Here is a 51,605-nt window from a genome sequence, read left to right on the forward strand (position 1 = left end):
TAGAAGGGCACTCACTACCCGGATAAAAAAGGAAATCAGTCGGTAGGAACGTCAGGCACGGAACACGTCTAGAATCGTCAGAAGGTTCGACAGAACTTCCTTTTAGTTGAGCGCTACTTGTAGTCTAGTTCCGTCTGTGTATTTTTATTAAGGGCGTTTTACAACCACGCTCAAAAAACGGATACGGGTTCTTTGTTTTATTCAAACACTACCGAAACAACTGTCAAATAGAGATAAATTAATTAAAACACATCATATTTATAATAACGAATTCCAGAGAAAACATTATTCCAATAAATATTACGAACAAGCGCATGAAATGATGCACGTGGAAAGCACGTAGAAGTACATATTGCAAACTTTCGTCCTTCTAATTCATGGAAAAAAGTAAATATAAATGATATAAAAATTAGTGTGCTTATTTATAAGCATGCTGTAGTTGCTTAACAATATTTACCAATATGTTTAACAAACATATGTATAGAGTGATTGAATTATTTATACGATATATATTATAATATTAACTTGCGTCCGAAATAGTGCGTAAAAAGAGGAAGTCAGAAATTGGGGGTAATGAAAATAAAAGGGTCTTAGAAAGATTTGAAGGTCATTTTTATCAAATCACAAACTTGTAATGTCACTTAAAACACATTTCATTAGAAAAAAGACACAGCCAGAGCTTGACCACATGTCCATATTTAATGCAATACCCATAATACAATGAAGTTTTATGAATTTGACAGTTGTTTTTGACGTGTATAAAATGTAAATATTATTGTAGTTTTGTACTATTGGAGAAATAATACACCCCTCTTCACAATAACATGGCATAAAGTATATTTTGGAAAAAGTAAAACTCGACTTCGAGCTTTGTTTTTTTAAAATCATGGGATTGTTCGTATAGTTACAATACTCAAAACAGTTTTAAACTGAGAATCTTCAAAATAACTTCCACGTTTGTTAAAATGTTCGCGTTCCATCGGGATTTTGTCTGTTATTTTCATCAATTTTCCGTTTATTGTAATGGAACTTCATCACCAATATTATCTTTTCATTGTATTATAAAGTAAAACTTAACCGACATATAAGTTGAATCGCCATTTTACCCTGTACCTGTTTTTGAAATTAACGAGCGTTTTATAAACTATCGTAAATGTTGTCATTATGTGAATAATAGAGGAAAATGGTCGATCGAAAAGAATGGGATTCTTTTTCAGTGTTTCGCGATTTTAATATTTTACACAATTTATCGACCGATCCGGATGTCCATACACCTAAAGCACTTGTTCTGTCTAAAAATGAAATACTGTTAGTGTACACATTGAATAAAAGCATTTGCATATGCTTTAGAATATTTATTTTAGTTCTTAGTTAATGAACAAAGTCTTGCACAAAAGTGTCATTACTGCGCATATTAAAATGTTAAAGCGAATTAGTGAAAAGATGATTTAAATTTTTAGTGTTTACCTCTTCACGTTTAGTGATTTAGCAAATCAAACGAAGTCTCTTTTCGGGCATGCTTAAAACATAGTATGGTTGTGAAGGGTACAAATAAGGAAAATTATTTAAGTTATTCAAATCGTTCGAGAGATAAATATTAGCTCTTAAAGAATACATACAAAATTTGAAGAAAAAAGAGTGTTTCCTTGTTTTAAATAGTTGTCTGTCAGTTTCCTTATGTAATTCTTAGCAGGCCATGATGTTCGTTAAAGTAGGGGATTTTCTAACCTCGCATATAAGGAAGTTAACTTAAACATTATTTGTTACATGCCATGACATGTAATTATTTGAATGAGGTACAAATACATTGGCACTTCTCAAATATCTACGATTTATGGTGTTAGATGGGGTTAACAGCTTTTACTAAAGTCATAAATAGCCGTAATCAAACTGACTGCTAACGTAGATGTACACTTTAATGTTCATGTAGTTAAGTATATCTGTATGAAAGTCATACAGAGTGCTTCCACATTCATTTAGAGTAGAGTCATTCCCTTTACTCTATCATTTCAAATCTTCCTGGAAAAATGCTAAATAAAGATCCTAAATACCGGATAGCATCTGAAAGTAATTTCCATGCATGTAAATTAGAATTGACAGAAACGTTATCTAAATATTTTAAAAGCTGGTGTAAAAGAGAAGGGGGTTGCCTTAATTCCGTGGATGAATAAAATATTGTACCTAATAATAAGAAAATAGAGTGGTTTAACTATAATCCATTGGCCCTCCCCCAATTCTATTTCGATAACTCCAAAGCTGATCATCGATATCAAATTTCTACATAAAAAACTGGTATATGTACCAGCTGACAAGCAGCTAATAATGCAATCATAGTTTGACATTTATAATTATTATGTTAAAACTATCATTGAAGAGTTACAATCTTCTAGAACTTCCTAACCAACTCGATGAACAAAGTATTATTAAAAATCATTTTGATCCTAATGTTAAATTTCAAGTTGTGTTGAATGATGATCATAAAAACATTCCTTCAATACACTGGTTACCTAAACTGCATAAAAATCCGAATAAATTACGATTTATAGTTAATTCCATTTCCTGTTCTACTAAACAGGTTTCAATTTGACTTACCTCCTGCTTAACTGCTATTAAATTTCATGTGAAAAAATACTGTAGCAAAGTTAATGAGAATTCGGGAATTATTCTCTTTTGGTTTATCAATAACTCTTTAGATTTAGTTAATGATTTTGAAAGAAGACGTTGTAAGGTCTCAGTGCTTAATACTTATGACTTTTCAACGCTTTATACATCAATCCACAAGATTTAGTTACAAACAAATTGACTCCTCTTATCAAACAGCTAGGAAGAAAACTACTTATATAGCAATTAACGATAAAAAAGCTTTATTTACCAATGATCGCTCAGATAAATATATCTATTGGACATGCACAGATGTCATTGAAGTATTAAAATTTGTACTAAATAATTAGTTTCTAAAACTCGGTAAATGTTTATATAAGCAATCAATAGGCATTCCAATGGATGCTAACTGTTACATGATAGCTTTATCATCTAAGGGTTATCTGCCCTAGTAAGTTAAATACCTAGGCACAGCCACATGCTTATCAGTTCTAGTTTAGATATCGTACCATACATGTCTCAATAAATAGTTAGAGCACATTTAGTGTCGTTTTTATATTTATATGTTTTCCACAACATAACACTAACTATGCACTTTCACTTGCATACCTCTTTTTATACTGCTATATGAAAGTGAAAATATGTTGAAAATATCTAAGTCTGGGGGTCTCGCCCTTTTTGATAAATTCAAAAGCTCTTTTAGATATATTGATGATATTCTAAGTTTGGATAATCCGGTATTTACAGATAATATTATACCCTTCACAATCGCAAATTAATAAATCTAATGCATCCAATTAAAACGCATCCTATTGAGATCTGCAACTCGAAGTAAGGGAAGATATATTGAATATCAACCTTTATGATAAACGTAATTGTTTTAATTTAAAAATAATTAATTACCCTTCTTTAGATGGAGATGTTCATAGTTCACCATGTTACGGGTTTTTTTGCACAGTTGACATGTACAGATGTCAAAAATTTCAGCACTCGCAGTAAACTTATGACGGAAAAACTTCTAAAACAGGGTTTCAGATATCATAAATTAAGGAAAACGTTCTCAAAGTTTGTTAATTGTCATTATAATATTATATCAAAGTACAAAAGTAGTCTTAAAGCGCTGATTGCTAATATTATTCCGATTTTAATGGTGATGTTTTAAAAACAATCGTAAAATTAAAATGTTTCCGTCAGGTAGTTGGTGCAGATAGACTCAATAAATTGCTTGGATTTTATTTAAACCGTGGATATAACGGCAATACTTTGAAGAGTACTTGCCTTCTAGTTTTTAAAGATGAATTCCTCAAACAAAATATAAGGTTGAATATAGCGTCCTTAAATCCTTACATAGCTTAACTTTCAGTCCTTTGATTTTATGAAACTTTTACAGATTCGAGTTATCTTTAAAACAGTCTTTGGCTGGCTAGGAATGTTCCGGCTTGTGGCGTCTTTTTCTTCTAATATTTTACATAGGTATTCATTTGGAAGAACAGTTATTTTTAATAATGTTCTCTTTATTTGTTTCCAGTTTTAGTACAATGATGCTTTTTATTATGAAACTCTAAGTTTACACACAGTCTTAATCCTTTTATTTTCTAAGTCAGACTGTGTGCTCATAGTTTCAAAGAATTATTGCATCGAATCTTTGAAAACGTTTTGCATTAGGTACTCTGAATTGTATTAATCCGTCTACAGATAGAGTTGGGATCCTTAATCATTGAATTACTCCGGGTATATATGTGGATGACTGTAAAATGTAGTCAATGCCTACTTCTCCCAAGGCGGAAACACCCGATAATGCCAATGCTGCTTCGAAAGCGGACCAATCTTTCTCCGTTAATTTTGCTGCATGTTTCGGGTGAATACCAACAGTTACCACAACACCTTGCTAACGTAGTCGATCCACTTCTAGCTGAGTAGGGTAACTATTCATATCACAGGAAACCGCTACTCCGCTGGTGAAGAGGTACAGGGTGCCGAGTCGTCAAGGGCCGTAACTCATCTACCCCCATCTGAGCCCGTTCCACTGTACGGTCAGCATGGAAGTGGCTATCCCATGCCATGGGGATTTCCAGGCACTCCGCAGCTGGAAAAGCCTTCCTCAAGTTTTGGAGTGGTTTAGTAGAGTGCAGATGACAATCTGAGCTCTCCAGTGGAGCAATAAACCAGAGGTTGAAAGAGGGGACAGAGAAAGCACCTCCGGACAAGGCACTTCGAGTCTGTACCGAGGCCTTACTCCTGTTGTTGATTTGGACCTCGTCTGCCCTAATTTGGCCCGCTAGGTCAATGAAATTAACTGAGACTGCAGGTGTGGGGTGCGACTCAACTGCATGGCCTGCAGATTCAGGGCAGTAAGGCGCTGCGTGGTCACCTTTTCAGTGAGGATCTGCTCCTCGTTGAAGATCCCTGGAACATGAGCCTCAAAAGCATGGGCCCTGGAAGAGATTGCTCCGCATCCTGCCACACAGCACATGTTTCCTACGCACTGCTTCTTACTGACTGGCTGCCGAGCTGGACTCACGAACCTAAGACTCCTAGTACCGGAATCAATAGGCCGTGATCTTGGCTGGTAGGATCTTTAACGACCAGTCAGCCTCCGGCCTTCTGGTGATCTCCGATGCTTTTCGGGTGTTCGCTACCTCTTTGCAGGTTGCTACCTGGAACGGGAATAGTCCCCAGAGGAACGGTGAAAACTCGAACCCGAGCTACGTCGCGAAGAGTCCCTAGAGGAACGATGCCTTGGCTTAGGCTCTTTCAGCACTTTATGCGGAGATTTCTCCTTGGGAGCAACCTTAGGGGCAACCGTCGGTTGACTTGTAGCAGGGACATTTCTTTCAGGCTTCCCGCGTGGACTTCGGCGCGGGGATGGCGGCAACGGCTCCTGAGCTTCCTTCGACGGCTCAGCTAACAAAGCTTCCTCCTCTGCCTCCGCCATCTCTACTGATGCACTTTCTGGCTCAATTGTAGCCTCTGCAAAGTTCATGAGGACCTGCTCAAGGGAAGGATCATTCTGAAGACGATTGTCCCTTGAGGGGCCAGCCGGCATCTCACGGACAGGCTTCTGTTTGTGGGGGACCTTGCAAATATTCTCATCTACCCACTGGTCTGACTGAAACTGCAGATCACAAGCTTCTACAGCTACGGCCCTCAACCACTGTCTTTGGTTCTGGCTCTTGGCAATGGCGACCTGCTGCTGCAACAGGGCCATTTGGCGCTCTGTTCAAAGCCCGGAGAGACCTAGTTCCCTTATTAAGTTCCGACAAGCTACCAAGGTCTTCTTCTCCCCTGCTTGCTCCAAACTTTCTCCAAAGTCAGTCATCTGAAAGCAGAGAAAATACCGATTGCCCTTTGACCCACATTACAGCATAAAAGGGAGCTATTGCTTAGCTCTACATGCCTTGCACCAGTACTGATCTATGTCTAGTGCCTCTGTTGCTGTAATGTTGACGCATGCACCATGAAACCACTCATCACACCCGTCACACTGGATCATGAAACTGCCTTGCCATGGTTGGCGGCAGAAACAATATGGTGAGGTATCTTCTGCTCTGTCATCTGCTTCCACCGGAGGACTGGACTGCCATTGACGGACCCAATCTGGTAAGGATCGGTCACGGCATGGTTTCATCCGGTCACGATTAACCACGAAAAGTGATTTTCGCAATTCGACACGGTAAAGGGATACTGTCATCTTCTTTATGATAACAGCCGGTCCCTTCCAAGGTTGAGAGAGCTAACGACATTTACCCTTGATAGACGCCGTGTCTAAGAGATAAACTACGTCACCTACCTCATATGCCCGTTGCAGAACATCATAGTCTCGTTTCATACGTTTTATTGACGTATTCAAATTACCACGTGCTGTCTCATGAGCTACCTAAATATTCCACATACTGGTCTGCTGGTACCCTAGCGGGTGATGTATGTGGGAACACCAAATGTGCAGGAGTGATTACATCTCGGCCAAGCATGAGCTTGTTTGCAGTAAACCCTGTACTACGGTTGACAGCTCTACGTAGTGCACCTTCAATTTGTGGTAGATGGATGCCCCATTGGTCTTGCGAATCCCCAATGTAACACCTTATTGCATCCATCAGGGTATGATTGTATCGCTCTACCTGACCATTAGCATAGGGACGATAAGGTTTCGTTCTTGCCTTATGAATCCCAAGGACCTCACAAAGTGAAGTAATAAGCTTGGATTCAAAATTACGTCCCTGATTAGAGAAGACCTGTAAAGGATACCCGAACCTAGAAAAGAATTGGTCAACTGCTGCTTAAGCTGTTACTGCCGCTGTTTGTGATGCCAATGGAACACATTCTACCCATTTACTAAATTGATCTACCATCATAAGCACGTACTGGTTTCTCCTGGGCGTCATTGGTAAAGGACCCATGAAATCCAAGTGTACTCTTTCCATTGGAGCACTAGCTCGATACACCCTCATAGGAGTATGACCATACTTTTCTGACTTTTTCTGCTGATTGCAAGCAGCACAAGTGGAAACATAATTGGTTATGTCTGACCCTTCCGGTACCAGAAGAACTTCTCTTTGATACGGGACTTAGTTCGTGATACATCTTGATGACCTGCCGAAAGCAAGTCATGGTTCAAACGAATGGCCTCACTTTGAAGCGATTTTGGAACCACTAGTACCTTCTCTTCTCCCCCATCTTGTTGTCGATACAAGACTCTTGTCGACTGTTGTCGATATCGACTGTTCCTCAATCAACAGGAATTGCTCTTTAGTTATCCAGTATGGTTTGGCACATGGACTGGACAGGAAAAGATCTCTCTTAGTTGGGCTAGCTGAATTCACTAACCATTCAATTATGTAGTCAAGATCCTTATCTGCACTCTGAGCCTCGTGGAGATCACTTAGAGTAAATCCCCATATGGCATTATCTTCAATGTCTGCACCCAGACCGCAAACATTGATACTGTCAACATCATCCTTTTTGAGGATTTCAATAAAAACAACATGCCCCCCTGGATCCAATGTCCTGCTATCTTCTACAATAGGCACTGGCTCGGAAACCAATGAACTAGACTGCACTGTTGTCGGAGAAGCCTGAGTATCAAGCTCAGCTGAAACGGCTACTTCAGAGACAGCTACTTGCGGAGAACCCCCTCGGTCCACCGGGTTGCTACTGTTGTCACAGACATGGTGTTGTTGCTCTGTAATGGATTGAGCACTCGCTGATCCCCTGTGCACACTCTCTCTCACTCTGTATCATTGAGCCCTTCTGCCACGAGATACTATGTGCGTTGTTTGATGCGTCACAATCTAGAACAAACTCTCCAGTTTGTTTAGGGAGAGCAAGGACTGGAGGGTTTACCAATGCTTGCTTAGGTAGATCAAACGCATTTTGCTGTTCTTCACCCCTTTGAAACTTATGTTTACCCACAACCGCGAAAAGCGGTTCACCTAACTTTGAGAAATTCTTGATAAAGCTCCAGTGATAATTAGCTAGACCCATGAAGCGCTCATCGTCTTTTGAGCACTCTGGAACGGCCCAGCTAGAAACTGCTTCAGTATCAGCAGAAGTCATAGCCAAGGTACCACCGCTAACTTTTCTGCCCAGAAACTCCACTTCCTGTTGGAGGAACTCACATTCCTTTGGTTTAAGTTTCAGACCATGAAGTCTTAAACGCTGCAATGTATCACTCAGATTTACTAAGTGATCTTCAAAGGTTTTCCCCAACACAAGGATGTCATCAAGGAACTACGCAAAACCAGGTTCATAACCCTAGCATACGTGGCTGGGGCATTACAAAGGCCAAAACCCTTTTTATCATGCTCAAACAGGCCCCACTTTGTAAGAAAAGCGGTCTTTTTGCGGTCATCAGGCTTGATGGACACTTGCCAGTAGGTCGAATTAGCGTCTAGCTTTGAAAACAAAACGTTTCCGCCAAGTGTGTCTAGACAATCACCAACAAGAGGGAGGGGAAAGACATCCTTGACTGTCACATTATTAACAGCCCGATAATCAATGCACCACCTTGCGCTGCCATCACACTTGCGAATGGGCACCGGAGACGATGCCCAATCGGAAGTGGATTCTTCTATGACACCAGCTTGCAACATTTTTTTTAGATGCGCCTCCTCTTCTTCAGCAAAAGCAGGGGGCGTCCTACGAAGACGCTGCTTTATAGGCTTGGCATTACCAGTATCAATACCATGTTCAATGTCGGTAAATGAACCAAAATCGAATTCGTCTTAAGCAAACACGTCTTCATAGGTTGTCAAGAGCTGCGCTTATGCAACTTGTTGTTCAGCAATCAAGTGTCCGATAGATGCATTGAACATCGTCTGGAGGTGCTGTGGCACCTGGACCTTTACATCAGATAAAGACTGGGCACTCGTGATATCCGAATGAGTGTCTTTATCCTTTGGAGCGACAGAGCAGATGGTATGCTCCATCAATTCGGCGGGATAGGCCCTACCCACCTCTCTTTCTTTTCTAAGGAGTTGGTACCTGTCGTCTTCACAAGGCTTCACTAAGTAATCTGGCATCTCAGTACTTATAACACAATCTACCTTTGCTACTGAGTTAGGAGGGATCACACGGGGCTTTGCAACTGTCACACGAGCAACAATAGGTGCAGCATCTATCTTACCAGAGTTAAAGGTAATCTCGTAACCCTCAAAATTGATCGTGCCCTTACCCATGCTGAGTAAAACATTTCCTTGCTTCATGAGGTCCACCCCAAAGAGCATATCTTGCTCAATGGGGGCGACATAAATTGGACCGATATGGCGGTGCTTGCCTATTAACAGCTTCACATCATCAGCAATGAAACCTTAGTATGAACATTTTCCGACCGGCCGTGTCAAGCCTCACATTACGAAGCTTATTAGGGGTCCTTTTAAGATTAGCAAAAACCCTGTCTGAAATAATACCTCAGCAGCCGAGTCGACTATGGCGACTACCCATACATTACCCACACAGACAGGTATTGTGAATGCTGACATGGATTTCAACAAACAAAAAACCTTGACGGGAGGCGCAATCTCGTTGTCTGTAACTATACCAATAGCTGGCAGAGATCCTGGAGTCGAACAAGGAGCAGGTATTTCCCCTTGTTCTTCTGGCTGAATGTCATTAGTGGTCTCAGTTAATAAAGCTATGACTGCATATGGGCCATCTGGTAGTGTATTTGACGGTAAAGTCTCATTCGAAACAAGTTTGCTACTTACCTCCTTTCGCTCGGCTGGGCTTGAGCCGGAGTCTTGCTGGGTCGAGATTCGGCTCCCTGTCCCGACCCTGTTGCGTTTAAAATTCTTTTTTTGTGGGGACATTCGGCAATCCTATGAGATTTGCTATCACATACACAGCAACTTAATGTACCTCTTGGTTTGTTGAACCGTTGCTGAGTTGTACGCTGCTGAGTGGTTGGTGTTGTTTCGCCAAGCCGCTTCTCGTAGACTCTGTATTTCTTTCTGTAGCTTGCTCATGTCTAACGCAGGTCCAGTAGGATCCTGAACTGCGTATTTGCTGTATCCTGGTCATAATCTACTACTTTATGAATAGATTTTCTCTTACCCATAGCACTCTTGAAATAATGAAACAACCTTATGTTATTCATGGCCTCTTCAATGGATGTATACTTACGCATGAAGGTTCTATGACCAGCTTCAAGATCTTGCAGGGCTTGACAGAAGCGGTCTATTGCCTGCTGGTTAGTGAAGGTCTCCGGCAGTGACCGGAAAGCATCGGCAGCTAGTTCATGTACCCTATCTACCCAGTCTTCCATACACTCACCTTTTTCCTGAGAAGCGTCAGCAAACTTGGCTTGCGCGGAGGCTGGAAACTCTGAGTCGAACCCTACCTTAAGTTTGCTCAATAAAGAACGCTATGGCATTTGTGGACTGCATTGTAGCAATCGAGCATATTTGTCGAGTGCCTTCCATGACAAACAATGTAAAAAACAGAGTGTACAATCATCTGTACTCCAGCCAAAAGTGTGTGCACACTGCTGAAACTTCATTTCGAATGAATGCCAGCTAGATTTACCATCATATACCAGAGATTTAGGTATATTCTCCAATGCATGTGTACCCCTGCGCACAGAGTGGCCATGAGGGGACGCCTGTTCTACCTCTTTGGGATATATGGTCCTTATCAGGTAAGGAGGAATGCATCTTAACTTGTTAACAGGTATGTTTATCAAGAATTGTTAGGTACCGCCTTAGAACGGTCAGTCAAATGTAAATTTACTGGGGGTTTAAACCTCACTCTTATCCAAACAATCCTTAATAAAGATAAAACGCAAAAGGTAAATCTTATCAAAGTATGCATTATTTTGAGGAAATTTATCAATAAAACAAATAATAATAAACGTATAGGTAAACCCCAAGTACTTCTATGATTAGAGATCCCAACTCTAACTGCAGACTGAGGGATACAATTCAGGGCACCTAATGCAAAAACTTTTCAAAGATACGATGCAGTCATATTTAGAAACTATAAACAACCCACACAGTCTGTGGCCAAGGACGCTGAAAAGGCCTCAAAAAACAAACAAAAGCAAAAGAAGGGGTCGGGTTAGTTGCAGTCCATGAAGACTACGACGTAAAATCAAATAATCAACTGGTAAGACCAGACGAAAATTAACAATGGCCAACAATTGACGAAAACATGTGGCTTCAAACGCGGGAAAATACTCGTGGAAAATTTGCTAACAAAAGTTGCAGAATTTCAGCAACAATTGCACTGGAACTGCTTAATAAAACACCGCTGCCACCATGAAAGTATTCCCTAGCTTACCATTTAGTCTTAGGAATGAACACGTGAGATCTTTTATTTAGCAATTCACAAGAACGTCTTACTCTTCAACAGCTGGTCTCGAACTCCCCTAGATCTAAACCCGCACCAGTGACGTCAGCACTTCATGAGTAAACAGGTCAAAGAGTGCACTCGCACTACAGTATTGCTTTTAGCCGTAAACTATGAATTTTCAAATGAAAATATGAAATCCTGCGATCCAATCTTTTGTCAGCAGTCTTATATCACTGGTTCACAGATATTTACACAAAAATTGGCTTGTTGTTTGTGGAGTTTTGTGCTGTTGTTCCTTGTTTCTTGCTTGTGATTTTTTTGTGTTCTATGTCTTTACCCTGTGCCTTTAAACGGGGTTTATGTTTAAACTTTTGGCTACTGAGCTTGCTTAATATTGTTCCATGACATAAATATAACAAGTTGTCAAAATGGTCAATCTGTGAGAGTGCAGCTTTAATAGTTTAGTTATATGCCAATATCTGATGTAGAAAGTAGGAATGACAATTACCGTATGCGAATTTTAACTACCATATAACAGTGTGTGTATATCACGTGATAAATTGCGTCATATATGCCACGTCAGAAGGCAATGTTTTGCTGAAAATGAAGACTATAAACAAGGATAACTTTTATTTTAAATGAAACAAAGGGTAGTCTACAACAACTGTAGTAGCTTTGTCAATTGTGTAGATTAAGACGTTCTTTTTTAATAATTATTATTATTATATACCCATCAGCAATCCACACGCAATACATATCGCATAATACGGTAATCCGTGTTCCACTGCAGTGCAATTTGGGATTACAAGCCATCAAAATTGACAATAAAGGTCTATGGATTTATAAGAAAGCTAGCTGATGTGTGGAGCAGATTCCTTATATGCAAGTTTTGTCACAGTGATATGATGGGAATAAACTCTTGCTTTGGTGTCATTTGAATATTTTAGGTTAAATGTCTATACATTTTGTATAGGTCAAATGACACCAAAGCAGGAGTTCATTCCCATCAATTGACTGTGAGTTTTTTGAGTAGACGTTGAGCTACACACCCACAATCATCTTATTTCGGTACACATTTCCAGACCAGTCATTTTCAGGCTGATGGTGAAGCATGGTGCGTGATCTGCACGTCTGCCCAATGTGTGGGGTAGTACAGACTGATACGGATCCAATGATTGCATGTGGCATTTGTGACGACTGCTTCCACTGGTAAGTCAACTTAACTTCATTTCATGTCACCTGCAATGCATTGCAGACATATGCGGGGGAAACTGTGTTCGCCTATTGGACATATGTCATTCTTAATGACACTCACCATGCCTATGTGTATGCATTTTTTGCTGATTTTTATTAAATGGTGTCCTACGTTTGATTTGTACGTTTTATTTTATTTCATAAACAAAAACAGTAGATTAAAATGAGTGTTAATGATGGTAATAAAAGTTGTGTTTTGTGTAAAGATGACACTGCCTTGGCCGATATATGGGAAGGAAAAATAAAAAGACTGTATGCTGCTTTTTCAATTTGAGATTCAAATTCATCAATAAATAGGAATACAGTATACAAGAATGACTAAATAGTTGTTGAATGTAGTTTGTCAAGGTGAAATATGGCCGATTGCATAAGGATCTCTTGTATACATGCATTTAGTCAGACATAAAGAAAATGCATTATTCTTACATTAAAAAATAGTACATGTCAATTGGTATTTGGTATTAACAAAAGTAAGTGAAATAACTGCATTTGAACTAATTTAGAGATAATCATTGCATTTAATCTGAGAATTTGGCCGTTCTTACAGGGACTCGCTCATGTTTTGCAACCAACAGTTAATTCCCGGTAATGAATCTGAAAACACACATATTATTATAATAACTTTATATTTGATACCGAAATTTCAGAAAAACTACAATTAGAATTTATCAAAAACAAGCTGATAGTAGTGAGAGGCGTACACACGAACACATTAGATTATTGATACCTTATCATCCTGCCCACAGGGACTCATGGTGGTGTGTAAGCTTATTTGTTCCCGCACTCGGGCCTTTCCGGCGAGTGCCCCGATAAGATTGTAAGTCATTTTAGTTTTTTTTATGGAGCATAGTGCACAGACTAAAAGTAACCCTGGTTAGAGCGACCCTGGTCATTTAACGTGCACCGGTGTATAGCACTGCCGCACAGGACCCCATTTACGTCCCTCCCGGTATATGATATGTATTTGTAGTGCAGCGGCAGGAAATCGAACCCGTGGCCCCTGTATTGACAGTCAAGAGTGTTACCACTAGACCATGGATCCGCCACCAGGGTCATGGTAAATGGATGGATATTTAAACATTCGTAACACAACGTGATTATGTCAATCATACAAAAACGGGAAGATATAATAACTTAACATAAGGGAGGCAACAAGAGCAGAGATAACCCAAAGAACTACCGCCCGATAATTATTCTACAGTAGCGGATGATATGGTTTTGATCTTCTATTAAAAATCAGAGATGGACAATATTCTAAGAATATCTTGCGAATACTCAAAGAAATGGCGATTCCTATACTTTCCCCAAAAGTGTGCTGTTATCTAAAATATGCCAAAATCGGTAAAACGTAAACCATTTCTTTTCGGACAGAACATTTTAGCCGAAGTAAATAAAAATACTCATTTATAGTGTAGACAATGAGACATTGTCTTGTTAGGAATTGCTGTATACTGCAGGTGGGAAACTCCGTGGGTTATACTTATGTATTATTATCAATGGGATACACCCGGACATGATGAGAGCGGTAACCCTGAGAACTATTTAAAGATCCGTTATCACGCCAAAAGCCTTATACGGCTGTGAAATGTGGAGAGTTTATTCTTAGGACAATATTCATAAACTAGGACTTGCCCAACGATTTTGTGTCAAACATATGCAACATTTTCACAAATATGCGTCTGCAGTCTACGAATTTTGCGCTTTGTACGTTAGACATAACACCAATAATTATTCAGTATCGAAAACTCAAGCCATTATCTGGCGAAACAGATATGCGTACATAGACATCTACTTTTCATGAACGGTGATAAGCAAAATACTGGATTTCTACCGGACATATATAAGTTCCAAAATTACACTCTCGTAATGTATCTACACGTATATATTGGTTCTGGTGTATTCCCAAATAAGGTATCCTGGAAACGGACTCTTCAGAGAAATGTTATGATGCGCGTAAAAGCAATAATATATGATAACATGACGAACTCTTCTAGCGGCGAGGCGCTCCGAAACATCATTACGCAGTACAAATGTTCGCCGCTATGGTTTGTTGTAAGAAGTAACCCTCGTCTCCGGAAACCATGTTCGGCGCTTATTCACTTGACGGTTACGTTTGTATCAAGGTCATTCTCAACTGAATGTAAAGCGTGTAATCTGATGGTCGAAGGTCATATTGAACATTTAATTTGCTTTTGCCACAAACGAGAGGAACGTAAGGCCTTGTGGGATAGCATAATTCACTGCTGTGGTATGGATGCTTTTAAAAGTATAATGTTTAAGACTCATAAGGGCCAGTGTGCAAAAGTATTTAAATATGCAACAACAACTTGTCATGATTGTTTGATATTTGACCCAATTGCTAAGGCGTTAATTCACTTACTTGTAGTTAAGAAAACGTGAGTTGAGTATATATCAGATACTTGATACTGATATTAGTGATGTTCAGATAGCGCTTATATGTTTTAGGCTCGTATGACCCATGTCGTTTTTGTGTAACATGTTAGCATGCTATGTATGCTATGATTATTATAAATCAACGTTTGTTGTGTACATAATATCTGTAAATCTATGTATTATAGTCTTCTTGTAAATATGTTATGCTCTCCATTACTGCACGAATAAAACGTAGCTATCTACATCTTTTTTTTAATTGCGTTTGTAATGCATTCCAAAACCGTAGACTTCAGAGACAATATGTGAGCATATATATTAACATTGGTTGAAGGATTCTATGCAAGGTATTGTCCGCCAGATCACGCACTATGACATTCTTACATGCAATTCATTTCGTATGCTGTATTTCAGAATTATAGCATTTTTCCTGAATGCCAGCTGTGTTATTGATGAATATGCTGGTATTAAAGTGTTGTACTTGGTAACGTAGTTCGAGTTCTTAATGATAATAAGAACATTTAAATCTATACTTCAGTTCTAAGGCTTCATGAATACGTAAACATGCAACATATAATTAGATGTGACATTTGCTAGTTTTACATCCGTCTTTCTTTTATTTGAATTTATTTTCTAAAATGAACTTGATACTAATTTTATTCTTACAGTATTTCATTTATTTTTTTATACTACATAGTTCATGTTAATTTCAGTCGTATATGAACATCTGGTATTATGTGTTTGAAACTGCAATGAGAGTTTTGAAGTATGATTCAAAATAAATAAGTTTTATGCGCTAAAATCGGTCCTTTTAATTAAGGGGGGGCGGGGGTAAAAATGTAAAAATAAAATAACTGCTCCCTTAGCAAGCAGTCAAAAATGTAGAACACTGTCAATTTTCAATCGAAAAGTACCTCGGAGGTATATGCACCGTTAACAATGCCAGAAATATTTACATTTAATTACGCTGCAGGTAAATCGCGTACTTATCTTAATTTAGCAGTTAAACTTAATGACTTCGCTCCTCGGAATCTTAATTATTTATTCATTGATGCACTTCACTGGGAATCAATCTAAATATAAAAGTACACGTTTAAAAGCTAGAATTGATTAATACAACTATTTAAAAAAAATACAAACTACTCCTACTGATGTACCGACATGCATCCGAGGTTGTTTTCGATGTAAATTGGCCGAGGTGTTCCGAATACCAATAAGAAACAGCCTAAAGTAAATTACTAAACTAGATACGCCGAAAGTATAAAGAAATTATTTTTCGGTAGAAGCCAATAAGAATCAAAGCGCTGAAAGCGCTGAGGAACGGTGCCCCGAGAGAGTAAGCAATTTATTCAAATGATGACAGGAATTTCAGAAACAATTGATAGGAGCACACAGGGAAGTTGAAAGGTGGGGTTCATATGTTTTACAACAACGTACGAGTTGACAGGCTTCAATTTTATTAGGCGTGATATATACATACAGAACATATATATACAGTGTAAGATAAAAAATAATGTATGTAGAATATGTTTGAACGTTCCAAACGATAAGTTTTACAATGGAAATGAACATCACGTTAATTTTGAACAAGAGCTGGCACAGAGACAGCGGGCTCGACTTTTCCGCCGCTTTTCAGTGTAAGGATTGAAAAGTTTTGGCGAAACATGCATGGATCGCTGTTAGATAAGATTTCAATGCAATCATATGGTGAGATATAAACATAAATGTGGTTACATGGAAAATTTCAACCAGAATGTTTAAGTCTAATAATAAAGGGCAATTATTTGCAAAATACAGTTATATATCTTGGTTATCAATGACATTTAGTGGTTGAATACCATTCTATAAAGTCTCAATGCAATACATCGAGTAGTTGCTGAGAAATTTACCTATGTGTGCTTACACGCAAAACCTTAACTAGAATTTCTATGTCGAATAATAAAGGGCAACTATTTGCATTTAATGAAACTAGAGCTATCTTACATGGGGTAGTTTGATGGTTGAGTAATTGTATGAGTCTCAATGCAATACATCAAGTAGTTGCTTTGATATTTATATAATGTGTGCTTGCACACAAAACCTTAATCAAAATATCTAAGTCGAATAATAAAGGCCTATCATTTGCATTAAATGCAAAGTCAAGTTATCTTACTTGGTTAATTATTAGGTTGGATGGTTGAGTGCCTTGTAACATGTCTCAATGCAATACATCAAGTAGCTGCTGAGATATTAACCTATGTGTGCTTGCACACAAAACCTTAACCTGAATTTCTAAGTCGAATAATAAAGTCCTATTATTTGGATTAAATGCAAACTACAGTTATCTAACTTTGTTAATTCAGTAGATTGGATTGTTGAGTACCATTGTATCAAGTCTCAATGCAATACCTCAAGTACTTAATGAGATATTTACCTATGTGTGCTTGCACGCAAAACCTTAACCAGAATTTCTAAGTCAAATAATAAAAGCCTATAATTTGCATTAAATGCAAAGTAGAGTTATCTTACTTGGTTTATTAAGTAGGTTGGATGGTTGAGTAACATTGTTTCAAGTCTCAATGCAATACCTCGGGTACTTAATGAGATATTTACCTATGTGTGCTTGCATGCAAAACCTTAACCAGAATTTCTTAGTCAAATAATAAAAGCCTATAATTTGCATTAAATGCAAAGTAGAGTTATCTAACTTGGTTAATTAAGTAGGTTGGATGGTTGAGTACCATTGTATCAAGTCTCAATGCGATATCTCAAGAAGCAACCGAGATATTAACCTATGTGTGCTTGCACGCAAATCCTTAACCAAGGTGTGACGCCGACACTTGGGTGAGTAGTATAGCTCTCCATATTCTACGAATAGTCGAGCTAAAAATTGATATGATAATACCATCTGTATGCAGACAGAACATGGAAACAAACAACATAGCAAATGAAAAGTGTTTTGTACAAACAAGTAGTACAATGTTTTATTTACATATCAAAATCAACGTAAAGTAGTAATACATTCAGTAAATGTCTGTTTTGGAAATATGTATGTGAGCAAACTATGCATGTTTTGATGAGGTTGGCAATAAACACATGTGTAAATGTACATGAAATATGTCAACATTATCAACACTGAAAGAACATGTACAAATGTATGAACGAAACATTGATGTGTTGTCAGTGTTTATGCACCATTTTCAATAAAAGTTTCAGTATAAAGCAACAACTGGTACAAAAAAATGTGGTCAATGCAGCATTGCTATATTATGATAGATGGCACAGTGTAATTGCAAGCATGTTTAGTTGTGGAATACGAATGAGTAAGAGATGCTTATGAGTAAGACTGTTTGTCATCATTCAGTAAAATTTACATCGAAATTGGCTGATGAAATAAACAGAGCATCTGAAAAGTTTATGGTCAGTTCGTGGTACATCTGATATCCAAAACACAGTTTGTGTGCTCCTCCTCATAATGATTTCCATGGCAACAGGGCAATGGTCCATTTAGAACGTCTGAATGTTCTTCGGATAGTGGCTTGAAGGCATGTTACATCACAGCTGAGTACATCAGAGCTGAATAAATCAATACCATGGTGGCATTGACTTCCTGAAGGCTTCAGTTTTCTGAAAGTACATGTACCACATACATAGTCATTAATATTCATCGCATGATAGAGGGGGGAACAGACTTCAAAACTCATATAGTTCATCTGCAGGCTATATGCAACACATACTGAAAGTTTGGAAAATATATTAAACAATAAATGATTGAGACAAGTATAAGCACCTGTGGTATTTTCATAAAAAGCAGAAACAGCCATTTCCCTCAAATGGTAAGCTGCAAACCTTTGAAGAGCCATTATTTCCTTATGCATTGGAATAATCTGACCAAGTAAAGTTTTCCTTGTTGCTTTCAATGGTGTCTACCACAAAAATGACCTGCCTACTCTTATAAGTTTTTTTCTAAGCAAAATAAGGTTTTCGCACTTCTTTTGCGCTTAGAGTTTTATATAAACAAGAGGCCCAAAAGGGCATATGCTCTACTGGCTGAGTGGATCTGGCTGGTTTTCAAAAGGAACCGAGCTCTTATGGATATGTAGATACTGTACAAGTTTCATCGAGATACAATCAAAACTGAAAGCTGTATCATGTTAACGAACAATTGTTAACTGACAAACTGATTTTTTATACTATCAAGGCCCATAATCTAGGCATGCCTGCGGATCTGGCTGGTTTTCGAAAGGAACCAAGCTCTTATGGATATGTAGATACTGTACAAGTTTCATCGAGATACAATCAAAACTGAAGGCTGTATCGTGTTAATGAGCAATTGTTTACAGGATTTTTATACGATCAAGGCCCATATCTAATCAAGCATGGTCGGATCTGGCTGGTTTTCAAAAGAAACCGAGCTCTAATGGATATGTAAATACTGTACAGGTTTCATCAAGATACCATCAAAACTGAAGGCTGTATCGTGTAAACATGAATTGTTTACAGACGCACATACTACGTACAAATTACCATCGCATAGCTGTTCTGGCCTTTGGCCAGTAGAGCTAAAATGACATAGAGCCAAACTGAAATGCTTCAACTTGTCAAAATTTTGCTTTTCTTATCCACTTATATAAAGGTAACAGAACTGTTCAGTTTAACAAAAGAAATTTAGTGATAATGTGTTTATAAACAGTCTAAACACCACTATATGCCAAACTGTTTGCTTCAGGGACAAATGGCGCAACAAATGAAATTGTAAATAAACACCAAAACTGGAAGATTCATGACAACTGCTAGTGTTTTCATGTATGAGGTGGCTACATGATGTAGAAAATGCAGAGATAGCATTAATATGCCCATTTTTATTTTATTTTTACTTTAAGTATCTGTTTTGAAGGCTAGATTTGGCATTAAAATCAGAGTACAGCACTTCACCAATGTCTATAAGTTGCTTATTTACACCTGATTTGCTATAAATCTCACTCTTGTGATCATTTACACACAAACAAGTACTACAGAGTTGACTTACATATTCATTTCTGAAATATTGGATTCAGAGCTGCATCTCCTGGATTCAGATTGAAGGACTACCGGTGGGAGGAAAAAGGCACAGCTAACTGGAGCTTATTGGCACATCATGATCTGCAAGCAAGACAAAAAGCAATGTTTTACACTTATAAAACTTCTGCCAATACTGTTAAAGCTTGAAAAAGGCATGTAAACACTCATTTGAGGCATACACAACCTTTTATGTGGTCATAAATGTGATAAATATGCAGAAAAGCTCATGAATTGAAAGATTTTCAGGACAAATTTTATGAAATATATAGTCTTTTGGACATTTTGCTATCAGATTTTAATAATTCAAAGGTTAATCTCATCTTATTGAGTACCCAGATGCATTTTGAAAGCATTAAAACCAGACATGCTTAGAATTTCTTCTTACTTGGAGACAGTATTCCTTTCTCTGAAATCCTTGCTGAATGCCGGTATGGAAAACCACATGAGACCACATTTTTACCAGCACTGGTTCTTGTCCTTGAAAATTCCCCTGTGGCTACAGCAACCAGGCTCGCTATTGAAATAAACAATACATTAGGGTTTTAAGACATTTATAATGTATTAAGGTTGTTGTTTTTAATGCATGAAGGGAAAAGGCTCTAAGCTTTATGAAAGTGGCTCAGTTTTTATTTCTTTTGCCTTAAGAAATGTAAATTCCCCTGTGGCTACAGCAACCAGGCTGGCTATTGAAATAAACAATACATTAGGGTTTTAAGACATTTATAATGTATTAAGGTTGATTTTTTTAATGCATGAAGGGAAAAGGCTCTAATCTTTTTTTACTTTTCATTTCTTTTGCCTTAAGAAATGTCAAGTTTTTCAATGTATAAACTGCATAAATAAATGAATATATATGAATGATTGATGGAATGAATTAATGAATTAATGAAAGGTGGCATTATTTCTTTAAAATAGGGATCTCATTGTGTTGCTGTGATTGTTGAAGTAGATGTTTTCTTGTCCATAAGCTCAAAATCATATGCACACTAAATAAAACATCATGCTGCATCAAATGTGCAGTAAGTTTTGTTTATTTGCTTATAGAATTTTAAATTAATGTAATGTTTGCTTAAAAGAGCAAACAAAATGTGCGAATAGATGCACAATACAGACCAAAGACTTATACGAGTCAGCAGTGTCATTAGAAAATAATATTATTATCAAAGCCGCACCAGAAATGATCGAGAAACAACATGAAAGGAATTCATTTAGGAATGGAACAAACAGTATCAATGGGCTTATATGACCCAAACTTACTCAAATTATACTTCAGTTTGGATACAATTTTCCATTATTGATCTTGAAGTACTAACAAATTACAGCATGTCGGCATACACAAAGTACAGCTCGGCCGGGTGGGCAGCTCGGCGGGCTGCCGGTTCTGGCTGGTTCTTTACAGTTCCTCCCGGGTCTGTTTAAAATAATAAGAAAGGAAAATAGATAAATCAACAACACCCAAACATACAATCATTGACGCCCTTATAGCCTACACAACATACTCAATTAACACATCCCTGGCATACCAGTTTAAATTGATGGGTTCAACTTTTAAGTGATCCACCACGACCAAAAGCTGCTCATGACAGGTGCGATGAAGCTAACACTTGAAGATGAACCCAATATCACATTTCAGTTAGAAAACTACTGATGTAACCTAAATCTGAAATTTTTCTCGGGCTTTTTTTATATAAACACGTCTTTATTACATACTGTAAACATATTTGTGAACGAAATGGTACGAAACTGGGGACGAATACAAACTTGGTGAAAAAAACATGGTTTTTTAACAAATATTTAAAGAACAGACATAAAATGTATTCATTCTTAATGTTTACACCTATTTACACAAGGTGTACTTGCATTTTGAAGCTGTCAGCAACTGCTTCATGCATTAATCATCAAACATCTGACTAAGTGAAAACTGTACCAGGTAGTTTCCCTTCGCGGCAGCCATTTTGGATTTTTGTTTACATTTTGGCGAAGTCTATAAATGGTCTAAGAACGTTCATAGTCCAGTTGTTTTCGTATCAAAAGTGATAAAAACTATGAGAGACCCCTCCCATACTTAAATACGAACCAATAAAACCGGTACCAGCATTGAGTCGCCTTCCGTGAAAAATTTATATTCATGAGATTCATAAGGGGAGATAACTACAATCGACTTGGCATCGCTACTGGGTACATTCATAGTATGTAACTACGTAGTAGGTCACCTAAGGCCACGAAGCTGTGTGAGTCACGAACGGCACGAATGCATAAATTAACGAAAAGCATAATATACGTCATCAAAATAAGCTAGATGAACTACACAAATTCACATCGTAATCTAAACAAATTAAATAATAGAATAAACACGCAGGTTCATGATTTATGCCTCTCAATTAATGTAGGTCACGCACATAAACAACGCAGGTAAAACACAGATATTTGCACAAAGAACAATATGTATACAGTGCAAATAATAAAGCAATTTCAATAACTGTCATCTGCGACCACACATTTCTTCAGAAATAGCGATAAGAGGGTTTACCTTATACAAAATCAAAATAAATTTCTGCGCATGCGCGCAGTTAGTCTTAAGACCGCAAACTCCAAACAAATACTTCTATTCATGTCGTTTTAACCCATTTTGTCTCAATGCGCTCTATGTTGAGCAGAATGACGTCGAAACCATAAAAATAGATTGGTTGTAATGCATTCCGAGTATGAGATTTTGCTTGTTCGGCTCTTTCCGCGCCGTAATTCTGTATCCGGCGTTTTATTTTTAGCAGAATATAACTATTTTTAGATCGATATATTTATCAGATAAGTGTGTGTCAAAATAATGGAGGCTGTGGTAAGAAAGTAACATAATGATATTCACTCTGACTTTAGTCCATGATGTTCCAGAAATTATAACCGACCGCAAGTGTCCCATTGCCTGCAGGGTTTGTTATCATAACCTGACGTGACCCTGAAGCACGCTTATTTGTAATGGTGCATTTTTTATTTTACTTTTATGAGATAAGAAACAAAAAGGATTGTCTGAGTGTCAAAATAGTTGTATCTCAGGTAATGCGTTGCTAATGCTTCAAATACTATAATTTACCTGCTACACAATATCAAGATACTATTCATTCTATGATTTCGGGCGTTTATATTTCTCATGAAATGTTTTCATTTTTTTGCATAAAAGCTTCGTTCCGGTGAATTCTTGGCATAGTTTTAGACATTAGGCTTTCAATTTATTTAAGCACACATGCCGGACCTGATACGACAGTGAGCCATGCATACGTTTGGTGAAGCAGAGTAGTTCGGATTAAACCTGTAAAACATCCAAAGGGTACGAAGCATTCAAAACAGCACTAGTACTATTTCTACACAGATACTTACATAAAACATAAATAACATTAAATTTATCAATAAACTTTAAAAAGCACAATCATATTCTCATTCTTAGAACAGACAAGTTCGGACAATCTAATCTAATAGTTTCAACTACATTAACTGACCGATATTATAGACATATTTTCTACATACATTAACTGACCACATATTTTGTCCTCAGCGCGGGAAATCGACCATCTGATAAGCTCTGCATTATGAAAGGATTTATTACTAAAGTTGTTCGTAAAATAAAATCATTTTCCTTAAACAATTAGGACGTGTATGTTCATAAAACTTGCCTAGCGTATGATATCTAATCAAAGCACAGAAAAACCCTTTAGAAACGATTGAAAGGGGCATGCATTGTAACTTCAAATACATGAGGATGAATACGTCGACCTGAAGTGATAAGCTGAGAATTATTGCTGAAGTTGGTTTTAAACAAATGATTTTCTTTAAACAAAACGTTTATATTCATAAAGAAAATGGTATATATGATGTATTATACTTTCCTATCGTATGATATCTAATCGAAGCAACGAAAAACCTTTAGAAACGATTGAAAAGGGCATGCATTGTAACATGAAACACATGGGGATGGGGGGTTACGACGTTTAGCAAGTGAACAAGTGACGTTTACATATACAAAATGACACCAGACGCCATAAGATAGATATAGATATGTTTGTTTCCACGCCCAATCTGGGCACAAGCTCTCTTGACCCTCGGCTCAGTTTTCACTTTTATCTATGTGCCCTTCACCCATTCCCATTGTTCAGATAAAATTTGCAACTCTCACATATTTGCCTGTGATACGTTTTTCTGAATATTTTTGGCGCCTCGTAGAAACGATGCGTTCTGTTTGTAACGCCGGTTTGGAACTGCATTAGGAAGGCCGAAGTATTAATAAAAATAGTTAAATATATCGTTATAGTCTTTTTGTCAAGTTAAATGATGAATTGTTTTGAAACAAAGCAAACACATAGTGAAAAAGTGAAGATTTGTTTTTGTACTTCCATACCACGTAACATGGTAACAAATAAACAACAAGTTGATCAACATTTTACAGCTTGTCGCCTTCTTGTGAAAAAACGTAGCAGACAATATAACGCCTTTTAACGTAACGACACGGCAGTTACTCTCCTTTGAAAAATTGTTTTAACGCTATAGTATTTGCTTGTTTTTGTTTTGTTTTGCCGACAGCAGACAATGGCAGACATATGCAAATCTCATTTATAAATTTAAGACTTGATTCGATCATAAACAGATTCAAGTGTACTTATACAGAGCATCTTTCCGTTCAATTTTAAGTATACATAATAGTTGTCTGTAAGCTTGCGTATATCGGAAGCGAAGTTTTGTTGAAAAACTTATTCTGCTGAGAAATGTAAATTATTTATACAAAATGGCTAGGGTCATTGAAGTGCAGTTTTTTTTAAAAAACTGTTCTTAGGCTTGATCGACCTTAGCTGTGCTCACATATTGAAATAAACGACCATCTGATGAAAACAAGAAGTTTTTGAAAAAGGAGTTTTTTAACATCATATCACGTTACATAATGTTTGCTATCTAAATTGCATGTTACTCTTTATTTTTAATTGCTTATGTAATTTATTCTGTTTCATTTTCCCTTTTCTCTACCTTTCAAACTTTCTGCTAATCAAATACTATAATTTATATTATAATGCTTTATTGTTCCAAATTGTTGTAGCTTTGCCCATAACATGACCCGGCGCACGACCCCCGCCCTCCACCCCAATTCGTCCACGTTAACATTTTATATCAATATCAGGGAAAGAAGGTAAAACAATACGCTCAAAAAGCACCATTTTGGACTAGATAGTATTAACATAATCTTGGATGGGAACATTACCTACCTATCAACATTTTAATATATTTCGATTTCGGTTTTAGGGAGGGACTAATGTCAAAATGGTGTGCCCCTATGCCTTTCCCCTCCTAACCTAATTTCATGGAACCGCCCCTGCTATATACTCGATTACCAGTATTGCCTCACCGTTACCATTTAATAAATAATATAATACTAATAATACACATGCAACAATAATACACTTTTCTTAAATATGAAAACAGAAAAATAAGTTAATATAAATATCATGTTAATGAAAAGTGTTTTAAAACAAATCATCACTTTTCCATAATGTTTTGCTGTATTTCTAAATATTTATCATTTAACTTTGAAAAAATAGATGAACGATTAATTGAACTATTTGTATGAAAAAACTCGGCCCTCTTGATGCAATTCCAAATCGGCGTTCATACAGACCGCCTTGTTTCTACGAGGCGCCAATAAAAGCTGTACATTTTTTACTCTTTGTTAGATATATACAGTGACAAAGAATTCATCTTGAAGGGAAAATAATCGAAACGCAAACTCTGTGGGACTTTCCAATCCTTTGATGTTGATAAAAATATGGATACAAAATAAGATGTCATGATTCCAAGAAATCATTTAAGTATTGTTATACGTTGTATTGAATAACAATACCTTAAGTTCAATTGATTATCATTCATAACATAATTGTGATGAGTTAAATGATAACACAATGTTTTCCTTCAAGTCAATTTCTCAATAGTGTAATAAAGTTTGGCTCAAAGTGATTATGAAATGTATTCTATATCTGTTTTAAGATAACTAAAATTGATTTTACCAATTTTAGTTTGATTGCAGAAACAGCTGCAGCCTGATGTTCAGCGCTCTCCAATTCTCTTCGACAGAACAAATACCGGTGTCAATTTAGCAAGGTTATAAGACAGAGCCGTGGACGGGACTGGAACCAGAAATATCGTGAATGAAAGGCAGATGTATTATTCATTAGACCATTCTATAGGGTGTAAAATGCAGTAACATACCTCTAATTAACGAAATAAATACATGTGTAGATGTTTTGTTAAAGATGTTCAAAACTGTCCAGTAATTATTTTGTTCATTATAAATGTCATCAATGTGAATAGTTCGCATTTGAATCAGACATCTTAACATAAGATAAGCAAACTATTGTGCTGAAAAGGGGTGTGGGTGGAGTAATGACACTTAGAACAGCCTGGATATTGGGCTAGCATTGCAGCAAAGTGGCAGGTGGCACTTACTTCTGATCAATATATATGCAGAAACATGCTCAGTAGCAAAAAGTTTAAACATAAACCCGGTTTAGTTTGTGCTTTGATTGTGATTGTGATCAAGATTGTGCTTTGTTCAATCACTGTTTTTTGACTACTATAAAATCAGCAATCAAGTCCCTGTTTTAAACCCAATCCCGACCTAAAACTGTATCAAACCCCATCCCCGCCTGCCTCTGTATCAAACTCCATCCACGCTTGCCCCTGTATCAAACCCCATTCGCTCCCTTCCCCTGTATCAAAGCCAATCCCTACCCTTGTATCAACCTCATCCCCGCATGGTCGTGTAACAAACCCTATCTCCTTCTGTCTCTCTATCAAACCAAATCACAACTTCTCCCTATTTCAAACCTCATCTCAGCGTGCCCCTGTATCAAATCCCAGCTCCTCTTGTCACTGTAACAAAACCAATCCCCGTCTGCCCATGTATCAAACCTCATCCCCTACTGTCCCTGTAACAAACCCCATCCCCGTTTGCCCATGTATCACACATCATCCCCTACTGTCACTGTAACAAACCCAATCCCCGTCTGCCCATGTATCACACATCATCCCCTCCTGTCACTGTAACAAACCCCATCCCAATCTGCCCAAGTATCACACATCATCCCCTCCTGTCACTGTAACAAACCCCATCCCCATCTGCCCATGTATCACACATCATCCCCTCCTGTCACTGTAGCAAACCCAATCCCCATCTGCCCATGTATCACACATCATCCCCTCCTGTCACTGTAGCAAACCCAATCCCCATCTGCCCATGTATCACACATCATCCCCTCCTGTCACTGTAACAAACCCCATCCCCATCTGCCCAAGTATCACACATCATCCCCTCCTGTCACTGTAACAAACCCCATCCCCATCTGCCCATGTATCACACATCATCCCCTCCTGTCACTGTAACAAACCCCATCCCCATCTGCCCATGTATCACACATCATCCCGTACTGTTACTGTAACAAACCCCATCCCCGTCTGCCCATGTATCACACCTCATCCCGTACTGTCACTGTAACAAACCCAATCCCCGTCTGCCCATGTATCAAACCTCATCCCCTCCTGTCACTGTAACAAACCCAATCCCCATCTGCCCATGTATCACACCTCATCCCCTACTGTCACTGTAACAAACCCAATCCCCGTCTGCCCATATATCACACCTCATCCCCTACTGTCCCTGTAACAAACCCCATCCCCGTCTGCCCATGTATCAAACCTCATCCCCTCCTGTCACTGTAACAAACCCAATCCCCATATGCCCATGTATCAAACCTCATCCCCTCCTGTCACTGTAACAAACCCCATCCCCATCTGCCCATGTATCACACATCATCCACTCCTGTCACTGTAACAAACCCAATCCCCATCTGCCATGTATCACACATCATCCCCTCCTGTCACTGTAGCAAACCCCATCCCCATCTGCCCATGTATCACACATCATCCCCTCCTGTCACTGTAACAAACCCCATCCCCTCCTGTCACTGTAACAAACCCAATCCCCGTCTGCCCATATAGCAAACCTCATCCCCTCCTGTCACTGTAACAAACCCAATCCCCATCTGCCCATGTATCAAACCTCATCCCCTCCTGTCACTGTAACAAACCCCATCCCCATCTGCCCATGTATCACACATCATCCCCTCCTGTCACTGTAACAAACCCCATCTCCTACTGTCACTGTAACAAACCCAATCCCCGTCTGCTCATGTATCACACCTCATCCCCTCCTGTCACTGTAACAAACCCAATCCCCGTCTGCCCATGTATCACACCTCATCCCCTCCTGTCACTGTAACAAACCCAATCCCCGTCTGCCCATGTATCAAACCTCATCCCCTCCTATCACTGTAACAAACCCAATCCCCATCTGCCCATGTATCAAACCTCACCCCCTCCTGTCACTGTAACAAACCCCATCCCCATCTGCCCCTGTATCACACATCATCCCCTCCTGTCACTGTAACAAACCCCATCCCCTCCTGTCACTGTAACAAACCCAATCCCCGTCTGCCCATATATCACACCTCATCCCCTACTGTCACTGTAACAAACCCCATCCCCGTCTGCCCATGTATCAAACCTCATCCCCTCCTGTCACTGAAACAAACCCAATCCCCGTCTGCCCATGTATCAAACCTCATCCCCTCCTGTCACTGTAACAAACCCCATCCCCATCTGCCCATGTATCACACATCATCCCCTCCTGTCACTGTAACAAACCCCATCCCCTCCTGTCACTGTAAAAAAAACCCATCCCCGTCTGCCCATATATCACACCTCATCCCCTACTGTCACTGTAACAAACCCCATCCCCGTCTGCCCATGTATGAAACCTCATCCCCTCCTGTCACTATAACAAACCCCATCCCCATCTGCCCATGTATCACACCTCGTCCCTTACTGTCACTTTAACAAACCCAATCCCCGCCTGCCCATGTATCACACCTCATCCCCTCCTGTCAGTGTAACAAACCCCATCCCCGTTTGCCCCGGTATCACACCTCATCCCCTACTGTCACTGTAACAAACCCCATCCCCATCTGCCCCGGTATCAAACCTCATCCACTCCTGTCACTTTAACAAACCCCATCCCCGTCTGCCCATGTATCACACCTCATCCCCTCCTGTCCCGGTAACAAACCCCATCCCCTCTGCCCATGTATCACACCTCATCCCCTCCTGTCCCTTTAAAAAAACCAATCCCAGTCTGCCCATGTATCACACCTCATCCCCTACTGTCACTGTAACAAACCCCATCCCCTACTGTCACTCTAACAAACCCCATCCCCGTCTGCCCATGTATCACACCTCATCCCCTACTGTCACTGTAACAAACCCAATCCCCGTCTGCCCATGTATCACACCTCATCCCCTACTGTCACTGTAACAAACCCCATCCCGATCTGCCCAGGTATCACACCTCATCCCCTACTGTCACTGTAACAAACCCAATCCCCGTCTGCCCATGTATCACACCTCATCACCTACTGTCACTGTAACAAACCCCATCCCCATCTGCCCATGTATCACACCTCATCCCCTACTGTCACTGTAACAAACCCAATCCCTGTCTGCCCATGTATCACACCTCATCCCCTCCTGCCCCGGTAACAAACCCCATCCACGTCTGTCCCGGTATCACACCTCATCCCCTACTGTCACTGTAACAAACCCCATCCCCATCTGCCCCGGTATCACACCTCATCCCCTCCTGTCACTTTAACAAACCCCATCCCAGTCTGCCCATGTATCACACCTCATCCCCTACTGTCACTGTAACAAACCCAATCCCCGTCTGCCCATGTATCACACCTCATCCCCTACTGTCACTGTAACAAACCACATCCCCATCTGCCGCGGTATCACACCTCATCCCCTCCTGTCACTTTAACAAACCCCATCCCCGTCTGCCCATGTATCACACCTCATCCCCTACTGTCACTGTAACAAACCCAATCCCCGTCTGCCCATGTATCACGCCTCATCCCCTACTGTCACTGTAACAAACCCCATCCCCGTCTGCACCGTTATCACACCTCATCCCCTCCTGTCACTTTAACAAACCCCATCCCCGTCTTCCCATGTATCACACCTCATCCCCTACTGTCCCTGTAACAAACCTCATCCCCGTCTGCCCATGTATCACACCTCATCCCCTCCTGTCCCTGTAACAAACCCCATCCCCGTCTGCCCATGTATCACACCTCATCCCCTACTGTCACTGTAACAAACCCAATCCCCGTCAGCCCATGTATCACACCTCATCCCCTACTGTCCCTGTAACAAACCCAATCACTGTCTGCCCATGTATCACACCTCACCCCCTCCTGTCCCGGTAACAAACCCCATCCCCGTATGCCCCGGTATCACACCTCATCCCCTACTGTCACTGTAACAAACCCAATCCCCATCTGCCCATGTATCACACCCCATCCCCTACTGTCCCTGTAACAAACCCAATTACTGTCTGCCCATGTATCACACCTCATCCCCTCCTGTCCCGGTAGCAAACCCCATCCCCGTATGCCCCGGTATCACACCTCATCCCCTACTGTCACTGTAACAAACCCCATCCCCGTCTGCCCATGTATCAAACCTCATCCCCTACTGTCACTCTAACAAACCCCATCCCCGTCTGCCCATGTATCACACCTCATCCCCTCCTGTCACTGTAACAAACCCCATCCCCGTCTGCCCATGTATCACACCTCATCCCCTACTGTCACTGTAACAAACCCCATCCCCATCTGCCCCGGTATCACACCTCATCCCCTCCTGACACATTAAAAATCCCATTCCCCGTCTGCCCATGTATCACACCTCATCCCCTACTGTCACTGTAACAAACCCCATCCTCTCCTGTCGTTGTAACAAAGCCAATCCCCGTCTACCCATATATCACACCTCATCCCCTACTGTCACTGTAACAAACCCAATCCCCCTCTGCCCATGTATCACACCTCATCCCCTACTGTCACTCTAACAAACCCAATCCCCGTCTGCCCATGTATCACACCCCATCCCGTACTGTTACTGTAACAAACCCAATCCCCGTCTGCCCATGTATCACACCTTATCCCCTACTGTCAATGTAACAAACCCCATCCCCGTTTGCTCATGTATAAAACCTCATCCCCTACTGTCACTGTAACAAACCCCAACCCCGTCTGCCCATGTATCACACCTCATCCCCTCCTGTCACTGTATCAAATCCCATCCCTGTCTGCCCATGTATCAAACCTCATCCCCTATTGTCACTGTAACACACCCCATCCCCATCTGCCCATAAATCACACCTCATCCCCTCCTGTCACTGTAACAAACCCCATCCCCGTCTGCCCATGTATCAAACCTCATCCCCTCCTGTCACTGTAACACACCCCATCCCCATCTGCCCATAAATCACACCTCATCCCCTCCTGTCACTGTAACAAACCCCATCCCCGTCTGCCCATGTATCAAACCTCATCCCCTCCTGTCACTGTAACAAACCCCATCCCCGTCTGCCCATGTATCAAACCTCATCTCCTCCTGTCACTGTAACAAACCCAATCTCCGTCTGCCCATGTATCAAACCTCATCCCCTACTGTCACTGTAACAAACCCAATCCCCGTATGTCCATATATCACACCTCATCCCCTACTGTCCCTGTAACAAACCCCATCCACGTCTGCCCATGTATCAAACCTCATCCCCTCCTGTCACTGTAACAAACCCAATCCCCGTCTGCCCATATATCACACCTCATCCCCTCCTGTCACTGTAACAAACCCAATCCCCGTCTGCCCATATATCACACCTCATCCCCTCCTGTCACTGTAACAAACCCAATCCCCGTCTGCCCATATATCACACCTCATCCCCTACTGTCCCTGTAACAAACCCAATCCCCGTCTGCCCATGTATCACACCTCATCCCCTCCTGTCACTTTAACAAACCCAATCCCCGTCTGCCCATGTATCACACCTCATCCCCTCCTGTCACTGTAACAAACCCAATCCCCCTCTGCCCATGTATCTCACCTCATCCCCTACTGTCACTTTAACAAACCCAATCCCTGTCTGCCCATGTATCACACCCCATCCCGTACTGTTACTATAACAAACCCAATCCCCGTCTGCCCATGTATCACACATCATCCCCTCCTGTCACTGTAACAAACCCAATCCCCGTCTGCCCATGTATCAAACCTCATCCCCTCCTGTCCCGGAAACAAACCCCATCCACGTCTGTCCCGGTATCACACCTCATCCCCTACTGTCACTGTAACAAACCCCATCCCCATCTGCCCCGGTATCACACCTCATCCCCTCCTGTCACTGTAACAAACCCCATCCCCGTCTGCCCATGTATCACACCTCATCCCCTACTGTCACTGTAACAAACCCAATCCCCGTCTGCCCATGTATCACACCTCATCCCCTACTGTCACTGTAACAAACCCCATCCCCGTCTGCCCATGTAACAAACCTCATCCCCTACTGTCACTGTAACAAACCCCATCCCCGTCTGCCCATGTATCAAACCTCATCACCTACTGTCACTGTAACTAACCCCATCCCTGTCTGCCCATGTATCACACCTCATCCCCTCCGGTCACTCTAACAAACCCAATCCCCGTCTGCCCATGTATCACACCTCATCCCGTACTGTCACTGTAACAAACCCCATCCCCGTCTGCCCATGTATCACACCTCATCCCCTCCTGTCACTGTAACAAACCCAATCCCCGTCTGCCCATATATCACACCTCATCCCCTACTGTCCCTGTAACAAACCCCATCCCCGTCTGCCCATGTATCACACCTCATCCCCTCCTGTCACTGTAACAAACCCAATCCCCATCTGCCCATGTATCACACCTTATCCCCTACTGTCACTGTGACAAACCCAATCCCCGTCTGCCCATGTATCACACCTCATCCCCTACTGTCACTGTAACAAACCCCATCCTCTCCTGTCGCTGTAACAAAGCCAATCCCCGTCTACCCATATATCACACCTCATCCCCTACTGTCACTTTATCAAACCCAATCCCCCTCTGCCCATGTATCACACATCATCCCGTACTGTTACTTTAACAAACCCCATCCCCGTCTGCCAATGTATCACACCTCATCCCGTACTGTCACTGTAACAAACCCAATCCCCGTCTGCCCATGTATCAAACCTCATCCCCTCCTGTCACTGTAACAAACCCAATCCCCCTCTGCCCATGTATCACACCTCATCCCCTACTGCCACTGTAACAAACCCCATCCTCTCTTGTCGCTGTAACAAACCCAATCCCCCTCTGCCCATGTATCACACCTCATCCCCTCCTGTCACTCTAACAAACCCAATCCCTGTCTGCCCATGTATCAAACCTCATCCCCTACTGTCACTGTAACAAACCCAATCCCCGTATGTCCATATATCACACCTCATCCCCTACTGTCCCTGTAACAAACCCCATCCCCGTCTGCCCATGTATCAAACCTCATCCCCTCCTGTCACTGTAACAAACCCAATCCCCGTCTGCCCATATATCACACCTCATCCCCTCCTGTCATTGTAACAAACCCAATCCCCGTCTGCCCATATATCACACCTCATCCCCTCCTGTCACTGTAACAAACCCAATCCCCGTCTGCCCATGTATCACACCTCATCCCCTACTGTCCCTGTAACAAACCCAATCCCCGTCTGCCCATGTATCACACCTCATCCCCTCCTGTCACTTTAACAAACCCAATCCCCGTCTGCCCATGTATCACACCTCATCCCCTCCTGTCACTGTAACAAACCCAATCCCCCTCTGCCCATGTATCACACCTCATCCCCTACTGTCACTGTAACAAACCCAATCCCTGTCTGCCCATGTATCACACCCCATCCCGTACTGTTACTATAACAAACCCAATCCCCGTCTGCCCATGTATCACACCTCATCCCCTCCTGTCACTGTAACACACCCAATCCCCGTCTGCCCATGTATCAAACCTCATCCCCTCCTGTCCCGGAAACAAACCCCATCCACGTCTGTCCCGGTATCACACCTCATCCCCTACTGTCACTGTAACAAACCCCATCCCCATCTGCCCCGGTATCACACCTCATCCCCTCCTGTCACTTTAACAAACCCCATCCCAGTCTGCCCATGTATCACACCTCATCCCCTACTGTCACTGTAACAAACCCAATCCCCGTCTGCCCATGTATCACACCTCATCCCCTACTGTCACTGTAACAAACCCCATCCCCATCTGCCCATGTAACAAACCTCATCCCCTACTGTCACTGTAACAAACCCCATCCCCGTCTGCCCATGTATCAAACCTCATCACCTACTGTCACTGTAACTAACCCCATCCCTGTCTGCCCATGTATCACACCTCATCCCCTCCGGTCACTCTAACAAACCCAATCCCCGTCTGCCCATGTATCACACCTCATCCCGTACTGTCACTGTAACAAACCCCATCCCCGTCTGCCCATGTATCACACCTCATCCCCTCCTGTCACTGTAACAAACCCAATCCCCGTCTGCCGATATATCACACCTCATCCCCTACTGTCCCTGTAACAAACCCCATCCCCGTCTGCCCATGTATCACACCTCATCCCCTCCTGTCACTGTAACAAACCCAATCCCCGTCTGCCCATGTATCACACCTCATCCCCTACTGTCACTGTAACAAACCCAATCCCCGTCTGCCCATGTATCACACCTCATCCCCTACTGTCACTGTAACAAACCCCATCCTCTCCTGTCGCTGTAACAAAGCCAATCCCCGTCTGCCCATATATCACACCTCATCCCCTACTGTCACTTTATCAAACCCAATCCCCCTCTGCCCATGTATCACACCTCATCCCGTACTGTTACTTTAACAAACCCCATCCCCGTCTGCCCATGTATCACACCTCATCCCCTACTGTCACTGTAACAAACCCAATCCCCGTCTGCCCATGTATCACACCTCATCCCCTCCTGTCACTGTAACAAACCCAATCCCCCTCTGCCCATGTATCACACCTCATCCCCTACTGCCACTGTAACAAACCCCATCCTCTCTTGTCGCTGTAACAAACCCAATCCCCCTCTGCCCATGTATCACACCTCATCCCCTCCTGTCACTCTAACAAACCCAATCCCTGTCTGCCCATGTATCACACCCCATCCCGTACTGTTACTATAACAAACCCAATCCCCATCTGCCCATGTATCACACCTCATCCCCTCCTGTCACTCTAACAAACCCAATCCCAGTCTGCCCATATATCACACGTCATCCCCTCCTGTCACTGTAACAAACCCAATCCCCGTCTGCCCATGTATCACACCTCATCCCCTCCTGTCACTGTAACAAACCCAATCCCCGTCTGCCCATATATCACACCTCATCCCCTCCTGTCACTGTAACAAACCCAATCCCCGTCTGCCCATGTATCACACCTCATCCCCTCCTGTTACTGTAACAAACCCAATCCCCGTCTGCCCATGTATCACACCTCATCCCCTACTGTCCCTGTAACAAACCCAATCCCCGTCTGCCCATGTATAACACCTCATCCCCTCCTGTCACTTTAACAAACCCAATCCCCGTCAGCCCATGTATCACACCTCATCCCCTCCTGTCACTGTAACAAACCCAATCCCCCTCTGCCCAAGTATCACACCTCATCCCCTACTGTCACTGTAACAAACCCCATCCCCGTCTGCCCATGTATCACACCTCATCCCCTACTGTCACTGAACCAAACCCCATCCCTGTCTGCCCATGTATCACACCTCATCCCCTCCTGTCACTGTAACAAACCCAATCCCCGTCTGCCCATATATCACACCTCATCCCCTACTGTCCCTGTAACAAACCCAATCCCCGTCTGCCCATGTATCACACCTCATCCCCTCCTGTCACTTTAACAAACCCAATCCCCGTCTGCCCATGTATCACACCTCATCCCCTCCTGTCACTGTAACAAACCCAATCCCCCTCTGCCCATGTATCACACCTCATCCCCTACTGTCACTTTAACAAACCCAATCCCTGTCTGCCCATGTATCACACCCCATCCCGTACTGTTACTATAACAAACCCAATCCCCGTCTGCCCATGTATCACACCTCATCCCCTCCTGTCACTGTAACAAACCCAATCCCCGTCTGCCCATGTATCAAACCTCATCCCCTCCTGTCCCGGAAACAAACCCCATCCACGTCTGTCCCGGTATCACACCTCATCCCCTACTGTCACTGTAACAAACCCCATCCCCATCTGCCCCGGTATCACACCTCATCCCCTCCTGTCACTTTAACAAACCCCATCCCAGTCTGCCCATGTATCACACCTCATCCCCTACTGTCACTGTAACAAACCCAATCCCCGTCTGCCCATGTATCACACCTCATCCCCTACTGTCACTGTAACAAACCCCATCCCCATCTGCCCATGTAACAAACCTCATCCCCTACTGTCACTGTAACAAACCCCATCCCCGTCTGCCCATGTATCAAACCTCATCACCTACTGTCACTGTAACTAACCCCATCCCTGTCTGCCCATGTATCACACCTCACCCCCTCCGGTCACTCTAACAAACCCAATCCCCGTCTGCCCATGTATCACACCTCATCCCCTACTGTCACTGTAACAAACCCCATCCCCGTCTGCCCATGTATCACACCTCATCCCCTCCTGTCACTGTAACAAACCCAATCCCCGTCTGCCCATATATCACACCTCATCCCCTACTGTCCCTGTAACAAACCCCATCCCCGTCTGCCCATGTATCACACCTCATCCCCTCCTGTCACTGTAACAAACCCAATCCCCGTCTGCCCATGTATCACACCTCATCCCCTACTGTCACTGTAACAAACCCAATCCCCGTCTGCCCATGTATCACACCTCATCCCCTACTGTCACTGTAACAAACCCCATCCTCTCCTGTCGCTGTAACAAAGCCAATCCCCGTCTACCCATATATCACACCTCATCCCCTACTGTCACTGTAACAAACCCCATCCCCCTCTGCCCATGTATCACACATCATCCCGTACTGTTACTTTAACAAACCCCATCCCCGTCTGCCAATGTATCACACCTCATCCCGTACTGTCACTGTAACAAACCCAATCCCCGTCTGCCCATGTATCAAACCTCATCCCCTCCTGTCACTGTAACAAACCCAATCCCCCTCTGCCCATGTATCACACCTCATCCCCTACTGCCACTGTAACAAACCCCATCCTCTCTTGTCGCTGTAACAAACCCAATCCCCCTCTGCCCATGTATCACACCTCATCCCCTCCTGTCACTCTAACAAACCCAATCCCTGTCTGCCCATGTATCACACCCCATCCCGTACTGTTACTATAACAAACCCAATCCCCATCTGCCCATGTATCACACCTCATCCCCTCCTGTCACTCTAACAAACCCAATCCCAGTCTGCCCATATATCACACGTCATCCCCTCCTGTCACTGTAACAAACCCAATCCCCGTCTGCCCATGTATCACACCTCATCCCCTCCTGTCACTGTAACAAACCCAATCCCCGTCTGCCCATGTATCACACCTCATCCCCTCCTGTCACTGTAACAAACCCAATCCCCGTCTGCCCATGTATCACACCTCATCCCCTCCTGTCACTGTAACAAACCCAATCCCCGTCTGCCCATGTATCACACCTCATCCCCTACTGTCCCTGTAACAAACCCAATCCCCGTCTGCCCATGTATCACACCTCATCCCCTCCTGTCACTTTAACAAACCCAATCCCCGTCAGCCCATGTATCACACCTCATCCCCTCCTGTCACTGTAACAAACCCAATCCCCCTCTGCCCATGTATCACACCTCATCCCCTACTGTCCCTGTAACAAACCCAATCCCCCTCTGCCCATGTATCACACCTCATCCCCTCCTGTCACTGTAACAAACCCAATCCCCGTCTGCCCATGTATCACACCTCATCCCCTCCTGTCACTGTAACAAACCCAATCCCCGTCTGCCCATGTATCACACCTCATCCCCTACTGTCCCTGTAACAAACCCAATCCCCGTCTGCCCATGTATCACACCTCATCCCCTCCTGTCACTGTAACAAACCCAATCCCCGTCTGCCCATGTATCACACCTCATCCCCTCCTGTCACTGTAACAAACCCAATCCCCGTCTGCCCATGTATCACACCTCATCCCCTCCTGTCACTGTAACAAACCCCATCCCCGTCTGCCCATGTATCACACCTCATCCCCTCCTGTCACTGTAACAAACCCAATCCCCGTCTGCCCATGTATCACACCTCATCCCCTACTGTCACTCTAACAAACCCAATCCCCGTCTGCCCATGTATCACACCTCATCCCGTACTGTCACTGTAACAAACCCCATCCCCGTCTGCCCATGTATCACACCTCATCCCCTCCTGTCACTGTAACAAACCCAATCTCCGTCTGCCCATGTATCAAACCTCATCTCCTCCTGTCACTGTAACAAACCCAATCTCCGTCTGCCCATGTATCAAACCTCATCCCATACTGTCACTGTAACAAACCCAATCCCCGTCTGCCCATATATCACACCTCATCCCCTACTGTCACTGTAACAAACCCCATCCCCGTCTGCCCATGTATCACACCTCATCCCTTACTGTCCCTGTAACAAACCCCATCCCCGTCTGCTCATGTATCACACCTCTTCCCCTACTGTCACTGTAACAAACCCAATCCCCATCTGCCCATGTATCACACCTCATCCCCTACTGTCACTGTAACAAACCCAATCCCCGTCTGCCCATGTATCACACATTATCCCCTACTGTCACTGTAACAAACCCCATCCTCTCTTGTCGCTGTAACAAAGCCAATCCCCGTCTACCCATAGATCATACCTCATCCCCTACTGTCACTGTAACAAACCCAATCCCCCTCTGCCCATGTATCACACCTCATCCCCTACTGTCACTCTAACAAACCCAATCCCTGTCTGCCCATGTATCACACCCCATCCCGTACTGTTACTATAACAAACCCAATCCCCGTCTGCCCATGTATCACACCTCATCCCCTCCTGTCACTGTAACAAACCCAATCCCAGTCTGCCCATGTATCACACCTCATCCCCTCCTGTCACTCTAACAAACCCAATCCCAGTCTGCCCATATATCACACGTCATCCCCTCCTGTCACTGTAACAAACCCAATCCCCGTCTGCCCATGTATCACACCTCATCCCCTCCTGTCACTGTAACAAACCCAATCCCCGTCTGCCCATGTATCACACCTCATCCCCTCCTGTCACTGTAACAAACCCAATCCCCGTCTGCCCATGTATCACACCTCATCCCCTCCTGTTACTGTAACAAACCCAATCCCCGTCTGCCCATGTATCACACCTCATCCCCTACTGTCCCTGTAACAAACCCAATCCCCGTCTGCCCATGTATAACACCTCATCCCCTCCTGTCACTTTAACAAACCCAATCCCCGTCAGCCCATGTATCACACCTCATCCCCTCCTGTCACTGTAACAAACCCAATCCCCCTCTGCCCAAGTATCACACCTCATCCCCTACTGTCCCTGTAACAAACCCAATCCCCCTCTGCCCATGTATCACACCTCATCCCCTCCTGTCACTGTAACAAACCCAATCCCCGTCTGCCCATGTATCACACCTCATCCCCTCCTGTCACTGTAACAAACCCAATCCCCGTCTGCCCATGTATCACACCTCATCCCCTACTGTCCCTGTAACAAACCCAATCCCCGTCTGCCCATGTATCACACCTCATCCCCTCCTGTCACTTTAACAAACCCAATCCCCGTCTGCCCATGTATCACACCTCATCCCCTCCTGTCACTGTAACAAACCCAATCCCCGTCTGCCCATGTATCACACCTCATCCCCTCCTGTCACTGTAACAAACCCCATCCCCGTCTGCCCATGTATCACACCTCATCCCCTCCTGTCACTGTAACAAACCCAATCCCCGTCTGCCCATGTATCAAACCTCATCCCCTACTGTCACTCTAACAAACCCAATCCCCGTCTGCCCATGTATCACACCTCATCCCCTACTGTCACTGTAACAAACCCCATCCCCGTCTGCCCATGTATCACACCTCATCCCCTCCTGTCACTGTAACAAACCCAATCTCCGTCTGCCCATGTATCAAACCTCATCCCCTCCTGTCACTGTAACAAACCCAATCTCCGTCTGCCCATGTATCAAACCTCATCCCATACTGTCTCTGTAACAAACCCAATCCCCGTCTGCCCATATATCACACCTCATCCCCTACTGTCACTGTAACAAACCCCATCCCCGTCTGCCCATGTATCACACCTCATCCCTTACTGTCCCTGTAACAAACCCCATCCCCGTCTGCTCATGTATCACACCTCTTCCCCTACTGTCACTGTAACAAACCCAATCCCCATCTGCCCATGTATCACACCTCATCCCCTACTGTCACTGTAACAAACCCAATCCCCGTCTGCCCATGTATCACACCTCATCCCCTACTGTCACTGTAACAAACCCCATCCTCTCTTGTCGCTGTAACAAAGCCAATCCCCGTCTACCCATAGATCATACCTCATCCCCTACTGTCACTGTAACAAACCCAATCCCCCTCTGCCCATGTATCACACCTCATCCCCTACTGTCACTCTAACAAACCCAATCCCTGTCTGCCCATGTATCACACCCCATCCCGTACTGTTACTATAACAAACCCAATCCCCGTCTGCCCATGTATCACACCTCATCCCCTCCTGTCACTGTAACAAACCCAATCCCAGTCTGCCCATATATCACACGTCATCCCCTCCCCTGTCACTGTAACAAACCCAATCCCCGTCTGCCCATATATCACACCTCATCCCCTCCTGTCACTGTAACAAACCCAATCCCCGTCTGCCCATATATCACACCTCATCCCCTCCTGTCACTGTAACAAACCCAATCCCGTCTGCCCATATATCACACCTCATCCCGTCCTGTCACTTTAACAAACCCAATCCCCGTCTGCCCATGTATCACACCTCATCCCCTCCTGTTACTGTAACAAACCCAATCCCCGTCTGCCCATGTATCACACCTCATCCCCTACTGTCACTTTAACAAACCCAATCCCCGTCTGCATATGTATCACACCTCATCCCCTACTGTCACTTTAACAAACCCAATCCCCGTCTGCCCATGTATCACACCTCATCCCCTACTGTCCCTGTAACAAACCAAATCCCCGTCTGCCCATATATCACACCTCATCCCCTCCTGTCACTTAAACAAACCCAATCCCCGTCTGCCCATGTATCACACCTCATCCCCTCCTGTCACTGTAACAAACCCAATCCCCCTCTGCCCATGTATCACACCTCATCCCCTACTGTCACTTTAACAAACCCCATCCCCGTCTGCCCATGTATCACACCTCATCCCCTTCTGTCACTTTAACAAACCCTATCCCCCTCTGCCCATGTATCACACCTCATCCCCTCCTGTCACTGTAACAAACCCAATCCCCGTCTGACCATGTATCAAACCTCATCCCCTCCTGTCACTGTAACAAACCCAATCCCCGTCTGCCCATGTATCACACCTCAGATCCTACTGTCACTGTAACAAACCCAATCCCCGTCTGCCCATGTATCACACCTCATCCCCTACTGTCACTGTAACAAACCCTTTCCCCGTCTGCCAAGTTATCACACCTCATCCCCTCCTGTCGCGGTAACAAACCCAATCCCCGTCTGCCCCGGTATCACACCTCATCCCCTACTGTCACTGTAACAAACCCCATCCCCGTCTGCGCATTTATCAAACCTCATCCCCTTCTGTCACTGTAACAAACCCCATCCCCGTCTGCCCATGTATCACACCTCATCCCCTACTGTCACTGAAACTAACCCCATCCCTGTCTGCCCATGTATCACACCTCATCCCCTACTGTCACTGTAACAAACCCAATCCCCGTCTGCCCATGTACAACACCTCATCCCCTCCTGTAACTGTAACAAACCCCAACCCCGTCTGCCCATGCATCACACCTCATCCCCTACTGTCACTGTAACAAACCCAATCCCCCTCTGCCCATGTATCACACCTCATCCCCTCCTGTCACTCTAACAAACCCAATCCCCGTCTGCCCATGTATCACACCTCATCCCGTACTGTCACTGTAACAAACCCCATCCCCGTCTGCCCATGTATCACACCCCATCCCGTACTGTCACTGTAACAAACCCAATCTCCGTCTGCCCATGTATCAAACCTCATCCCCTCCTGTCACTGTAACAAACCCAATCTCCGTCTGCCCATGTATCAAACCTCATCCCCTACTGTCACTGTAACAAACCCAATCACCGTCTGCCCATATATCACACCTCATCCCCTACTGTCACTGTAACAAACCCCATCCCCGTCTGCCCATGTATCAAACCTCGTCCCCTCCTGTCACTGTAACAAACCCAATCCCTGTCTGCCCATGTATCAAACCTCATCCCCTACTGTCAGTGTAACAAACACAATCCCCGTCTGCCCATGTATCACACCTCATCCCCTCCTGTTGCTGTATCACACCTCTTCCCCTTCTGTCACTGTAACAAACCCCATCCCCGTCTGCTCCGGTATCACACCTCATCCCCTTCTGTCCCTGTAACAAACCCCATTCCCGTCTGCCCATGTATAACACCTCATCCCCTCCTGTCACTGTAACAAACCCCATCCCCTTTTGCCCATGTATCAAACCTCATCCCCTACTGTCACTGCAACAAACCCTATCCCCGTCTGCCCCGGTATCACACCTCATCCCCTCCTGTCACTGTAACAAACCCCATCCCTGTCTGCCCATGTATCAAACCTCATCCCCTCCTGTCAGTGTAACAAACACAATCCCCGTCTGCCCATGTATCACACCTCATCCCCTCCTGTTGCTGTATCACACCTCTTCCCCTACTGTCACTGTAACAAACCCCATCCCCGTCTGCCCCGGTATCACACCTCATCCCCTCCTGTCCCTGTAACAAACCCCATTCCCGTCTGCCCATGTATCAAATCTCATCCCCTCCTGTCCCTGTAACAAACCCCATCCCCGAATGCCCGTGTATCACACCTCATCCCCTACTGTCACTGTAACAAACCCCATCCCCGTCTGCCCATGTATCAAACCTCATCCCCTCCTGTCACTGTAACAAACCCAATCCCCGTCTGCCCATGTATCACACCTCATCCCCTACTGTCACTGTAACAAACCCCATCCCCGTCTGCCCATGTATCACACCTCATCCCCTACTGTCACTGAACCAAACCCCATCCCTGTCTGCCCATGTATCACACCTCATCCCCTACTGTCACTGTAACAAACCCCATCCCCGTCTGGCCATGTATCACACCTCATCCCCTACTGTCACTGTAACAAACCCAATCCCCGTCTACCCATATATCACACCTCATCCCCTACTGTCACTGTAACAAACCCCCATCCCCGTCTGCCCATGTATCACACCTCATCCCCTACTGTCACTGTAACAAACCCCATCCCCGTTTGCCCATGTATCACACCTCATCCTCTACTGTCACTGTAACAAACCCCATCCCCTTCTGCCCATGTATCACACCTCATTCCCTACTGTCAATGTAACAAACCCCATCCCCGTTTGCTCATGTATAAAACCTCATCCCCTACTGTCACTGTAACAAACCCCATCCCCGTCTGCCCATGTATCACACCTCATCCCCTCCTGTCACTGTATCAAACCCCATCCCTGTCTGCCCATGTATCAAACCTCATCCCCTCCTGTCACTGTAACAAACCCCATCCCCATCTGCCCATAAATAACACCTCTTCCCCTCCTGTCACTGTAACAAACCCCATCCCCGTCTGCCCATGTATCAAACCTCATCCCCTCCTGTCACTGTAACAAACCCCATCCCCGTCTGCCCATGAATCACACCTCATCCCCTAATGTCACTGTAACAAACCCAATCCCCGTCTGCCAATGTATCACACCTCATCCCCTCCTGTCCCTGTATCACACCTCATCCCCTACTGTCTCTGTAACAAACCCCATTCCCGTCTGCCCAGGTATCAAACCTCATCCCCTCCAGTCCCTGTAACAAACCCCATCCCCGTTTGCCCATGTATCACATCTCATCCCCTACTGTCACTGTAACAAACCCCATCCCCGTCTGCCCATGTATCACACCTCATCCCCTCCTGTCACTGTAACAAACCCCATCCCCGTCTGCCCCGGTATCACACCTCATCCCCTCCTGTCCCTGTAACAAACCCCATCCCCGTCTGCCCCGGTATCACACCTCATCCCCTCCTGTCCCTGTAACAAACCCCATCCCCGTCTGCCCATGTATCACACCTCATTCCCTCCTGTCACTGTAACAAACCCCATCCCCGTCTGCCCCGGTATCACAGCTCATCCCCAACTGTCCCTGTAACAAACCCCATCCCCGTCTGCCCATGTATCACACCTCATCCCCTACTGTCCCTGTAACAAACCCCATCCCCGTCTGCCCATGTATCACACCTCATCCCCTCCTGTCCCTGTATCGAACCTCATCCCCTCCTGTCCCTGTAACAAACCCCATCCCCGTCTTCCCATGTATCACACCTCATCCCCTCCTGTCCCTGTAACAAACCCCATCCCCGTCTGCCCATGTATCACACCTCATCCCCTCCTGTCACTGTAACAAACCCCATCCCCGTCTGCCCCGGTATCAAACACCAACCAGCCTGCTTCTGTATCAAATCCCATCCACCCTGCCCCTGTATCACACCCAATCCCCGCATTTCCCCCTTTAATCAAACCCCATCCCTGAAGTTGTCACTGTCTTCTGATCAAGTTTGCAATTTGTTCAATCCCTGTTATGTTTGACTACTATGAAGTAGCAATAGTGTCCCAGAATCAAACCCCATCCCGTATTGCCCCTGGATCAAACCCCATCCCCACCTGCCCCTGTATTTAACACCATGCCACCGCATTCCTGTATGAAAACCCATCCCCGCTTTCCCCTTTTATCAAACCCCATCCCCGCCTGACCCTGTTTCAAACCCCAGCTCCTTTTGACCCTGTATCAAACCCCATCTTCTCCTGCCCCTTTATCAAACCCCATACCCGCTCGCCCCTGTAGCAAACCCTATCCCCGCTTGCCCATGTATCAAACCCCTTCCCCGCCTGACCCTGTATCAAACCCAATCCCTGTCTGCCCCTGTACCAAACCCCAACCGCCCAGCCCCTGTATCAAACCCAACCCCCGCTTGTCCCTGTATCAAACCCCATCCCCGCTTCTCAATTTATCAAACCCCATCCCTGCAGTTGATACTGTCTTCTGATCAAGATTGAACTTTGTCTAATCTCTGTTAATTTTTACTACAATGAAGTAGCAATAAAGTCCTTGCATCATACTCCATCCCGTCTTGCCCCTGTATCAAACCTCATTCCACCCTCCCCCTGTATCAAACCCGAACCCGCAGGCCACTGTTTCAAAACCAATCTTCTCCTGTCCCTGTATCACACCAAATCCCCGCTTACCTATTAAACCCCATTCCACCCTGCCCCTGTGTCAAACCCCACCCCTGCTTGCCCATGTATCAAACCCCATCCCCGCTCGCCCCTGTATCAAACCCTATCCCCGCTTGCCCATGTATCAAACCCCTTTCCCGCCTGACCCTGTATCAAACCCCAGCTTCTCCTGACAATGTAGCAAACCTCATTCCCTCATGCCTCTGTATAAAACCCCATCCCCTCCTGCCCCTGTATCCAACCCCATCCCCTCCTGCCTCTGTATTAAACCTTATCCATCCTGCCCCTGTAACAAACCCAATGCCCACCTGTCCCTGTCAATTAGCCCATCCCTTCCTGCCCCTGTAACAAACCATATCCCATCCTGCCCCTGTATTAAACCTAATCCCCGCCTGCCCCTGTATCAAACCCCATCTCCTCCTGTCCCTGTATCAAGCCCCATCCCCTCGTGCCCCTGTTCTTAAACCCATCCCTCACCTGTCCCTGTATCAAAGCCCATCCCTCTCTGCCCCTGTATCAAACCCCATTCCGACCTGCATCTATATCAAACCCCATCACTGCCTGGCCCTGTACCACACCCCAACCGCCCTGCCCCTGTATCAAACCAAATCCCCGCATGTCCCTGGATCAAACCCCATCCACTCCTCCCCATTTATCAAAGCCCATCCCTGCAGTTGGCACTGTCTTCTGATCAAGATTGTACTTTATTCAATCCCTGTTGATATTTACTACTTTGAAGTAGCAATCAAGTCCCTGAATCAAACTCCATTCCGTCTTGCCTCTGTATCAAACCTCATTCCACCCTCCCCCTGTATCAAACCTAAACCCGAAGGGCCCTGTTTCAAAACCAATCTTCTCCTGTCCCTGTATCACATCAAATCCCCGCTTGCCTTGACTTGACCGTATGACCGGGCCTGACCATATGCACCAATATGACACCTTGCATGCCAAAGACGATGCACATCACTTTTCCCATCGACTTCACTGCCTTCGCCTTTTAAGGTGGTGGACTGTCGGTGTGCTATGAAACCATTGATGCCCGTTTACTCTCTGGTTCAAAGTAGTGGACCCAAGTTGTACATAGTTTTCTACTGCCGCACGTAAAATGACATCAGCTAATTAGCAGAGATAGTTCATAAAAACAGTTTATATCTGGTAATGATACGATATTCAGTATGATAAAGCAGAAACTAATGACATTGTATCGTAAACAGTATGGAGGTATTGAATAATTTAGTACCAAAGTCTGGTGGAGCCAACACAATCCGAGAATCTTAACAAGTTGTTTTAGAGTAACTGCTACGGTTTTGTCTTTAACACAGATACGCCATTTTGTTTCTTATGATTAAATGGAGTGTACGAATGTTTTATCATGTTTAAGAATTTATACCGAATAGAACGAATTAAGTCATATCCATATTAAAGCTGCACTCTCACAGATTAACTGTTTTGACAACTATTTTATTTGCTGTCTTGGAACTAGCCAATTTATGCGAAAATCCATGGAAACCAGTCAAATAAGACTGCTGACAAAAATTAGATCGCAAATTGATGATTTTATAACTGGTTTGCAGATATTTACGAAATAATTTGCTCATTTCAAGACAAAAAATAAAAATAAAAATTGTGAAAACGGTAAATCTGTGACAGTTCCGCTTGAAAAGGCTTGTTTTTTTCACATACGTTTTGTGACTTTCATTATTTGATCTTTCAAAAAAATAAAATACAGATGTGCAAAATTGGTTTGAATGATCAAAACTTAACACGTTCGAAAGGGGATTTTTTGTATTTTGTAGATTCATTTCTCAGCAATCATAATACAGGTATCTTTTTGTACACGTTTAGAACAGTTTAACAGCTGAGCAAGTTTTACAATGAAACATTTTAAAGAATGTAGTTGAGCAATTGCATGTAAACGCAACAATGATACGAGAATGGGCTTAGTGTTTGCTTGGCACCAGCAAATCCACAATGCATAGTGATGAGTGTTCCTCCTGTGTAACCGGGAAGTAATTTGAAGTATGTAAATTGTGAATGTATAAATGACATTATTGGTTATGTAGTTTTAGGTATTTGGTCATGGGTTCAACTTCATACTGTTAAAGGACGTTTACGTTTGAATACAAACGTTTTTTATCAGCTGGTATTCATAAGACATCTTAAGTCATTGCTTAACCTTAGTCGATTTCTTAAAAGTTTCGTATTTAAAAGTATGTTTATTCATTAACATCAATAAAAATAAAGCATAAAACACTTAACTTAGGAAAGTGACTCATGTTAGACAGATATGTTTGATTAATACTTGCCAGGAACTCTATTTAACCGTCGTTCATGGCACTAGCGAGGTATATATGTTTTACTTTGGAGTCATTTGATGCTGTTGTAATATATTTTATTATAAAATTCGATGCGTAAACAAAAACCCGTTTGCAGTGTTTGTAAGAAAAACATTCAAAATTACATATAAACGCGTAGTTATGTTTGAGAGTGATTAATGCTTTATGGCTACCACGTCTTACTTTATACAAAAAATGCATGAAACAATTATGAACAAGTTGAAGTGCCGACACGCATTGGAAAGCAGACGCTATTTAAGGAATGAATTGCGGGGTTGATGTCATTATCGGGGTATGAACGCAATTGGGTTGGTCAATGTGTGTGGAGTCCGAAGAACTCCACGCGTACTTTGACCAACCCAATTGCGTTCATATCCCCGATAATGACATAAACCCCGCAATTCATTCCTTATATTTACACCAATTAGTCATTATTTCATTCAATAATTGTTAAAAATCTACTTCATTTCATTTAAGAAAACCTTACAGTAATCCGTTCTTACCCATTCTGTAAATAGAACGACCCGACTATATCCGGAAACATTTTTTTCAAATGACGTCACAATAACGCGGGAAAAGATCAACCACTTGAAATCACTTTAAAACGTAAAAATTGAAACACTTCTGGCACCAATTTATTTAAAATATAATAAAGTAACACTTTCTAAAACGTTGATCTATATTTTACGGGACCTGCTGACACAATACAACCAATAACAAGATCAATAGCTTTCATGTATATTGTTATGCTATGAATTACGATCCGAACATATCCGAAGATGTTGCGTTCATCGATTGATGAACGCAATTGCCTAAAGGTAGTTCATTTAAGGAGTGGAAGTTGAGGTGTAAATATAAAAAAAAGGAAAACAAGAAAATATTGAGATATTGCAAACTTATATTTGAAACTTTATTTTTTCATGTTTCCTAATCCTCTGTGGGCCTAGTTAATGAAAAACAGTAATTCACCACTAACTTAACTTTCACCACTATATTTCACATCTAAACTTTACCAATAACTTTCACCAATAACTTTCACCACTAACTTTCACCACTAACGTTCACCACTTTCTTTTACCACTTACTTTCACCACTAACTTATCCCATTAACTTTCACCACAATATTTCACATCTAACATTTACCAAAACTTTAACCACTTACTTTCACCACTAACTTTCACCACTTTATTTTACCACTTACTTTCACCACTTACTTTCACCACTTTATTTTACCACTTACTTTCACCACTATCTTTTACCACTTACTTTCACCACTAGCTTTTACCACTTACTTTCACCACTAGCTTTTACCACTACCTTTCACCAATACCTTTCACCACTAGCTTTTACCACTAGCTTTTACCACTTACTTTCACTACTAGCTTTTACCACTAACTTTCACCACCAACTTTCACCACTAGCTTTTACCACTAACTTTCACCACTATCTTTTAACACTAACATTCACCACTTACTTTCACCACTATCTTTTAACACTAACATTCACCACTTACTTTCACCACTGGCTTTTACCACTAACTTCAACCACTGGCTTTTACCACTATCTTTCACAACTAACTTCCACTACTAGCTTTCACCACTTACTTTCACCATTAACTTTCACCACTAGCTTTTACCACTAACCTTTACCACTAGCTTTTACCACTTACTTTCACCATAAACTTTCATCACTAGCTTTTACTACTATTGTTTACCAATAACTTTCACCACTAGCTTTTACCACTAACTTTCACAATAGACTTTCACCACTAGCTTTTACCACTAACTTTCACAATAAACTTTCACCACTAGCTGTTACCACTAACGTTTACCACTAACTTTTATAACAAACTTTCACCACTAGCTTTTACCACTAACTTTTATCACTAACTTTCACCACTAGCTTTACCACTAACTTTTACCACTAGCTTTACCACTAACTTTTACCACTAGCTTTTACCACTAACTTTTATCACTAACTTTCACCACTAGCTTTTACCACTAACTTTTATCACTAACTTTCACCACTAGCTTTTACCACTAACTTTTATCACTAACTTTCACCACTAGCTTTACCACTAACTTTTACCACTAACTTTACCATTGACTTTCACCACTAACTTTTACCACTAACATATAAAACACACTACTAAATATCACCACTTTCTTTTACTCATGACTTTCACCACTTTATTTCACCTTTAACTTTTATCTCTAACTTTTACAAAACCCCTGACCTTCACCACTAATTTCTCGACAAACTTTACCACTAACTCGTTAATTTTGTGAGGGCCTTGAAGTGTATATTTGCTTTTAACCTATGTGAATTGGCGTTGTTACAAATTCTAGTTGATACTTAAATGTTCACAATGAATCGTGTTATCATATAATACGGGGAAGATGTAAATACAACCACGGAACGCTGGTAAACAGTGTGTTTCATTTTGTAAATAATTGGGTATTAGTCGTTACTGCTTTTATCATCAAAAGCATATTTGCAATTATCACATACTTACTAGTTTTCCTGAAAGTATTAGCAATGTGACGTTACGCATCACGAGACAGGTTCGTTATAAATCCCCTATTCCCATGTATCTTCATTGCCTATACACAGGGTATATTGTTGAATGTTCGACTACTGGGATTGTCCGTGTAGTGTCCATTATATTATTGACAGGTTAGGGCTGCATATCATAACGTGAACCGGACCTTAAGTATACTAGTAGGTGTTTTGTTATTTTGCCGTATTTGCTTTGAACATTCAAAAAGAGTAAAATCATAAGTTTATGTAACCCTAAATAAGGCATTTCTTGGCAAATGCTCACAGACGAGACATATTTCTTGAAGAAGCATATCCACACATAGCGAAGGTTGGAGCCTTACACGGGGCTAGTTCTAATATGGTGGGCTGCAAACCGCTTCTTAAATAATGGAAACCGATTGCATTCCTACCAGGCGCCCGGAATATAGGATAGGATTCGAGAGTAAAGGTGTTCATTAATGACGTCTAGTGGGCTTTCCCTTAATTGAGAGGAGTGAAACCATAATACACCATCACTTTATATCTATAGAAACAAACTGCGAGTTCGTATTATTATAATAACCAGTAAAATCGATCAGAACTTTTGTATCATAGTCATTTTTCTTCCCATTGATATATAAACCATCATCGTGGAGAGATATAATACCGAACGGAATGTCTTTATTCAAAGGATTTTCAATTTATTAGGTTTTTAATGAGTATCGGTTTCAAATGAATTATCAATCGGAACTCCTCCCCCCTTTTCCATCCATTTTCCATCGGAAACAACCTCGGTTGTATATGGCGGGTTAGTCTGGTTCCCTGCTTACTGATATTTCATAACGATAACGATAGTGTTAGGGGAAGGAACTCCAGACTAATGGCGGGTTTACAATATCAGCCGGAATTCTTTACATGTTACTCCGCTGCATGTGGCTTGCGTAGTTATTTAAAATAAGCAGTTACCTAAGGACATTACTCTTATGAATATTAATCATTACTGCAACATTAAACTTCACTGGGAATCAAATTTAACTACGCTGAAAGAAGGTTGCGTAGTATTTTTAAATAAGCAATTCAACCTAAGGACTTTACTCATAGGAATATTAATTATAAATACAACAATAA

The 51,605-nt window shown here is 42.7% G+C and overlaps 1 long non-coding RNA gene across 1 annotated transcript; it reads right to left on the bottom strand.

Annotated features, from left to right (window-relative positions):
- Positions 1-20,046: 20,046 nt before the first annotated feature.
- Positions 20,047-21,416, bottom strand: LOC128242372 (uncharacterized). Its single transcript, XR_008262596.1, has 3 exons — positions 21,328-21,416; positions 20,456-20,584; positions 20,047-20,151 (listed from the first exon to the last, which is right to left on the bottom strand). It is a non-coding gene; the product is annotated as an uncharacterized LOC128242372 (long non-coding RNA).
- Between the last annotated feature and the right edge of the window lie 30,189 nt (positions 21,417-51,605).

This window comes from Mya arenaria, chromosome 8 (assembly GCF_026914265.1).
Source record: "Mya arenaria isolate MELC-2E11 chromosome 8, ASM2691426v1".
Classification (NCBI taxonomy): Eukaryota; Metazoa; Mollusca; class Bivalvia; order Myida; family Myidae; genus Mya; species Mya arenaria.